This window comes from Cyrtonyx montezumae, unplaced genomic scaffold (genome assembly GCF_038088225.1).
Source record: "Cyrtonyx montezumae isolate F1298 unplaced genomic scaffold, pur_monq_1.0 scaffold_12, whole genome shotgun sequence".
Classification (NCBI taxonomy): domain Eukaryota; kingdom Metazoa; phylum Chordata; class Aves; order Galliformes; family Odontophoridae; genus Cyrtonyx; species Cyrtonyx montezumae.
Genome location: NW_027071848.1, coordinates 3564936 through 3636776, shown reverse-complemented (window position 1 = coordinate 3636776; position 71841 = coordinate 3564936). Strand labels below are relative to the sequence as shown.

Sequence of the window (71841 nt, the reverse complement as noted above, 5' to 3'; positions counted from 1 at the left end):
CTCTTCACTATTTCGATACAATGCAGAGTCTGCACAGTATCTTGAAATCAGTCATCCTTATGTAACACAGCACTGGTCCAAAGAGAAAAACTTTTGAACTACACATGAAAATTTCAGACTTTATTCAGTAGGATCCACTCAACGAGAGCCTATTCGTATCAGAAATGAATGCTGTCTGAGAGGAACTAAAGACCTGAGTTAACCTACCCTTTCAATGGCAGGGTTAATAGCAATTCAGTCTTGAATTGCAATGCATCTCTTTAGTACACTCTTAGCAAGACACAGAATGGTGCTGCCTACTCCACTGATGGCACATAGACACCGAGGTGATTAGCTGAGACAGTCACCTCTGTTACAGACACTGGACAACAAGGGAAATGAATCCTAGATGTATTTGAGCTCAGCTCTGCATCCCAGCTTAGATTGTGTAACTGAGAAATAAGAATATGAATTGCTCATCTATAGCATCAGTGTTAGGATCCCACCTTTACACCATCGTGTGCTGTTCTGCCCCACAGGAGCAGGGAGCAGAATGATTTCGCAGGAGAGAATCAGGGCAACCTTTCATCTGGCATCTGCTTAGATTTCCAGCCTGTACACATGCTGTTTTGCATAGGCTACACAGAAAACGCAATGGAGAAGTGTCAGTGAATCCTGCTGACAGTGTGTTTGGGATATGAGGGGAGCAGTAAAGAAGATGGTGCAGAGAAATTAGGCTATTTCTTAACATCACATTTCTTCACAAAGGATGCTAAGAAACTGCTGAGTATGGAGGAAAGAAATGAGGTCATTAGAAAAGACTAAGGAAGGAAGTTATGGTAGTGTAAAATAAACTGTAACATCTTAAAACCTGGAGAGGCTGCAGAAGTTTGAAAGAGTTCAAGATTCAATGAAATGCTGGTAAAACTACAGAGCATGCTTGTAAAAGATCATTCAGTGATTTAGTGCTGAGAGAAGAGAAGAATTCATGACTAGTTTGTGTTTGGGCTCTTCAGTGCTGGTCTCTAAAAAGGAACATCACCAATAGGTGCTTCATTAAACTATTTTCCTTAAGTGTAGATTAGAGGTCAAGCATCCTCCTGAATATTTCCTTACTGTGCAGCTTACAACGCAGAACATCCCATAGGAAATGCTGGTCCACACTTGAATATCCATACAGTAGAAATGTCCTTGATGGTATGCACTGTTCTGTCTCTGACAACAGCCATCTCCAGAAGATTCAGAAAAGGATGTATTGCAGAAAGCAGATGTAGGAAAATGCACTCAGTGTGAAAGTCATCGGAAGTTGTGTGAAAGACCCATAGCAAAGTTCCAATCTGAAGTGTGAGGTTTTATGATCTTTCCAGAAAACTATTTTGGCCTTACCAGTGCTAAGTACTGATTACCTCAGAATGTATCTACAAGTCAAATTCATCATGAAATCATCTTTAAGTACTGGCCAAGGAGATACATCGTGGCTATGAGTACTCTACCACGTAATGTGCAAAGCTGGAGAGCATTTCTTTTGCCTGATTGTGAATGTCCTCCCCAAGCTACATCCGCTCAGCTGTGACATGAGGGACCTTGTGCCTGACTAGTAAGGCAGCAAGGAGTCTCTAGATCATTCCTGTTTCAGAACAAAAAGAGAAGCTCATCAAAGAGCTAAAAGCCCCAGACCCTTTCTCTGAAATTTCTGAAGATTTTCTCCAACCCCCTCCCCCCACCACAAGGCTCCCAACTGAAGTGTTGCTGATAATAACCCAAAGGCTCTTGGGTCCTATAAGACTATTTTAAACTTCAGCCCATCCATCAGACAGAGCCTATAGACAGATATCCTCCAGAGCCAGCTGTTGGTGGAAGGTGTGACCACTTCTGCCTGAGCCTGCTATCCCATAAGTCACTATGCTTTCTACTTGTTCAGAATGCCAGCTCCATAGATTTCTTCTGAAGCAGTGGGAATGCTTCCTAACCCAATTGAATGAAAAATAGACAGCGTAGCTCAGAGAGTTTAAATTATTCACTTTCACAATCTAGGTCACTCTGCCTGAGAAGGGTTTAGAAATGTTTACATGAAGAACTCAGCTGACAGAAACAAGAGGCCAAGAATCCATGGAAGAGAGGCAGCAAAAACATTAGGGAGAGCTAACACTTTCCAGTGTCACAGCTGAATGCAGAGGGAGGTATCAGGTCACAGGCTGAAAGTGCCTACTGTTCAGGAAGAACGTGGGCAACTGATGTATGCAGCTACTAGCAAGGCCATGAGCTTTTTTTTGTTTCTTTTTGCCTAGGATACTGGTTGGGCTACAGCTAAAAATGGATAGCTAAACTAGAAATATGATCAAAATAAGGCACATTCTCACACATCTCAAAAAGGAAAGAGGAAAGTTGTGACTCACCCTTGTATTACAGCACTCTGAAGTCACCAATAAAATAGGAAGTGAAGAATCATGGAATCTTAGAATAGTTTAGGTTGGAAAGGACTTTAAAGTCCATCTAGTTACAATCCCTTGGGTGTGCAGGGACACCTACCAGCAGCTCAGACTGCCCAGGGCCCCATCCAACCTGGCCTTGAATGCCTCCAAGGATGGGCATCTGCAATTCCTCTGTGCAGCCTGTGCCAGGTAACAAAGGAGCTGGAATTGAATGAGCCTTTGAATGCTGTTTCAGGATCATTTCTGATGAGAATGATAAAATGAGAGAACAAATGCTCTTTCTACATGTCATGACTGCTCTGACAGAAGAGCATCATAAAACAGACAGCAATAAAGCATTTTCTACCCTAACTAAAATCTCGCTTGCATAATGAGAAAAACAACTTCTATTATTATCTGTACAAGTGCCACGTGGGTGCTACTTATATTCTTTGTTTGCATGGGTGACTATGGATTTATTTATAAATGTTCATAAACTGGGAAAGAGGTGAGAAGCAAGGAGGCAAAACTTGCAGGCTAATCAGTATTATTTAAGGAAGGAGACCTGGAGACACTGCAAAGATTTTGTGAAGGTTTTATTTTGGAATAATATACTCAGCTTGGCTACTGTCTTCAAAAAAAAGGAATGTAGCTGAAGGAAAAAAATTGAAAGATGGGCATTAAAGCTCATGTAAGAATGGAAAAGTGTGAATACTAAAGGAAAAAATGTGGAAACTGTTAATTTTAAGAAACAAAACAACAAAGGGAAACTATGATGAAGTGCATAAAATGAATGCTCAAAAGAGGCACACTGGGAATCTTCCATGCACGTGCTTTTCACAAGAAAACAATCACTGAAATGGAATAGCAGTCAGCATGAAAGGGATGGAAGGAAATATTATAAACAGTATACAACATCCACTGATGGATGGGGTGCCGGGTAAGAGATGAGCTGTGCTGAAAAATTTGCATGAAAAAATGCAAATGTAAAGGAATAAAGATCAAACTTGTATAGGAGAGAGATAAACCCCCAGATTCTATGGCATGAATGTAGCCAAACTGTAAGTTACACTGTTAGGAGAAAATCACTTACCATAGATATTCATGCACCTGGCTTTATAGGGTCAGCCCATTACCAGGACAGAATAGTTAACTAATTCAGACTAACACAATTCAGATTAATTCATCTGCAAGCAACAACACACTCGTGGGGATCCTGATTAAAGATAATGTCTCACTGCTAGGAAAATTTAGACATCTATATTGAATCACCTTGTTTGGCTTTTAGTGCCAGCATCACGAGGTAGCAAGATTTAATTAATCATGATGTGATGTCTGCAAATCCTTCATAAAAGGCCTCTTCAGATCCTCCCTCTCACTACAGTGGCACTTGAAGTGTATCATGCAAGTAGGCATTACATGGGGAAGTGGGAGTAATAAAACTTCTGTCCTAAGACATCTCTGAAACTGTACATTCCCAATTTAAAATGAAAAAAAAAAAAGGATTCCAAAGGGAAAATTTGCTGTTTTTTTTTTTTTAATTTCCTTCTTCTCGCCTTTTATTCTTTGCAATCTTAAATTCAAGCTTCAGTTCAGTATAGTGTCCAACACTTTGATACACCTATGATATGTAATTACAGCTGTGAAGGTGCTGAAATGCTTTGCTATATAACAGTAAGTGTATATGCATTTAAAGTTATGCCTATCTTTAATTGCTGTGTACTTGTAAAATATCACATTTAATACTGAAAATTCTTCTCTAAGGTCTCAGTCTAGAAACAAGGATAGCGTTCTACAATGGAGTATCAGCTTCAGTGGACATCCAGAGAGTTGTAAACGTCCAAGGGGAGGCCAGTCATGAGTGCCGTCTGCCAGGGGTTTGTCCTGGAAGCGGTGCTCTTCACAGTATTTATCAGTGACACAGACAGTGGGATCGAGTGCACCTTCAGAAGGTTTGTGGATGCTACTGATACAACAGATGCCATCCAAAAGGACCTGGACAAGCTTGAGAAGAGAGCCCGTGCAAATCTAATGAGTGCAAGGCGTTGCACTTGGGTTGAAGCAATCCCAAGTGTGTATGGAGTAGCTCTGCAGAGAAAGACTTGGGGGTCCTGATGGATGAAAAGCTGGACATGAGCCAGCAGCATGTGCCTGCAGCCTGGAAAGCCAACTATATTCTGGGCTGCGTCAACAGAGGGTGGCAGTAGAGAGAGGGAGAGGATTGTCCCCCTCTGCTCTGCCACTGTAAAGGCCCATCTGGAGTACTGCATCCAGGCTTGTGACCCCAGCACAAGAAGGATGCAGAGCTGTTGGAGTGAGGGACCATGAAGATGACTGAAGGATCACCTCTCCTTTGAAGAAAGGTTGAGGGAGGTGGGCTTGTTTAAGCTTGGCGAAGAGAAGGCTCTGGGGAGGCCTCACTGCAGCTTTCCAGTACTTAAGGGAGCATACAAGCAGGAGAGGATCTGACTTTTTACACGGTTTGATAGTGACAGGGTTAGAGGAAATGATTTTAAATGAAAAGAGAGAAAATTTAGATTAGATTTTATGGAGAAGTTTTTCACTGAGAGGGCAGTGAGGCACTGGCACAGGCTACCCAGGGAAGCTGTGGATGCCCCCATCCCTGGAGGGTTTCAGGGCCAGGTTAGATGGGGCCCTGGGCAGCCTGACCAGTGCTTGATTTAGTGACCAGCAACCCAGCAGAAGAGTTGGAGCTAGGTAATCTTTAAGCCTTTCTATGACTCCATGATGACTGCGCTTAGACTGTTGGTGGCAGCTGGCTATATTCCAGTATCTATCTAAAGAACAAAACTATGCCAATATGAACAATAATAAGTCACGGAATTATATAAAAAAAACAGAGATATGTGAATTAACTTCATTACTCAAAAGCTAAGGACTACTCCTTCTGTGGGACGTGCCACAAGATTTTTGTAAGGAATTTATTACTTTGCAATTTGCTATGAATCAGTACTGTAGTGCATGTGACATGAACAAGCAAAAGGGGAAGATACAGCCAGTGCCTGTTTAGCTGCTGTGGGAGTCTATATGTGAATGTATCATTAAGAAGTTATATAGAATCACAGAATCACCAAGGTTGGAAAAAAACTCTTTCATATGTTGCTATATCTTCTTTTACTGTGAAGCGCCATTCCCTGGATAAAGTAAAACAAAGGCTAGATCAGGTGATCTCCATTGTCTCAAATCTTAAACCAAAACAAATGAGTCTTTCTCTGCTCTTCCAGGACTTAATCATCTCATTGTTGATCCAAGAGTAAAACAGTGATGTTCTGCAGAAGCTCATACCTTACCCCAGTATGCAGCTGCTGGAGTCAGGGTTGCTAGCAGTTCAGGTCTTCACTGGGTATCCTCAGAGACCTGCAAAATACATCGATCTCCAGTTCTCCTCTCTGTTTTGTAGTCCAAGATGCAGGCAGCACTCCTCTGAAAAAGACAAGAAAAGAGCAGTCTTAATGCATGCTTAATGCTCTTTCATGTTATCTGTATTGAAACTTGACTTTGTAAGTAATCTGGTCAGATTAAATGTGGTTTTCACACTGTGGATGAGCTCTGAGAAGTGTGTTCAACTGTGCCTTCTTGCTATGAGCTCAAAGATGTTTAGGGCTGTGACTCATGTCAGATTAAAAATGGTTGCAGGGGATGACATCTATAATATGAACACAGATTTCAATGTACTCCATTGCAATGACACTGGAACTTGTCCTGTCCTTTGATTTGGTTTGTGGCATCAAAGTGAATGGAAACTACTTTAGGAAAAAAAAAAAAACAAAACAAAAACAAGACAAAGGGAGTGAAAAGTTTCTGCTGATTTAGTGCCACAGACTGGGTCATTGAGGGTCATATGAGTATGTGAGTTGGCACTGGGAAAAGGGTGGGATCATATAGCCATGGACTGATTGGGGCTGTGGCAATCTGACTTAAATGGCCACAGCATTCAAAGCCCTGTGGCTGCATATGGACATATTCTTTCCTGCACTAAGCTGTGCTAGCTGCTCCAGCCTTCTCCACCCTCCTAATGGTGATGTTGACAGAGTCACAGTTAACACTGCAGAGATCTTCCAGCAGAGCTGCCCCATTCAGTGACAGACACTTACTCTTAATGAGCTTAAGATGTCTGGGACTGAAATGGGCTGGGAGTCCAGCAGGCAAGCTCCAGAGGTAGGACAAGGCAGAGGTGTGATGGGTACACACAGCAAGATCTTCTTTGGCCACAATTACTTACAGTTTGCATGGTTGTTTGTACCCTTCAAGAAAGTGAATGTTTCATCTTTAGGAAGAACAAAGAGGAAAACAAGTAAAGAAAAAAAGAAAGAAAGGCTACTAAGTGGTTTGACAAAAGTTACTCTTATAGGGAAGAAATAACAAGTCTTTTTAAGTTCAGCTTAGCAGAGAGAGACATAACAAGAGATGGCTAAGAGCAGGAGCCAGGCAAAACTCACATGAGGAATAAGGCACAATTATTCAACTGTGACAGTGATTAACTGGTGGAACAGACTGCCACGGGTAGGTTTTCCATTCCTTCAAGTCTTCGCTCAGGACTGGATGGCTTTGTGGAAAATACTTCCAATAAACATGTGATTTTGGGCTCAGCACTTAGGAAATCAGAAAAATGTCATTGTGCATTGTAAGCAGGAGGTCAAGGTAAATGATGTAACGCTCCTAAAAATTGATAATGTATAAGTGAAACAGCTGCTGAGTTCCACTGTGGAAATGTTTAGGGTATGCTTTCATACTCTTTCTTCTTCAGTGTCGTTTGGCTGGAATACTGCAGCCCCAGATGATCTGATGTCCACTTCTGCTGAATTCTCCTTTGAGGTCCATCTGTCTCTGTCTGAAGCTTCTTACTACGATGGTCTCCAATCCAACATTCTTTGTGTCTAATTCAGAATGCATTGCATAAAAGAAGCACTACAAATCAGGGGGAAAGAAAGTACGCTTTAGTACTAAGTGAAGGATAAATAGAAAGAAGCATATTTAGTCAGATCCAACAGATGCTACATGTGAATGAAGGATGAGTAACATGCTTTTCATGTAGTTCTAGATATGCAATATTCTTAGCAAGTCATGTCAAAAGCTTTCCAAGCCTCTAAAAATCTGAGGGGTTTTTTTTCTTATTTGTTTTTAAGTTAAAATTATAGAGAGGCTCTTGAAAAAACTCTTTCTCAGTAGGGACCAAAGTTCATTATTAAGGAAGTGAGCACTATTATTTCCTTCAGCTTTAAACACAGAAGTGAAAAAATGAGTTGTCCAGAGCTAGGCAAGAACCTGTGACAGTGATCCTGCTGTCTACCTCAGATAAGTATCCCACAAGATCACACATATATGTGAACAGCAATGTGCAGCACAATGGCAAATAAATTATGTCAGGAGGGAGAAGATTAGAAGATAAGAAGTACTTCATGCTCAGCTTGAAATTCAGCTGTGCAGCTGCTTTGCATGCATAAAGCTAGGTACCTGTGTGAAATCTGGGTATAGGAATGAAACCATAATTTGGAACAGTTAGCAGGTATGTTATTTGTGCACTAACTACATAAGTTTTCTATATGTAAACTGAATCTTCTTTATTATAATTAAAGCCCATTGCCTCTTGTCCTATAAAAAAATTATTTCTTCTTTTCATTGGTCTTTCATTACTTTCATGCCCTGTTATCACATCTCAACTCAGTTTTCTGTTGTTTAGGGAAAAAATCCTGATTCCTTCAGCTTCCCCATTGCAAGTCACCGTTTCAACCTTCCACTGCTCCTATCAGTTCTTCTCTGGCTACTCTCAAATTGAGTCATACTGTTCTGGAACTGTAGTGCCCACGATTGGATAAATAGTTGAGACCTTAGCTGTAGTGGAAGACTTGATACCTGCTGTAGCCTCCTCAATCTCCTTCCAGACACCTGGTCCTTACTTGTGTACTACCCATGGAAAAATGGCACAAAGAAATGCTGGGCCGTGGTTTAACTCACTGTTTTTTAAAGCAGCACCAGTTTATGCAGTTTGTTCCATTTGATGCTTGCTCATACCCCTTTACAGCCTCTTTTGTCAGGCCAACATCACCAACCATTTGTGTGGTGAAGTGATAAACCAGGTTGGGAGAATGCTAAAACAACAAAAATAGGGTTACAGTCCAAAGCTGGGTATGTTGCTGTGTGACTGATAAAAAGAACACACCAGTGGTGTACTGGGGCTCTTGTATCAGTGCCCTTGCATCCTTTACTGTCTGTATTGCATTCCACCTGTGACTCTGCTTTCCGCCTCCAGCTCTGTATCTTCTCACCCAAGATATCATGGCAATGTTTCTCAGAGCTTCTGGGGCAGTATCTTTTCCTATATTTTCATACTGTTCTCATGCTGTGACTCCCATGACCTTGCACCTGCAGACTTTGATAGTTTTCTTGTCAGATTCTCATGGGAAGCCATCCCCACTTCTCCTACCCTTTGTTTGTAGCTTCTGGTTTCTATCTGGGGAGGGCACAAAGATTAACAACCAACCAGCATGCATCACCTGCAACATAAGCTCTTACAAACCACAGAGTTTGAGTAGGTCCTGATGAAAACTATACAGCTGCTATGAGAAAAGCACTACAGTGGGTGGGGAGGAGTGTAGAAAGGAGTCCAAGAGATGATAGTTACCTCCCCACAATTTTTTTTTCCAGCTACCCACTTGAAAGAGATCTACATTTCTCTCTCTCTTATTCACTCTCTCTCCAGTTTATTTGCACTGTTGAATTCAATCATATGTATGGCCTCAGCTACAGACATTGCTAATAAATTTTTGTCCTAATAAATCTGTGCATCCACATCCTATGTACAACAGGGAAATGGCATAGAAGGCAGGAAGCTCCCAAATGCCTCTTTGCTTTAGCAGCAACACTCTTTTTGACTAGTTTTGCACATCTTATAGGTCAGAGTGTGGGTCCAAGCAGCTTAAATGAAAACAAATCAGGTTTCCATCACATATAACAGACAGAGGGAACACAGAGTTGAGTCACAGACAGTGAAATGGTAACTTAGTTTTTTGGTGGCAGCCTGCAGCTACATTGAGTTTGGATAGGGTGAAATTAAGAGGGAAGAAAATCCACTAATACTCAAGACTCTCCTCTTTGTAAAGAGTTAACAGCTTACATGAACTGGTACAACCAGAGGAACTGTTCAGGAATAGAAAGTTTCCATGTAGACCTCTGGCTTGAGAGATGGGATTCCTGGGAGAAGAAAGAGCCAAAGAAAAGTAATGAGTTGATAGGATATAGGTGCTGCTCCTGCAGCTGCTGTTTCGGGTTCTTGTCTGCTTAATACTGGTGATAAATCTGTGCCTGCAGCCTGTTACATGGTTTTGTGGTTACTTTGGAATTTTTCCAGTGTAACTACTGAAAAATTAAATCAAAATATGAGCTGAGAGAATAAACAATTTATTTAAATATAGATTAACCTTAGGAGCCAGACCATTTTTCCAAGCAAACAATTCCTGCACCATGCAGCTAAAGAAAACCTGAAGTAGAAAGAATAATAAGTATGCCTGTAAGGCATTTCTAAATTGTCAGATTTTGTTGCAGCTGAGCATTGCACTTATATTTTAGTACTGGAGCTCCTGGAGTTGATGCCAACAGAGTCATCATGACTGAGTGTGTTTCAGTGGAAAACATTTTGGACGGTGTTGGGCGTGGCTATTTCAGTAGAGAAATATTTAAGGGAAAGTGTATTGTCATGGTAAAAATAAGGCGGGGCTTGGGAATAAAAAGGCAAAATTACATATTGATGGAAAAGGCAAAAGTCACATTTTGCAAAATTTGATTCCTTTATATTTTTCACATAAGGCACTCCTTGGTCAAGTGCTGCTTACACAGAACACAGTGTGGCTCAGATCCTGAGCCTGAACTGACTCCCCCAGAGGCTGTCTGGGATGCTTAGTTAAGAGAATTCCCTGGTGTTATGGGCTGAGCCAGGCCATAAGTATGCTACCCTAGAGGCACCAAGTGGTAATGGGAACATAGGGATGCCACAGAGGAGGGTCCAGACCTGTTGCATCAGTCCCAAACTGAGGGCAAATCTTGGTGGGGAGCACCATATATTTCCTTTCACAGTACAGACAGGGAAAGTGAAATATAGTTTATCTGAAAATTAGTTTCTTATTTTGGCCCTTCAGATTCTTTGATACTTTGGTGATAGATTTAGTGCTTCACCATACACACTTCTTAGAAGCAAGCTCTTGGATGGCCAAAAGGATGGACATTAGCCCTTAGCATTCAGGATGTTTTTAATAGTTGCTGATTAAAAAAAAAAAAGTAAGGTACCAAACCAGCAGCTGAATTCCTGTTGATGATGGAGGTTGTGTGGCTATTGGACCTTCACAGAGAGCCAGCGTGGGGCTGCAGATCTCTCAGATTTCTTCCATAAACTAGAGTCTCAAATCCCTTTGTAAACAGGCTTCATAAAGTTTAAAATGTGATTTCCTAGCTCAGTGAAAGCTCCTTCACACGCAGAACAAGTTATTCTGGAAGAAAATCACTATAAACTAGATGAAAGGCTCTGTTCACATAAGCTGTGGGTCCATGAAGATTTATCTGGTGATGATACTGGCTTAAGTAATCCTGGCTTTTTTCTTCCCATTTCCTCTCTTCCCACTGCTGGTTCGATGGAGTGCCACTCCCTGAACTGTGCCAGCAGAATTCTTTGCATAGCTACATGGTGAACAAACAAGCAAACTGATCTAATACAACTGGGCAAAATGGAGAAATACTGTTTTCTTCAACCAGAACATTTGGCCTGTGTGATTCATTATGCAACTACACAGATCTCTCAGTGGCACAGAACAGGAGGGCAGGTGGAAGTAGAAATTAGTTGGATGGGCAGAGAAGGGACTATCTGAGCCCCACTGCTGCTGACTGTGGAACCACAGACTTGAGCTTAGGCATTCTTGTTGCTAACTGCATGTTGTTGCTGCTCTGTCATCATGGAAGCAGAGTTGTTAAAGTAGCACAAATAGCCCTATATCTTGGGTCAACCTCTTTTTCCTTTGAAGATAAAGCCACAAACTAGAGCACATGGTTTCAGAGATTGGTGATCTGTAGCTCATCACCAACATCAGGAGGTGATCTTAGTGGTCATCAGAAAGTTTGCAGAAGTGTGATCCTTACTAGCTAAAGAGAAAATATCAAGTTGCTTCGTGCTTGATCAATTTTCTTTCAGGTTAGTGAGCTGAACTGTATCATTGATAGCCTTTGAAAAGCAGAGCCTGGGAAAGAGGAGTGGTGGAAAGCCAGAACTAGGAGAGAGATATCTTTTCTTTTACCAATGAGAGATCAATTCAGCCGTCTCCTCTTCTGATTCAGATACACCTTCCACTTTCATGAAGGTTTTTAGCTCTAGCAGAAGAATAAAATATATGATTTTTATCCATATAATCCTGAACTTCTGCTGTTCCCTGCTTTCAGAGAATGAGTCAGCAAAATGTCTGACCCATTAATCTTTCAAAAGAGAAAGTGGGGAAAAACACTGCAGCCTTTTCTGGCTGTTGCATTTCCTTTATGCAAAAGTGATGCTCTGGGTTTCTGAGTCAATGGTTTTTCATTGGTTTCTAAATAAGCTGTTTTCAGAAGTCAAAAAGTATGGTGTTAGCTGTCAGACTTAAAAACTCAACTGGTGTTTGAAAATCTAGCTGTGTTTTCAGATTCTTGACAAAAAATACCAATAAAATGCCCTCTGCAATTGGAGCTTTGCTGATGGGGCTCTTAATACATGAAGTAGAACAGAATCCACCTCAGTTGCCATGGCTATATTTTTCCATTGGGCTAATAAAATTAAAAAATTACTTTTGCCAGTTAATTCAGCAATTCTTTACCAACATGTCCATGGAAAATAGTTAATATTAATAAAAAAGAACTCTTTTTATACAGATGCTGTTATTGGATAATTTAGAAGCAGAGCTCTTTCTGTACATAAGTAAAATATCCATTAACTAAGACAGTGTAAAAACAGTGGCAGCACAAGGCCAGGGCCCAATGTAAATACCAGTGCAATTCACATCTCAGCGCAGCCCCTTCATCTTTGGGATAGCAAAATTCAGTATTAACTAGATAGCAGAGAAACTCTGAGATAACTCTGCTCAGAAGATTATTCTTTTTAAACCACCACGGCTTCTTAGATTTTCTCTTAAGTATCTTGTTCATCCTTCTCTTGGAGAAAAAAAAATATCGGGCAACCTGGACCAAATAATTGCCAAAATCACCACCAAAAGGATGCAAGAAGATGGAGATCCTCCTGTTTTACGTAGAGGATCTGAAGCATATGAAGGAAGAAAGATGTCAGGGGAGACTGTTGGATCTGTTACAAAAAAGAACTGGTAAAAGATGTGAAGGAACAGTCTTGGATGCAGCAAACACAAGACTGCAGAGCTGAAAATCTTGAGAGAAATGATCAAGGCAATTAGTAGAAACACAACTATGGACATCTGACTGCAGATTGCTTTATTTGGAAATCTTCTTGGCAGGATCTAATGTGGGACTAGTAAGAAGATAAGGGGCCCAGGGCAGCTGGTTGATCTTCAAAGACAACCTCCTCTAAGAAAAAGATCTGTCCACTCTGATGTGCAGAGAATCAAGCAAGTGTGGAAAAAGGCCAGCACTGAAGTATGAAAAAAATCTCAATTGAGCTCTGGCATGGCAAAAAATTACACAGAAAGTGGAAGCACAGATGGACAGCCCAGGAGGAATACACAGACATTGCCTGAGCATGCAGGACTCATGTTAGCAAAGCCAAAACTCAGCTTAGAGTTGGAACCAGACAGGAAGTGAAGGTTAACAAGAAAGGCTTCCGTAGGTACACTGTTACCAAAGGAAAATATGAACCAGTTTCTCAGTGGAGACAATGACAAAGGACATGGAGAACGCTGAAATACTCAATGCTTTCCTATCATGGTTTTCAGATGTATTTGCACTTAAGCATCCCAGATCCCAAAGCCAACTAGCAGAGTATGTGGGAGTGAAGCAGCATCCAGCAAAGGGAGCACTGAAGCCAAGTGAACATAAATAAGACCACAGCGGCTACTGGAGGAGATGTCCAATGTCATCACAAGGCCATTCTCTATCATGTTTGAATGGTTAGTGATCTTGGGAGGTTCATCACGAGTGAATATGGTTAAAGATCACACTTACCTTCATGTAGGGCAAGAAGAAAGATCTGCAAAGCAAGAGGACAATCTGCCTAACTTCAGTCCCTGGGAAGGTGATGGAGCAAATCCTCCTAGAAGCCATGTCCAAATGCATGAAGGACAAGAAGGTGATTTTGAACAGCTAGCATTTGACAGGGCAAAACGATTGCTTTCTACAATGAAACGATTGGCAGTGTGAACAAAAGGGGTGCTACAGACATGGTACAATTTTTACAAAGCTTTTGACATATTTCTTTAGTATCCCTGCAATCAGACTGTGAAATATGGCTGGATAAGAGAATTATAAGGTGGATGGAAAGTTGACTTGGCTTTTGGCTCAAGCAAGCAGCACAAAGTTCAACTGGCAGCAGGTTACTAGTGGCATCCCTCAGGCACAAATACTGGGGACAGTATCGTTCAGTGTATTTTATCAGTGGCCTGGATGATTGTTAGTTTCACCTCTGTGCTAGGGAAGATCATGCAGCAGATCCTCCTGGAAGCTGTGCTAAGGCACATGAGAGAGAGGGAGGTAATATGGGATAATCAGCATGACTTTACCAAGATCAGGTCCTGCTTGATCAAATTTGTGCCTTTTTACAACGGTATAACTGCATCACTGGACAACAGAAGAGCCCCTGCTGTCATCTCTCTGGACTTCACTACGGCATTTGTCATGGTCCCCATAACATCCTTCTCTCCAAATTGGAAAGATATGGACTTGATGGGTGGACTGTTCGATAGATGAGAAAATGGTTATGAGGTCATACCCAGAGAGTGGTGGTCAATGGCTCAGTGTCCAGATGGAGATCGGTGACAAGCGTTTCCCTGAGGGATCAGTGTTGGGTTCATCTTCATCAATGACATCAACAATGGAATTGAGTGTATCTTCAGCAGTTTGCAGATGACATTGAGCTGAGTAGTGAGGTCCACATTCCTGAGGGAAAGAATGCCATCCAGAGAGACCTAGACAGGCTTGAGCAGTGGGCTCAGGAGAACTTCATGAGGTTCAACAAATTCAAGTGCAAGGCCTGCACCTGGGTCATGACCAAACTCCACAATCAGTATAAGCTGGGAGACGTAAGCATAGAGCTGCTGAAAAGGCCTTGGAGGTACTGGTGGATGCCAAGCTGGACATGAGCCCAATGTACCCTCACAGCCCTGAAAGCCAAACATATGCTGGGCTGCATCGAAAGAAGTGTGGCCAGCAGGGCGAGGGAGTTGACCCTGCCCCTCTGCCTTGTGCTGTGAGACCTCACATGGAGTACTGTGTCCAGAAGTGGAGTCCTCAGTACAAGAGGGACACACACCTGTTGGAGTGCATCCATAAAAGATCCAAGGGATGGAACATCTCTGCTATGAGCTGAAGAAGGCTGCAGAGAGACTTGAGAGCAACCTCTCAGTACCTAAAGGAGGGCTGTAAGAAAGAATGAGACAGACTCTTTAGCAGAGTCTGCTGTTATAAGACAAGGGAAAGTGGTTTCAAATTAAAGGAGAGAAGATTTAGACTGAACATAAGAAAGAAGTGTTTTACAATATGAGTGGTGAGGCACTGAAACAGGTTGCCCAGAGTGGTGGTGGATGCCCCATCCCTGGAGACATTTAAGGTTAGGCTGGATGGGCCTCTGAGCAACCTTACCTAGCTGCAGATGTCCCTGTACATTGCAGGAGTTGGACTAGTTGATCTTTATGTGTTCCTTCCAACTCAAACGATTCTATGATTCTATGGGATGGACAGCAATCACAGCAAATTTGCACACCATACTAAAATGTAGCATATGAATCAGTAAAGTGCTCTTGAAGTAAAGATTAATCAAAAGTTGTCAGTGACAGAAATGTAGTCAGCAAATTGAGGGAAGTGTTTCTTCCCGTCTGTTTCGTCTTTGTGAGAAGACATCCCAGACGTGTCTGGTTTTGAACTCCTCAGTACAAGAAAGATACTGATGTACTAAACTGAACCCTCTGGAGAGTCAGCAAGCTGTTTAGGGACTCGTGATCATGATGTATGAGAAGAGCCTGAAAGAACTGGGCCTGTTCAGTCTATGAAGAAATGTACCTTGAAGAGGACGAATGAAAGGAGTGAGTCTCATTTACTTTCACCAACATATAAAAACATATTTCAGTGTCCCTGTATGGTTCAGAAATATTCTGCTACGTTGAAAAAAAAATCCCATCTGTTGAAGATTTGATTGCTATATATGTATATATATATATATATATATATATATATATTCTTTATGAGAACTCACATTTGGCTAAATACTCCCATATATATCAAATCTAGTCCTTCAAAGTACATTCTGTATGCTCAAAAAAAAACCTAGCAAATCATCACTATGTAGATTTCTTCTCATTAGTACTGTTCTTCCATTTTCCTCCATACACTATTCCAAGGGCCCTATTACTTCTGAGTTAATATATGTATATTCATATAACAGTAACATACTAATTAAACAAATCAAAAACCACGATATACATGTTTTCATAATCGTCTCTCCTGCCAGGATGTGGGAGACACTACTTACACAACATAGTTGAGAAACTGAGGTACAGAAAAGCTCAGAGGGTTTCCAAATAGAACTTTGTCAGAGCACAAACTGAAGCTAACTCCCTGTGCTTTCAAGCCAGTATTTAACCACAAACGAATTCTTTAAATAGAAGCCGGATGAAGTGTACTATTACTGTTGGAAACTCATCTTCCCTGGTTTATTGGCCCTTCATATCTTCTGAAATAGAAGGAAAGGCAAGTGGTTTGGACTAAGAACTACACAGAGAGAGCAGGAGGACCGTCATGTTGTGAAAGAAGTCCTCCAGAACTCAAACAAGGGAAGGCAAAGACCAGTTTGGCCCCAGCAAGTTGATGACAGAGACTGAACAGTTATACTGACTGATCCTGGTGTGGGTGGGAAATCTTCCTGTGTGCAGGCCAAGAAGCACAGGCCAGCTGGGGCTTTCACTTTCCTTGTGTTTGGGATGAGCTAGTGAAACGTGGCGGAGCTCAGTGAGTAGCAGGCCACCTGGAGGATGTCAGGTGACAGCTGTAAAATGAAGGGAAGCTGTTTTCTCTCCATTAGCTCAAGGTCATCCATGATGAGAAGTTAAAAACGCTCGCTGCTGGAAACTTCATGCCCGCCCTTCATTTCTAAATCACAGTCATGATTTAGTCTTAATTAAGATGCCAATCTAAAAATATCCTGTCATATTTTAAGCGCGAGACAGTTCATTCCTCTTGTAAGTCCTCACAAAGGTGTAAAATACTTTTATCACAACCTTGATCTCAGTGCACGAATCTGGGCAGCCTTGAGTTCCCAGAGCTTTTATTAATTGCCATCTACAGCCTTTTGGTCTACATTATACACTGCTCCAGCGGAGCCTGCAGTCCTGCAGCAGAGAATAGATACTATTGCTAAAAACACTGCACTACATGCAGCAGCTTAAGTACCTCTCCTCCCCCTTATCTCTGAAGTTCACACCAGATTAAATTTTAGATACAGGGCATGGTTCACCTCTGTCACTGCCCTCCAAGAAATCACTTCTCAAGACTGGAATGCCTCCTCCAGGGAGGAAAGACTTGGTTCTGCCTCTAAAAGCAGATAAGCCTGCGGGCAGATTACTTCCCCCATTTAGCAGATTTCTTTTTATTTTAATTTTTTTTTAACTGCTCATTATTATTATGACCCTGAGACGTGTGGTTTTAGAAATAAATAAATAATCGTCTGGCAGCTGCAGTATTTAATTTAGAAGTGGCAACCTGTAAGTGGTTAGAAACTCACTGGGAGGTACAGGAACGGGTGATTTTTCTTCTCTGGCAACAGCATTTTTCAGATGAAAGGACTATTTTCCCTCATTCCAGCCCTGTCAGGGTGACAGGGCAGACACCTGACGTGCTTTGCAGAACTCTTTGGGGGGCAGAGAACCAAGAAAGACTTCGTGGACAAGAAAGAGCAGTGTGAGGGGGGAGGGAAGGCGGGGCACAGAGGGTCCTAACAGCGCGCAGGCACTAAGGTGACCTGAGCTATTTTCTACCTCACTAAACGTGCTAGAGAGAGCTAGCACAATGATAGAGGCCATGGATAACGGTATCAAGTGCCATTACGCTTTATTATTTTCATCCCTGTTAATTCAATTACAAACGATAACGAAGAATTATTAATTTTAATGGCTAGGTTCCTACGAGGCTATAACCTCGCAGCGCGGGAAGGCGGCTTTTTCAGCAGTGTGGCAGCTGAGGCACGGCGGGGTGCGACGCTGCTTTACGGCAAAGCTTTGCGACGTCCCCGGCCGCGCTTTACGGCTGCGTGGCGGGGGCGGGGGGCGGGGAAGATGTCTGAGCGGGGAGAAGCCCCGGCGGCGGCGGCATCGGCGGGAGTGGGGGGTGAGATGCCGGCTAAGAAGCAAAAGCTGAGCAGCGATGAGAACAGCAACCCCGGGGACCTGTCTGGCGATGAGAACGTGAGGCTGAGCGGGGGTGAAGCGGGAAAGTGGGGGCGGCGGTGGCGAGGCGGGAGCGTGCGGCAGCTCCTTAAGCGAGGGGCCCGCTTTCCCCGCGTGCGTGAGGGAGAATTGGAGGCCCTGGGGTGCGAGCGGTCTCCTCTGTCACTTCTCAGATACTTTTTCTCGCAAAATAGTGGGGATAAAAAAAAAATCTGCTATTAGTGCAAATCCATGTCATTTTTCATCACTGCCACGTTGTAGAGGAGCGTTCAGTGTTAATTTGTGCACGCAGCGCTTTGGGGAGTGAAGGGCACTCAGCGTTGTAGGGTTTGGAAGGGACCTCTGGAGATCGTCCAGTCCGACCCCTCTGCTAAAGCAGGTTCCCTGCAGAGGGTTGCATGCTCGTAAGCTGCTGTCAGCAGGAATTGGCTGCAAGGGATGAGGGCTGTAACCTCTCAACTGTGTTAAAATAGAGCATTCAAATCAAAGGTCCCGTGGTTGATGCAAAATAGCTTAACACTTGAAAAATCTGAGCGAGCTGGTAGTCGGTTTATGCAGGGTATTGGGCATAGGAGTACTGCGTGATGTCTCTTGGTTAGAGCACTCAGCCTGAAAGTGAGGGAGCTAGATCACTTTGCCTGTAACCTCTGCAAGTGCTGCTCTTGAGGGAACAGCTCTGAGATGCTGTGTGCCACTGCTTCTGGGCTTTATTCACTGAACGTCAGTGCTGGGCAGCTGGACGTGCAGACCTCATGTTTGTCATTCAGCTTCTGCAGAATAAGACTATAAGTTCTTTAGAAGGGTTAGACAAGGAAGGAGGAGTGGTGTGGTAACTCTCTATGTTAGAGAGTGTTTAGGTGTTGGGAACAGGGAAGTGCTGGAGTCGCTGTCCCTCGAGGTTTTTGAGAAAAGGGTAGATATGACCCCGAGGGATGTGGTTAGTGGGCACGGTGGTGATGAGTAGATGCTTGGACTAGATTATGTTAGAGGTCACCTCTGTTTTCTAACATGAATGGTTGTATGATTTGTGAATCTGTGCATAATGTGGTGACAGAGGCTCTCAGGTTTGCTTTAGTGTCTGTTATAGACTGTCTCAAAGGTGAAAGGACCCTATTTCCAAGGTTTTCTTACTGAACTTTGCTGCTTCTGAAAGGCTGAGATTCTCCTTAGAAGTTGGTGTAACAGTACTGATTTGCAGAAAGTCTGCTTTTTCATGGGATCATAGAATGGCTTAGGTAGGAAGAAACCTCACAGATCATATAATTCCAACCCCCCAGGCATGATCAAGGTTGCCAACCACTAAATCAGGCACTTGGTCAGGCTGCCCTGGGCCCCATCCAACCTAGTCTTGATCACTTTCAGGGACGGGGCATCCACAGCTTCTTTGGGCAGCCTGTTCCAGCACCTCACCACAGGTATCCTGAAGGCAAGTTTGTTGGCTATATTGTAGTTGTAGGTACCTGGTGTAATTGTATTATACCAGGTACTTGGTATTTTTGTACTGACTGCATCTGACTAGTCCAGAGAAAACTTCTGTTCTGTGAAGTATTACAACTCTTGCAAGCAAGTACTCTTGGGAGATCAGAGTTTGGCAGGCTCTGAAATTGCTTACAAGAAAAGAAATAGCAAAATGTAAAAATTGCAAGACCTGGTTATGCTTATTAGGGGAAAGTTAGCTCTGCTGGGGATGCAGTGTGAAGGAAGTGACTGACCTTTTCTCATATTCCTAATGGAGTTCCTGATACAGCTTCCTGTTACACTTCATGTCTTGTAATTACATGCTATTTGTTGTCTGCTTCTGTCTCCACAAATTTGGATCTTGTCATGTGGCTGTGAAATGAGCTGTATTTCACTTGCTTTCAGGTGGAAAATGTACAGGCAAACTTGCTAGGGGAAAAATAGTTTAATTTAACAAGCTCTCACGTGGGTTTACTTGTTATGATGTATGTGAAGTGTGCTTCCCCATAGCCCTCCTAATAGCTTTATGTCCTTATGTTGTGATGCCCAAACGTTCTCAGAGTGCTGGAGATGAGTCTGCAGCAGCAGAGAGAAGAGCCCAGCTGGCATAGCTGGGCCTGTTGCACCCCAGGGTGCAGCTGGCATTTTGGCTACCAGAGCAAACACTAGTTTTTCTTAATTGTCCAGAGTTGATCTAAAACTACCCAGTGACTGTGGGGTGGTTTTTGCCCTCCCCTTATTTCTGTCCTCCTCTGGGTTACTTTGGCTCTGGCTTCTGGTAGTTGGAAGGCCAGTTAGATTGCTGGTTGATCAGGCAGGAAACTCATCTTTTTCTTGTGGATTATTTTTTTTCAGTTGAAGTGGGAATCTGTTGGAAAGAGTAGTGTGGAAGGGTGAAACTTCCTCTTCTAGTGGCACTGTTTATTGCAAAATTGCTGTGTCTGATGCTGTTGAGGGACTACGGAGGTCTTCCAGAAGGGTTAGATTCCTGACGTGGATAAACATGTTTTTAAACAAACACTGTCTTGATTCATTAGTTTAGAAGTATTCATTTCATCTACGTCAAAGACACTTTCTAGGAAGGCAATCACTTTATCTTCAGATATTTCTTAAGAACAGCTTCCTGTATTCCAAAGAAATTTCACTGTATCACAGTTCACATGTGGCCCTTTTGGATTAGTCCTCATGTGACTCATGTTCTGTTTCTAGAGAGAAATGCTATTAAGTTAGTAACACGTTTTAAGTATGTGACTCTAAATGAAAACTAAGTCCTGGGGGATCTTTCCTCCTTATGGAGGAGGAAAAGGAAAGTGAAAAAGCTAAGTGCTGCAGTTAGCTGATGAATTCATACGTGGGTTAATTATATCTTCGTTCCATTTTATGCAATTTGAATGTTTTCAGGATGATGCTGTTAGTATTGAAAGTGGTACTAATACAGAACGCCCTGATACCCCAACAAACACTCCTAATGCACCGGGAAGAAAAAGCTGGGGAAAAGGAAAATGGAAGTCAAAGAAGTGCAAATATTCCTTCAAATGTGTAAATAGCCTAAAGGTAGGTATATATAAACTTCAGCATGGGAATGTGGGGTACTGTTTGTTGTCAGTGATGTAAATGTAGGCTGTGAGACAGTCAAGATAATTATATACATGTCATAGAATATTTTAAAAATGTCTGTGTTTGGTGTTCGTTTGAAGAAAGTACTTCTCTTATTTGGAATTGTCTGTGTTTTGAAGAATGTTGAGAAATGGGAATCAGTGTAGGCAACGCTGCAGTTAGTCCAAATATTTTATAAAATTATGTTTGATATTTTATAGTTATCTATTTTATCAAAGCTGTAGTTATGATATGATGGGTTAACAGAATAAAACAGTGTGTGACAACTTGCTGCAAAGCACTGAATCCATACAGATTTTTCTTCCTGATGAAATGTATTAAAAAAAAAACAACAAAAACAATCACAACTTTGAGAATCATTTTGTCCTCCCACTTTTCATGTCAGCTTTTTTTTTCTGTCATCTAATCATTTCCATAAATCAATTGTCATGAATCACATCATGCAGTTTCATTAATTTGTCAGGAGGGCTGTGTTTGTACCTGATGTGGGTTGTGTTTATGCTTACACTGAGTACCTGCTGGTGTGAAGGAATGTGGGTTCTTGATTTTTTTTTTTATTCCCTGTTCATGTATTTAGAGTATTTTTTTCTTCTGCACTAGGCACAGGACTGTGAGGAACTGAATGAGTTGTTTTCACTTTGATTCTTGTGCAGTGTCTGGGTGTCCTTCTGTTTCCCAACCTTGTGTGGGATATTTATGTGTCAAAAGCTGTAAATATGCCAACAGATTTGATTTTTATAAGATTTCTAAAAAAAGGAATGCTTGGATCCTGAATGTGATGGTAGTTGTGCTGAACTTCCTATTTATCTAACAAGAGGTTGTGTGCAGCTCCATAGTGGGTGTTTTTCACAGCATTTCTTTAACAGGTCTGTGTCATTCTCCCACACCTAACTGCTGGGTTTTGCTGATGTTGCTGTTTCTGAATTTAGGCTTCAGGCTGCCTCGCTGAAATATTAGGATAGCTAAGTAGGAGGGGATGAGAGATTTGGATCCTGGAAACCTCCTAAATGAGCTTTGCCAGTGAAGAAGTTGTGATACAAAGTTACTCTGACTAAAGTGTCTGGGAAACAAGTTGATCTAAATGTGTTTTTTGAGGTATAAAAATGAGTTCTTTCAGAGCAGAGGAGTTCTTTCATTTTCACCTAGGTAGGCAGCAGTTCTGTGGTTCACATGGATCACCCCTGCAGGTGGTGCTTTCTGTTGCTTCAAGTCTTTCTTCAAACAGGGCTGTGGGCCTTTCAGCACCCAAACGTTTAGCAAGGACTGAGTTATGCTTAGCGTATTTGTTTTCTTTCCACAGATGTCCCAAAGTATGTAGTACTTTTCAGAGGTACTCTGGAAAAACAGAACATCCCTCGTACCTACTCTAGGGTGACCTGGAGATCACGCTTTGTGGTTAATCCTCAGCTTCAAGGATTTGGATCAGGGCCTGGGAAAAGATGGCTGGCTGTACAGGTGGAATCAAACAGAGAATAAATGTAGCATAACTAAGCGAGGTGAATTATTTCTAAGTCTTCCAGTTTCTCTTTGAATTGGTTTAAAGACCAAATAGCAGCCAGGTTACGTAATTCTTTTAATTCTTTTTGCTCTGTTTTTGAGGAAGCCTCTATTCTCTTTTTCCATTTTTTTCCATTAATATTACAGATACTGTGAAGATAAACTGTAACAATTGAATATTGTGTGTTGGTTCAGAAAGACATTAAACTCATTGGATATCACAGCATGTATCTCATACCGTCTTTGAGCTGTGCTGTAAGATGGATGTGCTGAAATTAATGAAAAGTCTACATGATTTAAAGATATAGACATTTATTTTAATATTCTTTAGAGATGTATAGATTTTTTTTTCCAATTTCCTATTCTTAGTTTTTCCTTTTTCATTTTTTAAACATTTTTCCTTCTGAAGACAAAGCAATATGGCCATTGCTGACTGCTTTGAATGTCAAATGGTTATGATTCAGCCTGAAAAACACACTGCTTGCTAAATATGCTTTTTAACCAGTAGTGTAGAAGTTATTTTGGCTGAAATTCAAGCATCAGACAAACAACTATATGCTTGGAAAATAACAGGAAATCAAAAAGTGCTTTATTTTATTGCTTTTTATAGCACTACGTTACTGGAAGGTATACCGAAAAAAATCTTCGCTGTCCGTGGGCTGAGTGGCAACATAGTTTATAAATGAGCACCTACAACTAACAGAAGTACATCCTTACTTCTGTGTTTGATTTTTTTCTTCTAGATCTTCCAGCAAAGAGGAATTCTGCTTTGATGTGCTCCCTTTAGAACAATGCCACTGTTTGCTCTACCCTTCCCTCTTGTTTAGGGTGTGGTTGTGTAATTGTTAGCTGATGAATGTCCCATCTCAGCTTTCACTTGCTGTCCCTGGACCTGAGAATTGGTAACCCATCACAGGCAGCATTCTAGTTTGTTGTCAGGAAAGGGAGAAGTAACTAAAACTGCTGCCAGTGGTGGTTTGCTTCCCCTTTAGGAAACCAGGAATGGGTGTGTAGTCAGTTTGTGCCTCTTTAGCAGCGTGGGTGACAACATTTTAAAATGTGCTCATGTACTTGCAGGTGATTATTTTGTGTGTGTCTGTTGCTTAGTGTTTATTTCACTGCCATTCTGTCTAAAAATGGGTCTAGCCTTATTTTGACTGTCTGAAGGTGAGTTGCTATTTAGTGAGTATGGGCAGAACCAACTGCTGAGTATCATTTACTTTTGTAGCAACTGTAGGATCTGTTTCTTGGCCTTCTTTCTGGTGCATGAAGGACCCAAGTACTTTGGGTCTGTGCCCTTTATTTATACTGGTGTCAAGATGGCTTTTCACTGTTCTACTTTTGAATCGATATCTGGGTCAAACTGTCTGTAAAACCAGGAGTCAGGTTGTTGTGACAGATCTGGATAACTGTTAAATGCAACACCTAGCAGTGTAATGTTTTAAAGCCTGGTTAGCAGCAGGATCAAAGGTTGAAACAGATAAGTGTTATCAAAATAGTGTGTACTTTTCCTGACCAGTGAAGGTGATGGTAGTTCAAATGAGGTAAGCATAACTTCAGGCAGATACCCTGGTATTTTCCTAATTCTATGTCTCTTAATTTTAATACTTTACTGGTGCTGAATACCTCCTTTTTAATTCTGTACTGTGGTCACTAATAACCTTGCTACTTTTCCCATATTCCTCATCAAACAGCTACCTTGTTCTTTAATGTTACAATGGCTAATGCTTAGAGTTTAACTTCAAACATGCTTTCTTAATCTGTGTTCAGCTTTGAAAATAGTTACGTCTCCTTACAAGATGCAGTAGTGCCTTTGCTCAAAGATTTTCTTCTGCCTAGCTCTTCTAGCTGTCCCTGTTGAGGTAATAACAGATACTGTCTTTCCCAGCAAATATGGCCTACTTTAAATTCTTCCAGACTTCCTTACTTCTTAGCAAGCTTTCTTTTTGAGTAGAATTGAATTCCTCACCCACACCCCCTCCTCAAATTTGTTCTGTGGTTCCTGTATAGGTCAGAGCTGCCAGGGCTAATATTTCTCATGTTGTCTCTGAAGCACTGCCATTTGAAGGCTGCTTAACAGCCATCATGAGACACTTCCTTCCTGCCTGTACTGTCCCAGACAGTCCCCTGTGGGGAGGCACATTAATGAACATTATCCTTACTGAAAACATCCTGTCAGGACAGGCCAAAATACTGTTATCAATTAATAACAAGCACCACCATATTCATTGCAATTTATAAACAGATCTGCTTTTTTTTTTTTTCTCTCAAACTGATGTAAAATGTTTAAAAATAATACTTGACATTCTTCTGATAACTGTTCGTGAAGGAGATCTGAGAACACTTTGTAGACGTGAACTTTGCAGCAGCTTTGTGACGTGCTGGAGTTAATTCATCATGTCTGTTATAGAGTTGAAAAACATAACTGTGCTGTGATAGGTAAATGTAACCCTTCTCCACCCTTACACCAATATAGTTCTCAATCCTAATAACTCTCCTTTGTGATGGTGTAAATCCTTGTGTGAAAGTAACTGTAGCAATATAAAGTGCTTATAGACCTGACCTCGGGAGCAGAGGTTTCCTTGTTGAAAGATGCAAAGCAATGTTAGCATTAATTCAGCTGACTTCTGTTGTCTCACAGTGGAGGCCAGTTCTTCCCTTTGACTTTACAACTTCGTTGAGATGAGAGAAATATTGCTTTATCCCCCCTGACAAGAGCAGAATTAAAATGTGACGTTACAGAACTGTTCTTTTTATCTGATAGCTATCTGAAACTATATTGGGTGTGAACCTAGTAGTTTAGGGAAGAAAACAATGATTTAACTGTTTCCCACTGCAGCTGAATTTCACAGAAAAAAAATGTGCTTGTGGGCTTTATTATTTATTTTTCTTTATAATCTTCTTTAACATCTGCAGGAGGACCATGGTCAGCCTTTGTTTGGAGTCCAGTTTAACTGGCACAGTAAAGAAGGTGATCCTCTTGTTTTTGCCACTGTAGGCAGCAACAGAGTGAGTAATTTGTTTTTAACCATAAACCCTCCTGTGTGATTTTTCTCTGCATTTGTTTTTTTTTTCAATGGAACCCTTTACCTGTGTGTAGTATTGGTACATGATAACTTCACGTAGGAAGCTATATTTCTGAGGTATGTAGTGCCTGTTATTTTGGAGATGTGCTGCCTCTGAATTACTGTATGATGGCATGCTTTAGCTGTTTGGAATTAGCCTCTGTAGTAATGAAAAAGTTACTCTAGTAATGTGAATGTATGGTGAAGAAGACTGGTGCATAAATGTATCTTCTTACTGAAATTACTCTTCTTAGATGTTTCCAGAAGGCTAAATTAATGGCCTGTGTGAGGTGATTTTATAAGCTTTTTCTGAACAAGACTTTGTTGTTTTAGTCCTGAAGTTCCTTCTATGGAAGTGTTGTAAATAAGAAGCCTCTCATTTCCAGGTTTGTCCTACCTGACAAAAGTGCTAAAATAAGATTAACTGTGCAACAAAGGTTCATGTACAGATCAGATTTGGTTAGAGGTGATTGAAGTAACTAGTTACAAATAGGGAATATTCAAAAAGTATCTTTTAATATCTGGGAAGGACTGCTAACGAGTCCTGGAATGCTGCTCCATTGAAACTGCTGTGGGTGTTGTTTTATCAAAACATTTCCCACTGTTAGAAACGAACAGGTGAGGGGAGAGCTAAATAATAGAAATGTACTGCCACTCCTCAAGGAGCTCAGTGTGCAGGTGTATTTGATTTCCTCTTGAACTATCACAAGTAAGTAGCAATCTCTCTCCTTTCTTTCCCCAGGTTACTTTATACGAATGCCACTCCCAAGGAGAAATCCGTCTGTTACAGTCCTATGTGGATGCTGATGTATCCTTTTAAGTAAAAAGACACTTGTTTGATTCTTCTTTATTGTAACTGTGGAGGTGCTGTAGGAAAAAGAACACAAAGGCTTTTCTGTGATTTAATACTCTGCTCACGTAGCACATTCCTTATGTTAGGTCTTAGCCTTTCTTCTTTCCCACATCCTCACATCTCTCATATTGAAATAACATTGGAAGTGCAGGCTCATGGAACATGCTGCATTAAAATATTTGAAAGCTGATTCTCTGGCACTTCAGACTTCCCAACACCAATATTTGTGCAGTGTTTCACAATCAGTGTTGTACAGTGGTCTTAGCTCTCTGAAATGGAGCTGGGTTTCAAGCTTAAGAATTATGCTTCATGCTCTGAACTGTTTAATCTAACTTTTGTTGATCAGCTGCAGTTCACAAGTTACTGATTTGTGACTAGGTCTTGATTCATCCTCATTTTTATTCTCAGTCTTTGGATATTTTGGAGGAAGATTGAAAAGTGATGCCAAGAGAGAGGTGTTCTTTGTGTTTTATGAAACAGAAATGAGGAAACCTGTTGAAAAAAAGTCAATGTTGATGATTATTTGCAGATGTGTGATCAAATATTCATCTTTTTATTGTTGGATCCAGCTGAGAGTCCTGGACACTTGTATAAAAAAGCAACAAGTGTGCTTGAAAAAGCACTTTAAAAATGTTTAAAGTTAATTTTGCTCAAAAAACAAAACAAATTCCTATTTCTTTTGTGTTCCTTAATGTGAGATGTAGGCAGATGAAAACTTCTATACCTGTGCATGGACATATGATAGCAATACAAGCCATCCACTTCTTGCTGTGGCAGGGTCCAGGGGTATTATTAGGATAATTAATCCTATTACAATGCAGTGCATAAAGGTGAGTGCTCAGAACTTTGAAGCAAAGCTTGTCTTTCAGTGAGGCATGAAGTATGTCTTTTAAGTACATGCAAACACGAGTGGGGGATAATAACTTGGTTTCTGAATTCTATCCCAGCACTACGTGGGCCATGGAAATGCAATCAATGAACTGAAATTCCATCCAAGAGATCCAAATCTGCTATTATCTGTAAGCAAAGGTGAGGAAAAAAACCTCTTATGTCTTTGTATAAATCAGGATACTTTGGATTGGATTTTTGATCTTGAAAATGGCCAAAATCTCTCAAGTCTTTGAAATTTTTATTAGTGGTACTGAGCAAGTTTACCTCAAAAGTCTAGAGCAAATCTTGCTCTTCATGTCTATATGTTAGATACATATTAAATCCATGGCCTACAATAAAAATAACTCTATCTGTGGTGCCAAGGGATTGTGAACACCACTGCATTTTTAAAAGAGAAATGTGAGCATTGGAGTTACTTTTTCCTTTCTTAGTTATGGAGCTTAAATTTCCTTCAATTGTTGAAGCGTGTTGCCATCTAGTGGGGGTATTTTAGTGTTGCAGATGGCATTAACCGCCGTCTTCGCAGCGAAAACTGATTCTGTATCTCTCAAAAGCAGCTCTGACTTTCATAGGACTTTGAGTAGAAATAGGTGTTAATGTAGGAAGTTTATGCTGTGGTGTCTCTTGGGCTTGTCCAGTCTAAGCAGTCACAACTTTCTTATCTTGACTGTTTTGTTAAGCAAGGGGATACTCGATCTGCCTCAGGAGCAAGACTTCAGGAGTACTAGAGCTGGTAACATGGGGACTTCTGTCTTAAATCTAATTGTTGTCTCTGATTGAATTATGTGAGAATCAGAGTTGGGAACATCTCTGATTCTTCTAAGTGTCAGGTTTATGCTGTGGATCTACTTCTGAATTTCAAGAGTTCTGTGTGTTTTGTATTTTTGATGCCAATTTGACATCAGCCAGTAGATTTATGAAGTTTAATCTGGATAGTATATATAACTGTGCATGAAGCAGGAGAGTACTGGAGTCTCAGAACTGCTTGATTGAGAGATGAGTTGAAAGAGTGGAAAATGTTTGGGACTGAGTGGGCTTCCAGTTGGTGTTATCATAATTCAGTGCAGTGTATTTGTAGAATGCAAATGGGAAATGCACTAAAGGTTCCCATTTCTAAATGAGAAATACAGAAGTCCTTAATTAGAAATGGTCAAAATTGTCTTTAAAAAGCAGGCTAGTGCAACTGGCTTCAGAATATGTATTGTTTATTGAAACAGTTCCTCCCATGCCTACAGTGTGTGGCTCATAAAGAATAGTAGCTAGAAGATTTAAATAATAATTAATCTTATTGAATGCTGATGCAAGAATGGCTGAAAGGAATTTGAACATCTCTTTATTTGAAATATGAAATTGCTTTTGAGATAAGGCTGAGTAAAGGCATACTTGTCAGACTCTTATTCGCTTTTCAGATGATCTAAAGTTCCAAGTGTATTTGTGTAGAAACTCAGTAGGGGAGGGGGATGGGCACTCTTTCTCAATTACAGAATTGTTTTGACAGTAGTTTAGTTGTAATGGTGATTTAGTGAATGCAGTTCCATTGTTTCTAAAAGTCGAAGAAGAATGAAGTGCCTTTTAAATGTTTACATGAACACCTGTTATTGAAAGTGGTGAAGCTGAAATATATTATTCATATGTACATATAAAAAGCAGCATGTAATTTTATTTGTTCTTTATAGATCATGCATTGAGACTGTGGAACATCCAGACAGACACGCTGGTTGCAATATTTGGAGGAGTAGAAGGGCACAGGGATGAGGTGTTAAGTGCAGTAAGTGGAAGACTGTGGGGTAGTGATTTAGATTTACAAAGGGTAGTAAGCCTATAACGTGCAACTTTTTATCCTCCTGTGCACTGCTTTGATATTTACCTGTTAAAAAAAAAAGTGCATAAATAAAGTTTAGATCTAGTGGTTTCGTTGATCTGGCCACCTCTCCATAGTCAGGACAGGTGTTCACTTTCTTATCTGTTTCAGTAGCTAGTTTTCTCACTGCAGCCTAGAACTAAACGAAATAGAGCTCAGTGGGGCTAGAAAGAGTCTGTTATTTTATTATAGTCCCACATGTGAAGTTCTCATGGTCTTATCAAACCAAAACAACAAATAAAAGAGAGGCAAAGTAGTGAAGGAAAGAAGCTCTTTCAGGTAAGTTTTGCTGCTTCCAGTGGCTACAAACAGATGCTGGTACTCATTTAATACTGATGAGAATAGTTGACTTTTAATACACTCTTCATAACAGTTGTTTCCTTTTCTGTTGTGGGATTTGAAAGGTGAGGTATATCTGTTCAAGACTTGGTGCTGTATTCTCCTGTAGTCATACCCATGCAGTAGCCCTGGAGTTGTGTCAGGATTCCTCTATAAAATGAAGCCTAGGGAACTGACTGAGAGGGAGCTGTAGCAGTAGATTTGTTGTTTGTCAGTGCTGCTGAATATGCCTCTTTTTCTTGTCAGTGAGTAACTGTAGTTATTAAGATACTGTGTTTCTTTGTAGTTAGCAAGATTAAGTTATTAGTATTTTTCTCTATGAAATATGGAGTTTTTTATTGCATTCTTTACACAGAAAAAGCTGTTTTGATGAAAATGATGTAATAAAATCTGAGTTGATATGATGCAGCTTAGGCTGGGGGTGTTCAAAATTATTTTGTATACATAGGATTATGATCTTCTTGGTGAAAAAATCATGTCTTGTGGAATGGATCACTCTCTCAAACTCTGGAGAATTAATTCCAAGAGAATGATAAATGCCATCAAAGAGTCTTATGAGTACAATCCAAATAAAACAAACAGGTATGTAGTCTTCATTTTCTTGGCTTTGTGGGGATTTTCTTGTTTTTGTTTTTTAAATAAACTCTTATCAGTATCCCAGATTAATTCATGTAAGCATTGGGAGTTCGTGGAGATAGTGACCTGGGGATTGTGCTGGACGTTTAATCTCTTTTGAAGATATCTCTTATTGTTGTTTGCTTCAGTAGAATTTCATAGAATTTATTACATTAAAATACCCAACTCTTTCATTTTTAAATGTCTTAATTACTTAATTATTTACTTGACTAGAGGATGTCTAGGATTATCATCTTTATCATTCTTAAAGCTTGTATTACATCATGTTTTAAGACATTGCAGTGGCTTTTCTTCTCACTTCCAAATTTCTAGGAGGGAATCAAATTGTTAACTGTAGTAAACAGAATAGTTCTATATTGTGTAGTTATCTCCAATTAATGTATTTTTCTGACTGTGGGGCTGGAAAAAAAACACTTTAGTAATAAGTAATTTTCATCATTCTCTTATCTGACTTCAGATATGAATGAATTGTCTATTAAGCACAGTGGTTAGATATATGATAAATAAATCCTCCTTTGTGAAGTTCATCAACTCTTTAATCTTAGACTCTTCAGTTCTCTCAATGGTTTAACTGGAAGTTAAAACACAATGAACTTGTTCAGCAATGAGGCTAGCTGTGAAAATGCTTTCCCTTTTTTTTTTTTTTTTTTGGTAATGTTACCAGATATTAAATGATTTAAGAACAAAATTTTTTTTCTTTAGTGTGCTTTTCTATGTTACAGTCTAGATGTTATAGAATAAGCATCAGGAAAATGGAGCTTTAATTAGTTCTTGAGGTACTCAGTGATGTATTCAGCGTTGGAAGGAGTGGTTCTGCTCAGCACTGTCTTCATGCAGTCTTTTATAGTTGAGCAGTTTGGAAAATTGGTTATTTCAGTAGGACTGAGGATGAAAATGGATCGTTCCCATGGATCGTTCCCATTTTATTGAAAAAAAGGACAAAATCTACTTTGCTACAGAACTGTTAAAAGAACAAAAAAGGCAGACTTGTCATTTTAACACTGAGATATGTTAAAACTGGCTGCTGAAAATTTGGCATATATTTCAGTGTTTTTCTGAACCTCACTTGACTGTTTTTTTCCACCCCCATAGACCCTTTATTTCCCAGAAAATCCACTTCCCTGACTTTTCTACAAGAGACATACATAGGAACTATGTTGACTGTGTGCGATGGTTGGGTGACCTAATTCTTTCCAAGGTAAAATGCAAGCTTTTTCAGCTACCATGCTCTTACTTGCTTTTTTTAGTCTCTTAAAAGTAGCAGGATATCACCTACCCATGTTCTGTATGGGAGTACAGAAAGAGAATAAATGCATAGTTACTCACGAGGAGTTCTGCAGCTAAAAGGAGAAATGAGGATTCACATAATGAAGTTCCTTGGATTTGTGTGATAACACTAGCAGTGCTTGCTTGCAGACATTAAACTATGTGGTGCCACTGCGTCTCTTTGCCAGAAATTGGTGCATGTGTGTTCTCCTAATGGTTAAAAGGATTGTTTGAAGAAAATCCTCACCCTCCTGCAGGGATACTGTCCTCTAGACCAGGTTGCTCACAGCTCCATCCAGCCTGGAAAAGTTGTTAGGGAAGCTAGGAGATGGAATGTTGGCTATAATTAAACTGATTGTTGTATGGTATACATTATAACGGTAGATGACTTTTTTTGTTGCTGTTCACTGTTTTTTTTTTTCCCCCTAGTCTTGTGAAAATGCCATTGTGTGCTGGAAACCTGGCAAAATGGAAGATGATATAGATAAAATTAAGCCAAGTGAGTCGAATGTGACCATACTTGGGAGATTTGATTACAGCCAGTGTGATATATGGTACATGAGGTTTTCAATGGATTTCTGGCAAAAGGTATGTGTGTTTGGACCTTGCTGTATCCGAAGGCGTGTAGCTTTTCATTCTGTATTCCTGCATATGGGAAGGGTTTTGGTACCTGTGATGTGGTGTTTGAGAAGCCCCCACCAGGGCTTACCCAGGGGGCTTTATATGAAACTGTTATATTTATTGGTATTTTCTTCCCATTATCTGCAGAGACAGATAATGATGTGGGAGAAAGAAAGCAAGTTATTCAGCATTTCCAACCACTTAAACAAAGCTGTTAAGCAATGAATGTTTAAATGTTTAAACATAACTGTGGAGTATTCATCAAATTATGACTGTCAAATGTTTGGGGTAATGCTGTAAGACTGCTGAATCCTCTGCTTTCTTTTAAAGATGCTTGCTCTCGGCAATCAGGTTGGCAAACTTTACGTTTGGGATTTAGAAATAGAGGATCCTCATAAAGCCAAGTGAGTACTTCAAGTTCCATTTTCTTTCTGTCGAGAGAGGAATTTGGGGACCTTTCCTGTTTACTTTTACTGACAACTCCTGAAATTCTTCAACAGTGGTAGCCACCCTAACTACTAGGTAAATAAATGTTCTGAGCCCCTGGAGGTTATGTATTTACCTAACTGTTTTATTATTTACATTACAGTAGTGCCAGGAGGTACCAATCAAATTGTTTTGAGCAGTGTATGAAGATAAGAATGTATCTTCCCCCAATGGCTTGCAAAATGATTAGGTTTAGGAAGATTTATGGAGCAATTAAGAGAAATAGGTGGAAGGACTAGAGTAATGAGGTTAGCTGTCAGCATAACCTGAAGAAAACAGTATGGCTTTTCAATTCCTTGCCTGTGTGGCCAGGTGATTTTATTACATGTTTGAATGCAAGTGCAATATATATGTGAACCTCCAGTAATGTGTATGTGTGCAGATGTAAAAATACATATTTATGCATATACAAAATTGCTGAAAAATGCATCAGTCTCAAATCGCCCAGCGGCTGTATTTTTTTCCTAACAACTGGAAAAGAACATGGATTACAAAGTCCTAAATAATGCAATTCAATTAGATTTTAATCAATCCTTCCATGAAAATTGGGTGGATGAGAAATGGCAGTGGGTGAACAAGAAATCAGTGTTTTCCCAAGTCCAAATTTGGAATACAAAGTACACTGTGGTATAATCCTGCTACCTTCTGAGTTCTTCCTAGGTCACATAAGTAAGAAGTTAGTGAATCAGCACTCCATAATGTAGCAGTAGCAAGTGCAGGTCTAACATTGCAGCTGAATAATTTTCTTTTATTTATAGGTGTACGACTCTTACTCATCCTAAATGTGTTGCTGCCATTCGACAAACCAGTTTTAGCAGGGATAGTAGTATCCTTATAGCTGTGTGTGATGATGCCAGTATCTGGCGCTGGGACAGACTACGATAAGTTACTTTTTCTTAATTCAAACTAGAAAATATATTTTCAAATTATAATATAGTCTGTTAACTTGCTAGTGCGGTAGATGCGTTCAGCGTAGACTTTCTTGGAGGTTCAGCAGGCTGAAGCTGAACTTAGTGATGTTTACATTCTGTGTATTGTTCTGCTTGAACTTTTGCTGCTTTTAATAAAAAGAAGTATTTTTGTAAAGCTTTCTGAATTGTCCATTTTAATTATTTACCACAATGAGCTTTCAGTTACGACCTATGAAATAGCTTTGTGTTCAGCTAGTACACAAAACATAGTAACTTGCTTCACACTTGGTGTGTGTGCTTGGAGCTGTATTCATCCTTTTCTATGCTGACTAGAAACGTAATGAAGCTGTTGAATATTATCCAGGGATAAAGTGTGTAATTGAAACGTTAAAGTTTGTATTCTGTGTCAGTGGTCTAAGACATTGCAGAATAGTTGAGTGTACCTGCATGAACAGCAGGAATGTTAATTACATTTACTAAACATTAACCATTTAAGGCTCTTTTTTTCCTACTGTCCTCTTATTCTCTCCCCTAACACGTTAATTGGAAAGAAAACATTAGGGTATTATGTACATACAAGCACACTGTCTTTAGCAACATATTACTGCTTTTTTTATTAGTAGATTGAGTTAAGGAAATAGTTCTTTCTCCTACTGACTTCTCAGGTGCATATCTGGCTTTTATCCTTGCAGAATCACAGATTTGTAGGGGTTGGAAGGGACCTCCAGAGATCACTGAATCCAACCCCCCTGCCAAAGCAGGCTCTTTCAAAGCAGCCCTTTCAGGCAATTGCATTTGCTCATTTGTTCCAGTTTGGAGAGTTCATAAATTCTCTGTATAGGTGGCCTATCTGCTCAGTTTGAAGTGGCATTGGCTAAGCCAAAACCAGTTCTATTACTGTGTACTTAGGAATATGCAAAAATATGTGCTCTGGAGCTGGCAAGTAGTTTACAAGTGTTGGTCTGCAAGATGTGATTACCTTCTACTTCACAGAAAAAAATACATACATTTATTCTTACTCCTAGAGAACAGCTGTAGTACCTTCGTAGCAAAACTAGCTGAGGAGGGGAAGGATGACAGTTAAAGCTGGAGGTTTTAACCTCTAGTTCAACTGAACTGCTTGCACAGCATGAACTAGCATTGAGGCAGCAGCAGTGGGTCCATGTACCTTATGTGTGTAGGGCTGATAAGGTGGAAAACTGCAGGGGTGGGGATTTGGGTTGGAGAGTACTCCAAAAAGGCAGTAGGAGTGCTCAGGCTTACTTTTGCTGAGCAGAAAAACCTGTATGTTCTGCCCTGTTCAGAACATACAGGTTGGAGGCTGATACCATTCAGGGTTTGCAGATGCTGAAAGCAAAATAGGACACCAAAGCAGTTGTGATTTTCAAATGTGGTTGTTTGTTATATTGTATGTTCTTACCATTGAGCTGCTCTGTTTCTGAGAGGAAGGAAGGGTGGTACTTGAATAAAGGCCTAAATACAATTAGGGGTGGCTTTGGCTTTTTATCAACTCATAATATTCTGACAACTGTTCTCTTAAAATGCGGGAAAATGTTCAAGAGATTTCCTTTGAAATGTGATTTACAGTTGGGTCACTCACAGTACCATATCCCATTTGGTGGAGGGCTCTCTGTTCTTTGAAGTGCAGGCTCAGTGCTGTTGCTGTATTTACCATTTCATTCCTGCAGTGGGATTGGACTCAGTTTCTTTCAGAGTCACAGAGCTCCTCAATCCTGGGACACAGCAAACAACTGCCAGAGCTGACAAAAACTTGGTAAACCTCACCTCTGAAGCACAGGTGGTTATGGTATACATTGTCTATCTCAGATTTATGCTTCTGATATGAACAGCAATATATGAGAATAGCTAATCTATAATATTATAGAATATATATAACATGTATCTATAATATAATATAAAATATAAATATATAATAATACAATTATATGTATATAATAATTATTATATGTTATGCAAGATAATATTTCTATGATATATATAACATAGAGAATATCTGTTTGTCACAAATACTGAAGACTTTCAATATCTGTTAGGACAAAGCTACATGGAACAGAAGTAGGAAAAAACCAACAGCACTTACTGAAGCACTTGAGGTTAATTGTGCAAAAAATGTTAAAGAACAGTTGGTCTAATCCAGGATAGATGAGTTAATATATGTAATGCAGGAGACTGCTCATCCAACTGGAGATATACACACTATAGGGACAGTATATATCAGAATAGGAGGGATACTTCTGAACGAGGGTGAAACTAATTCCTGGGGATGTCATACATATCAGCAGTACCAGCTTCTCTCTGGTATTTGTAGCTTGGGATGAAAGAGGCATAGATGCTTGCAGCATAAATGACTGCAGTTGGCTCCAAGCTTTAAAGAGCTTGTTTAGCTTAACAATCCCACCCACGTGATCTAGTCTGCCTTCCTAAAACCCAAGCAATAAAAGACTCAGGGTTGTGGAATAACATGAAGGCAGTACTGACCTGCTCAGAACAGAAGCAGCTGGTTGCTGTAGCCGTGGAAGAAAGGACAGTTTGCTGGTACAATCTGCCAAAATGAGGCTGTTGCAGTTTTATCTGCCTTTAGGTTATACAACTCAGTTTTCACCACATCCTGTAAGCAGGACTATAGAAAAGTACAAGAAGGAACTCATGGATTACAATGTACAGAAAGGCTCGAGACAATCAGTTAAGGAAGATCTAGATAATAACCTCCCCCTTGCTTTTTTTCCCCTATTTCATTTTTTTAATTAATATCCTTGCTCCTTTATTAATCGGCTGACTCAGTGAGGCCATGCTGAGATTCAGTTCTTAACCAGTGAGGCCTCCAGAGGCCTGTGAGGTGTTAATTATTTTACTTCCACAGCAGGCATGCACTTGCACAGTAGTGTGAAAACTTGAGATATCACTACCATGTGGCTTTCAGTGCTATGTCCCAACAACACTTGTACTCCAGTTTCCATTTTGCACCTTCATCTTCTTCCAGTAGCATCTGTGACGTTGTCAGCTGTATGTGGTATCTGCCACCTGTATAACAAAGTACCAAATCCTACAGGAGGATTAGATGGGTCATGCAGAGTGATTGCTATGACCCATTCCAGCAGTTCAGCCTGGGCCTCATTAACTGCTTTCATTGCTGCTGCTCCACAAACTGACATCTTAGAAATAAGAAAACCAAGTCTTTGGCTCAACAGGAGTCTGCGGATTTGGGGTCTCACCTAAGGAACCAACCGAGGGGCTGTGCCAGCTAAGCTGCCTGGGATCTGTTACGTGTAGATCCAAAAGATACAGTTTAATGCAATAGTGAACGTGCTAAGGATCAACATAATTTTACTAAGTGTTTTTACCATTACAGTTGTCATTATAAATACCAAGCTCCCTGGTTTGCTGTTGCTTTGATATAGTTGTCAGGAGCATGGGGCTCAGTTCTGGGTTCAGCTTCAAGTGTTGTTTACCATCCAGTTCCTCACAGGATCCTCCCCCAACTTCATACAGCCTCCTAAAGATCCATACCAGGAGGAGTTCGAGCAAGGCCAGGACAAGTTTTTTTTAGAGCTGATGTTCACTGCAGAGGATGTGCTGTAAAACTTAAGTGCTGTTTCTTACCTTGCTCCAGCAAAAGTGAAAGGAAGCAGCCCTGAGCTGTGTAATGCAGCCCTGGTTCCAGGCCCTGTTACTACCAAAGTTACAAAGTTCTTAAAAAGAAGCCAGCTGTGCTTCTGGGGAGCATGGACTGATCTGAATTATGTCTTACCTTCTCAAGCAACACCTTTTCAGCTAGAGCAAGACAGCTCCTTTGTGGTCAGTCATCTGTGGGCTCTGCTGGTGTTTGGGAAGAGGCCAAAGTGTTGAAGAAAGCTGAGACATGCTGACATCATCAAAGAGCAGTTCAGAGGGCACTGAGACCTCTCCTCCCTCTCACAAAGTATTGTTCGACCCTGAGTGTCACTCTCACAAGACAAAAAGAGCAGGCTCATTCAACAGGAAATGTCCTCAACTTCTGGAACTCTTCTCCCCATTCAGTTACTGAACAGAACTGGAAGACAACTCATGTACATTGAAGCATACCCAAAAGGTCTCAAGGAGGTTTTGCTACTCACATCCTCCTGCTTCTCCTTGTAAGGCATAGTCTTTCAGATTTCTCACGTGTCCAAAGGAAGCATCTTGCTCACACGAGTACAGAGGCACAGTGCTTCCCTCCACCGTTTCCTTCACGGATTCACCTATCAGGGACTTCTCTTGATTCTCTCCCTTGGCTGTTCCTTCAAGCTGACAGCCGACTTTCTCAGGACTGCTGAGGAAGAGCTGAAAGGATCCCTGCAGGTGTGAAACAGCATTGCCCTTAGAACAGCACCTTGGTGAGAATTCACATGAGAATGACACACAAACATTCTTAATTAAGTCATAAATACCTGAGACTGTTAATTCCCACCCCCGTCCTAGGCTGTTCTGAACACTGGCACTTTGTCCAATGCTTTTCCTGCAGATCACTATTACTCCTGGCAACATTTTTCCCATTGCTTCATCTTCTCCCTTTTGTGAAAGGTTGGTTGGGAGACCCCAGAGACCTCGCAGAGTCTCTCTTGGAGAAGCAGCATTACTTCACAGAGTCTAGTTGCTTTGTACTGGCCCTGCCTGCACATCCAATCCACAGACACTGTGGGAAGTTCATCATCAGTGAAGAGAAGTGAAGTTCCATTTTGGCACAGACAGTGGGCCTTTTCTACAATCTCCAGACAGTGTTTATCCTCAGAACAAAACAACTGGGTTCCATGAGGAACACCAATGCTACAGCCAATTTGGTAGGTCTTTTGCAGAAGGATTTAAGAAAGAACTTTCCATGTTTGGTCTTAAAATGCAGGCTGCAAACGAGAAAGCAACACCTGTACATGAATGAAAGGCACCACATTCCTCATGCCATAAACTGAGAAAGCTGGATGGAGACAAAATTCACCAAGTACCTCTACTGTCAATAACCCATCACCTCACAGCTCTAGCCTGTAAAATACCAATCTATAAAGCCAACTATGCCCATAACAGCTGTTTGAAAGGTATTTACTTGGCCTGCAGGGAAAAAGACCCAGAAACTTCTTTAAACTACACTTTCACTTAGGGAAAGTTCAAGACAAGACACCTGAGATCAAGCTCCATAGCATCTTCCAGACAAAGAAAGGGAGATGTACTATTGACAGAAGCTGAGCACAGGAATCTCAGCTGTCCACATAAAAGCATTTACAGCACAAGGACCAGCAAGGAAAACACCAGCATATTCTCAGTTAGTTCCCCCATCACCTTTCACAATGAGACTAAGAGGGAAAAGCTATATTTATTAAACACCATTCTTCATCTTGCAATCCCTTCCATTTTAAATACAGTTTCAGGAGAGTCCTTCTACATACGCATCACTGATTTCTGCTGTAGGAAAGTACTTCCATTAAAAAAAACAAACACACAAGCAAGCAGTTTTCACAGATTTTAATTTTAAATAATTGGAGTAATATAAAAGTTACAAGTTGGTCTATTCAGACTAATCGTTTTTTTTTCTTTTCTGCATCAGAGTTCTTCCATGAAGTTATTTGCTGTGTATTTTAGATTAGAGAGTGCTTGAAACAACATGATTCAAGCTTATGTTTTCCAGAAGAGAGGGTTCTGTGTCAGGCGTCTCTGGAAGTTCTCATACCTACAAAAAAAAAAATAAAAAAAAAAGTAAACGAATGAACTCAACAGAAATCTTTAGAAATTAACCCCCATTCTCCTTCTCCTCTCACCAAATAATTCTAACTTCTACATTTATTACACAGTGACATTTTATCAAAATCTAATAAAGAAAAGCAATTAACAGTGTAGAATGAAGCATGCAAACGTCATTCTAGTTTCACTTTCCTAACCAGCAAAGACATCCAAACAATGTTGGAATCGACTACAGATCTACAGCAGTAGAAAACACACACAACAAAAACAGAGGAAGTTCAATTTCCCTGGCTCTCTCAACTTGCAGACTGAGCTCCAAGAGCCCAGAAACCCCTTCAAATCATCACAAATACAAGCTGCAAGGTATCACGAGAGCTACTACCACTGAAACAAAGACAACAAAAGTGTACACATCTGGAAATTTCAAAGCCAATTCCAATTAGAGAAGAAATTTTGAAGGGCTTCAACCTACTCAAAAGAAAAGAAAAAATAAAGGCTTATTCATTAATGGCATTCGGAGCCAATCTAGTGAATTTCCATTGCAGCAAGCCCACTGCAGAGACCTAAGACACTCTGTTTTACAAGCTATAATTAAATACATTATAACGACTCACGAACAGATGAAATGAAACTTTTTTTTTTAAATCTCTTGTGGCTGTAATCAATTTAACAGATTTCCATGCACAAATGTGTTTGCTTTATTTGAGTAATGCATCACTTCACTTTGCCATTTAGAACAAAAGCAAATTCAGCATTACTCAGGGAGCAGCCAGCCACTATCCTGCTTTTTTAGCCTGTCTACCTTTTTTACCTGTTTTAGCCTTTCTAGTGAGAGAAACCCTTTGGTTTCTCTCACTAGAGACGTTCCCCACAAGTGGGATGCCTACAGTTATCTTCAATTTAGAAGAAATCTGCATCAAATTACATTTCCAAAGGAAACATACTGCTTATGTTAACATGCCGACCTACTGTATGGGACTGCTGAGTCACAGCCTGAACCACTGAATGAGCACCTGAAGGAAAGACCTGGAAAACAACTCCCAGGGAGACTGTTTCATGCTGGTGGCAGAACCAGGTAAAGGTGGAACATGATTTCTCAACCCTCCCATCTTCTTAAGCAACATAACCCTGATGGCACTATGTCTATGAAGGTTACAAGCACAGAAACAACTTGTAACAACAAACTGACAGGCATCAGTATTCCATCTCACCACAACTCCAAAAACTTGCAGCCAGCAACAATGCAAACCTACTGTGTGAAGGATGACATTTCCAGACGCAACAAAATGCACAGGCTGTGAAATTTACATGAAAACAGTGATAAGTTTAAAACCAGTAGACAGAGCACCTTAGATTTGCAACAGCATTTCTGCATCATCTCACTGGAATAGCATGACAGTAATACTTAGAAAACAGCTGTTTTGATGCCTAGCACTAAACAACAACACACTAGTTACTAAAGATCGTTTCCATTACCATTTCAGAACTACATTTGCAGGAATGAAAGCCTCAGAGGGGTTTGGTGTCATCTGTGCCTGAGTAACAGCAAATGAGGAAGCAAAATTATAGAAGTTGTCCAACATTTTCTGGGTGAACTGAAATAAAAGAAAGATACTAAGTAAGTACTTTGTTAAACATGGTTTGTTGTGCAAAATGTCAGCAGATATATAACTCCAGTATGAAGTAAAAACAGCACTGTCATCTAGAATCCAATGAGAAAGTAGAAATACTAGGGCAAGAGAAGTCAGTTTAAAAAGAGATCGAAACATCCTAACTTTTAGTTTTGCCCTCAGATCCACCTAGTGTTTAGTGTTCAGACCTTCACTTGTGTACTCCTTGACCAATTTCATCCAGCTAGGTTAAGAGCTCCACAAGTAACATTTTCCTTCTTGTGACCAAGAAGTGATTCAGTGTCAAGTCTGGCTCATAGCAAAACAGTAATTGTTCAACCAGCTGAAAAGCCTCCTGCAATCTGCTTCGTTAGCGATAGTAGGGAGAAGCCTCAAGTTGTGCCAGAGGAGGTTCAGGTTGAAGATTAGGAAAAATTTCTTCTCCAAAAGAGTGGTCAGGCACTGGAACGGGCTGCCCAGGGAGGTGCTTGAGTCACCATCTCTGGAGGCATTTGAGAAACATTTAGATATTGTACTAAGGAACATGGTTAGCTGCCCAGGGAGGTGCTTGAGTCACCATCTCTGGAGGCATTTGAGAAACATTTAGATATTGTACTAAGGAACACGGTTTAGTGGGGAAGTATTGGTAGGAGAACAAATAATTTTCAGAGACAGCAAAATGACAGAGGAAAACAGAATCTGGGGCAATACACAGAATCATAGAATAGTCTGGGTTGGAAGGAACCTCTGGAGATCACCTAGTTCAACGCCTGTGCCATGGGCATGGAGGTCTTGCTCAAAGTCCTGTCCAACCCAACTTTGAACATTTCCAATGACAGGTTGCTCAGAGAAGCTGTGGATGCCCTCTCTCACCACTCTCATCATGAAGTTCTTCCTAATTTCTGATCTAAACCTACCCTCTTCCAGTTTAAAACCACTGCAACTTGCCTTTTCAATTCAGGCAAAGACTCTCTTAAAAACTCCTTTCATATACTGAAAGGCCACAGTAAGGCCTATGCAAAACCTCTTCTCCAGGCTGAATAAACCCAGCTGCCTTCACAGGAGAGGTGCTTCAGCCCTCTATCGTTTTCACAGCCCTCCTTCAGACTTATGTTGACACCCCAGAACTGGATGCAACTGCTCCAAAGTTCCCCTCCACCTGCTCTGACACAAACAGATCAGAAGAGTTAATGTCTGAGAGTTAATGTCTCAGCCCACCCTCAGCCTCACCCCTCTCACACAGAAGTGTGCTACTGTCCCACTTTTTTCCATTTCTTTAAAACACATGGTAATATATAAAAATATTTATGATAATTCATATATAAACACAACATAAAGCTTCATAAACCTTCCTAAAAGTGAAATGGAAGAACAATGCCACAGTTTAGAGTACTGACAGATGATTTTTACCTTTATAGAAAATACTAGTACATGTGCATCAATACAGAGAGCTGATTTTAAGTGTTAAAAAAGCCAGAAACCATTCATATCACAGAACTGTAGGGGCTGGAAGGGACCTCTAGAGATCTAGTCCAACCCCCCGCCAAAGCAGGATGAGCACACTTATCTGGGCTCAATGTGCTCCACATACTGTGTTCGATCTCTTCTACTACCAAAGGTCTCCAACTTGACCTTTGCAAGTACCATATTTCAGTACAAGAAATTACTACTTCAACTCTTAGCTTAACAATTTCAGTTAACATTCCGCTCCTTTTTAAGAAGGAAAATCCACCTAACGGGAATTACATTTTTTTGCAAATGTTATGCAGTCATGAATTGTTTTTTTCTTCTTTAAATACTGTTGCCAGAAAAATCCACCAGCTGAAATTGCAAGATATCTCAAATGCACCTTATTAGCCTATGATTTAACTATTATAGGAACTAATGGAATCAGAAATATTACTTAGATGTTATTTGCCCCTAACCTCCCCAACCCCAAAAATCTCAGTTAACCCTTATATACCAAAATAGCTGTAGTCTACTAGTAACTTTCTCTAAAATGAGACATTTACCTACATGAAGATATTATTTGTATAAACTGTCAGATGACATCAGCTTCACGATCAGGATTACTGTTCAATTACCAGTCTACCTCAGCAAATGTCTGTAGGAAAAGTGAGCAAGAAGAAAAAGCCTCAAGAAAAGCCTCTTCAGCTCCTGAAATGTTAAAAGATAATGCCAGAGCCATCAGTTTTAGAGAAATTAAGATTCGCTATTTAGATCTAGATTGCCTTTAACTACTGTTAAGAGTGTGAACTAACTGCCTGGGCTGGCTGAGGATTTTGTTCAGACTAAAAGTCAGGTTAGGTGAAAAATGGCCAGTTCTGCAGGTCATCTTCCTGCTTCACACAAGAAGAAAAAAAAAAGTCCTGTTCCACAGGAAGAAAAAAACCCAAAACATTTCTGTGGGAGTAAACATGATTTTATAATTCTGTAGAGCTACATGAGAAGGATTTCTCAGAGTCGGCAGTACACCTAAATATCTATTTTAATCCAGCCCACGTATTCCCTCACTTCTGAATAATTTTTGACCATTCTGCAGAAGTCCGTGCACTTAAATTCCAGCAGCTAGAAATCAGCAAAGATTCACTGTCTCACACACATTTCACTGTAGCTGCTATGTGGAAGCCTCGCCTCCTTTTTTAACAGTGACACATATGACAGAATACATTGCAACAAGCATACAAAATCTCATCAGTTACAGGAGATAGTCTTCTAAAGTAAGAAAAAAAAAGTCATTTCAAAATTTCAAACTACCCATCCAAATGATCTGATGACAATTAGGTTGGTTACAACCCTAGAACTGCCCACAGCAGCTTGGCTTTGTATTCTGAATTAGTTCTTCAGAGCCTATACTTTCAAAACTTCAGCACTGCAGAGGGTTTCAGAGAACAGGATTTGTGCAGTACCTCTGTGAACGAATCTACTGATGACACAGCAGCACTTGCCACAGGAGTCTGCTGTGCCAGATTCTCCAGCAGTTCCACCGAGATGCCAATCTGAGCCACTGTTGGTGTCCGTGGGAGGTTCATGGCACCAAAGGGGTGTTGGCTTCCCTTCCCTGAAAGCACCACAAACAGCACACGTTAGACTCAATACAAGCTTGAAAGGTAGTGCTACTGAGATTCCAGTGTTTCTCCTGTACAAGGTTCCTGGTGGGAACCTCACACACCTCCCTGTCACAGAAACCAGAAAGCACAGTCCAAACACAGGTAACATGCACACACAAGCACGTATGTTACAGAAAAACAGGCTGTGATGTAAACACACAGCACTGCTGCACAACAGCTTGACTCACTCATTCAAACAAGGTGGTTGAGAACCTGTTTGTGCATGGAGAAACAATATTCCTTCAAGACTATTCTGACTTGAAGCTACCTCTGTGCAGGGCTGCACAGCTCCATGTCTCATCAGAACAGCTCAAAACCACCAAGGGCAGCAAAGGCCAAAGAAATAACCACGGAGCAGAAAGGCCCCTGGTGTTGCAAAAGCCACAAAAAGAGCAGTGCATTAAGCAGAAAAGCACCCTCAAGTTGCACATTGCTCTTGCAGGCATCATCCCAGCACCTGGAATCACTTCTGACTTTGCTCAGCTCAGTATTAACATGTAATTCTGGCCCCAGCTTCACCTAGAATCTCTGCACACAGTCACAAACTTAAAGAGACAAATGGCTTTAATCATACAACCCCCCCTAGGGGGCCACGGTGATACTATGTTGATTATTTTTTCTTTAATAAATATGAATAAGCACAATGGAAGAAGTACTGATACTTCAGTAGCCCTCTCTGGTGTCTTACTAGTGGTAGGGAGCAAAGCTAACCAAGAACTATCCTGCAGACCTGTAAATGCTATCTTGAGCTGAAAAAAAAAACCTGCTAACTGAAATCTGAAGTGCCTTCTGGCTCATTTACAAGCAAAACTGTAAACTACATTTGCAAGCAGCATTCTATGTTAAAAGTTAAGAGGAGGAACAACAGAGAAGTCTGCTTTTAGTCTGAAGTTTCTACCAAGACTACTAAGAAATACAGTCTGACCAGCTTCTCACAGCTATAGAGGAGCTCTGAAGGAGCTGGTACCATGGCATTCTTCTGAGACACCTTCAAGACCCAATCTGGAAGCCTCTTATTCAAAAAAGGTTACCTGAGTTCAAATAACACCTGTAATCAAGAAAAAGAGTCCCGATTAATGATTTAGTGTCCACTAATTAATTTTTCTTATTGAAGAGAATTTCTCAAAAGCGATTTCTTCTTTAGTTCAGTCCTGATAAACTACTGGTTCCAAACTTGGAAACACTTACCCCCACCAGCACTGGCCTTCCTAAGTGAGCAGGGGGCAGAAAGAAGGAGAAGCAAACTAAAAAAACCTGGGGCAACATCATTTTCCTTGACCCTCACAGTGCAGAGTGCCTAACACTCCTAGCAGCACAACCGCTCCTTAAATAGTGCAACACAGACAACTTACATTGCAAAATCAGCACAAGTACAGCACATTCCAGACACTAAGCACACTTGAGAGCTGTAAATTGTGCAATTAACCTTTCCCAGAGCTGGTGTATTCAAATCCTATGCCACTGCAGCTGACTACTTACATCCACAGAAGTAAAACATGCTGCCCTTAATCACACAGTAGGAAAGAAACTCTGCTACAACCACTGCTCCTCAGGGAGCTGACAAACAACAATAAGGGACAGGATCTTGTTCCACCCACACTCAACAACAGAATAAGCTCAAGACAACACAGCACTCCACAGAGCAGCTGTCAGTACAGCTATATAACAACCCCAGCAACAAGCTGATGTCACAAAACACATTTTAATGATATTACTAAAATTACACAAGAGTTTGCCAATTGTTTTGAATGCACGTTCCCAACATAACCTAATAAAAAGCTGACATATTCTGGATGCTCCTAGAGCTGCACAACTGCTCCAGCTCATAAACCAAGCAGGCAGCCTCTCTGTTCCATTACAGGTTGCAAAGGCCACATTAACTTCATTGTGCTATTTGTTGTCCAAACTAGCCCTTACCACCCTTGCTCCTGCATTCAGCAGGTCAGAAACATCTACCCAACCTGCACAGTTCTTACAAGCCTGGGTACAGGCTGGCTTGCTTCTCCTAACCCCAGCCATGTAACATTAGAAACACATGGAAAATAAAGCCACCTCTTTCTTCAATCTCTGTGCAGAATGCACTATTACCTACTAGTTTCAAAAGTACTCTGAACCAGGAGACATCCTGGCACCCCACTTTTCACTGAAGGGTGTGCCATTGGCATTTATCCTCTCCATTCATGTCACAGGTACATACATGTCAACAACAGGCTCCAGAACTTAGCCTCAGACACTCAAACAGATTTCAGAAGTCAGTGGTGCCTCTGACTCCTTTCTCTATTATAACTTTCTTTTTTTCCCCTTTTCAGCCTCAGTCTTCCTCATTGTACATGGTTTATTATCACAGCACCAGCTCACTCTGACTCCTACAGTCTGAGCTCATCCTCAAGCAGAGTCCCTTGCACATTGATGTGACCGAAATGTCGAGACAGAAGTAAAACGTGGACTAGAAAAAAATTAAGATCACAAGGAGCCACATTTACTGATATCCACAAGAAAGCAAGCTATTTCTTCCTTGAAAATTATGGTTACAGGTACTGTTCTGCAAAGGCATTACCTTTACCTACAAAGCTCTCTGAAAATACAACTAAGGAAGTTGTTTGCACACGATGATCAAGCTACAAAAGCTGACAGAAAAAAGACCAGATGATATATACTTCATTCTTTATTACTGAAAAGGTTTAAAGCTGCTTGATGGATGTATGTTCCTTTAGGGGCACAAAGGTGTGTCTTGAGCATGGCTCATCATTTTTACAACATGCATAAGTATGTGGGCGTTTTTTGTTAAGAGAAAATATATACACATACACACGCAATCTCCAGGTAGCATCATCCTTCTCTGACTCAGCTCAAAGCCATGACATTTGGAAGACTGATTTCCACTGACAATACCCTTTATTGGACAATTACGTGGCACAGACTACCAGAGGCAGTGGGCTTTCTGAAGTCATTGTGACACACCTTGCTCATTTCAAAACCTTTCTCTGTGCTACAAATACAACAGCTAGACAGCTGGAGCAAGAGGAAAATATTGCAGCACTGTCCAGCTGACTGCAGGAAAACTGCACTAAGGAAAACGTACTCATTCTAAATCAGATTCTGTGGAAGCAGTGGAAAACACACCAAACCTGTCAAGCTGAATTTCCAGATTGGCACTGCATACAAGGCAAGTGAGAAATTTCATAAGGAACATAAATGTATTTGCAGACTTTCACAAAATGGATTGAATACTTCTAGTAATGTATCTGCTAGGGGCTCCCAGCATACCAAGAACCACTTTTGTAAATAACCTCATCATAAAAATACACCTTCTGACATTTACTCCTTCATACACGCACTAACACATCCATTTTGCTGACTGCTACTTAGTTGTATACTTACCAGATTTCAAACCAGAAATTTTAAAGATTGCACTTGGCTTCTCATTAGTAACAAACCCCAGCAGCTGCCACACTGCCATCCCACTCTGGTCCGGGTAACAGAAGTAGACAGATCCTCCCATTCCTTCAGGAAATGGCATAGTTCCCAGCATGAAGACCACTACATGGTTGATGCTTTCATAGTCCGGTATGTCAAACACAAACTTGTCCTCGGCCACTTGTTGGGGAGCTGCTTGTACCTACAGAGAACAAAGGCTTCATTAACGACTCCCATTTCTGGCTAAAAGTTGATAACCCTTTACAGAAACATACCTAGGGTCAGACATAACAAAAAGTGAGGCACGTACTAACCTAAACAGCAAATAGCCAGATGAAAGTAAAAAAAATACCATCAGAAAGGCACAACAGTGTTCTACCTAGGCTGGAATTATATCCTACTCAGGACAACAAGAGCAGAATACCTTCACTCCCCACATGAGTAGGAGGAAAATAGGGTGCAGAAGTAGTTGCCAGGTCTATAAGCAGTGGCTGCTGACCACCTGGCTGGCACAACCCCAAGAGCACAGCAACCTGATCACGGACAAAATACAGTAGACCTTCAGACAGGCAACACAGGGTCGGCTGAACGCCAGAGCCTCACACCCTTCTCTTCACCCCAGCTGCCATACCCCAGCAGCCAAGGCAAGTTCTAGCCTTCAGATGGATCCTTTAAGCTCCCAGCTTGTCTCTGAGGAGCTCGAGCGCGCTCATTAGCAGAACGGATCCACAACAGAGCCGCCCATGAGGACGGGAGACAGGTGCCGGCCGAAGCACGGCCCCTCGGCAGCCCCACCCGCCCCGAGCGGGCTGAGGGCCCCGCTCACCAGCCTGCCCGCCACTAAGCAGCCGAACATGGCGGCGGCGGCCACACCGAACCGCCCTCAACCGCTCTGCTGCCGCCGATCCTCCGCCATGAGCGGCACCCGCCGGAAGTGGCTGTGCCCCCGTCACCCCGAGAGCCACGGTCACTTCCGGTGCGCTCGCGGACTCCAACTCCCAAGGTGCACCGCGCGGCCGCTGCCGCCGGAATCTACAGGGAATAGTGGTGATTTAGGACCGGAGAGTCTCCCGTGTGAGGGAAAGTTAGGAGAGCTGGGGCTGTTCAGCCTGGAGAAAGGAATCAGAGAATCACAGAATCAGGTTGGAAAAGTGCTTAAAGATCATCGAGTCCAACCACGACCTAACCATACTATCTGTCTCCCATGACATCCTTATCACAACGCTGAGGAAGTGTGTGATAGGCGAGTGGACAGTGAAGTGGGTAGAAAACTGGCTGACTGGCAGAGCACAGAGGGTTGTCGTTGGCAGTGCAGAGTCCGGTTGGAGGCCTGTAACCAGCGGTGTCCTCCAGGGGTCCGTGCTGGGTCCAGTCTTGTTCAACATCTTCATCAATGACCTTGATGAGGGGATTGTGGCCACCCTCAGCAAGTTTGCTGATAATACGAAGTTGGGAGGATTGGCTGACATGCCTGAAGGCTGTGCTGCCATTCAGCAAGACCTGGACAGGCTGGAGAGCTGAGCAGTCGGAAACTGGATGAAATTTAACAAAAGCAAGTGTAGAGTCTTGCACCTAGGGAGGAATATTGCATGCATCAGTACAGGTTGGGGGATGAGCTGCTGGAGAGGAGCTCTGTAGAGAGGGACCTGGGTGTCCTGGTGGACAACAGGCTGACCATGAGCCAGCAGTGTGCCCTCGTGGCCAGGAGGGCCAATGACACTCTGGGATGCATTAAAAAGAGCGTGGCCAGCAGGTCAAGGGAGGTGATCCTACCCCTCTACTGTGCCCTGGTGAGGCCTCGTCTGGAGTACTGTGTCCAGTTCTGGGCTCCCCAGTATAAAAAAGACAGGGATCTCTTGGAAAGAGCCCAGTGCAGGGCCACAAAGATGGTGAAGGGCCTGGAGGATCTCCCCTGTGAAGAAAGGCTAAGTGAACTGGGTCTGTTTAGCCTTGAGAAAAGAAGACTGAGAGGGGACCTGATCCAGGTTTATAAATATCTGAGGTGTGGGGGCAAAGTGGTGAGGCCAGACTATTTTCAGCAGTGTGTGGAGACAGGACAAGGGGAAACAGCCAGAAACTGCAGCACAGGAGGTTCTGCACGAATGTGTGCAAGAACTTCTTTATAGTGAGGGTGATGGAGCACTGGCACAGGCTGCCCAGGGGGGTTGTGGACTCTCCTTCTCTGGAGATATTCAAGACCTGCCTGGACGCCTGCCTGTGCGACCTGGTGTAGGGAACTGCTGTGGCTGGGGGGTTGGACTTGATGATCTCTTGAGGTCCCTTCCAACCCCTATGATTCTGTGATTCTGTGATACTACCCTAACTTTAACAACTCTGCTAAATAATGTCCCTGAGCACCACATCCAAATAGATTTTAAACACAGTTCTGGGATGGTGACTCAACCACCTCCCTGGGAGCCTGTTCCCATGCTTAACAGCCCTTTCCTTGTAAAGAAGTATTTCCTGATATCCAACCTAAACTTACCCTAACACAACTTAAGGCCATTTCCCCTCATCCTGTCATCAGTGACAAGAAAACAACTCCAGGCTGTAAGCACCTTTCAGATGTTGAAAGAGAGCAATCAGGTTTCCTTCCCCTCAGCGTCCTATTCCTCACAATAAACAGCTCCAGTTCCTTCAGTCTCTCCTCATAGGTATTCTCTTCAAGCCCTTCTCAAACTTTGTTGTCCTTGTTTGGACCTGCTCCAGCACCTCAATGTCCTTTCTGTACTGAGGTGCCCAAAACTGAACAAGATACTCAAAGAATACTGAGTGGGAATCTTACCAGAGCTTATAAATTGGGTGGAAGTTAGGTGGATGGAGTGGAAGTTGGGTGGAATTGATGGAGTGGATTGGGTGGAAGTTAGGTGGATGCTCTTCTCAGTGATGCCAGTGACAGAACAAGGGGCAATGGGAAAAAACAGGAACACAGCAAGTTCCATATGAACGCAGTAAAAAATTACTACAGGCTGCCCAGCAATGTGATGGAGTCCTCTTTCCTGGGGATACTCAAAGCTCAATTGAATGCTTTCCCATGTACCCCACTGCAGGGAATCTGCTTTGGCAGAGGGTTGAGCTCGATGATCTCCAGAGGTCCCTTCCAACCCCTGTGGTTCTGTGATTCTGTAAAATGATGTATTTCTTCACATGACACAGGTGCTACCTGTCACAGATACAGGAATTTTATGTATGCTCAAAAAATGTTGCAGGTATTTAAAGAAAAATACAACTTGACTTACAGTTTTAAACTAAAATAGGAGAGATTTAGATTAGATTCAGGAGGAAGTTCTTTACTCAGAGGATAGAGAGGCAGTGGCAGAGGCTGCCTGGGGAGGCTGTGGATGCCCCATCCCTTGAGTTGCTCAAGGCCAGGTTGAGTGGGGCCCTGGGCAGCCTGATCAGTTGGGTGGCAGCCATACCCATGACAGGGGATTTGGGACTGGATGAGCTTTAAGGTCCTTTCCAACTTAACCATTCTGTTTCTGTGATTATATGAACTGCAGTCCCTTTAACTTCAGAGGATGCATCTCCAAACCAAGCAGCTATTATCCTATGCTTCTACTCTTGTATATCATTTCTGCAGGCCAGAGATGTGTCACTAGGATTTCATCAAGGCAGCCATTCCTTGCTCTGAGTTAAAACATGGCTGATGAGCTCTGCCTTGTGAAGAGCAGAGGAAATGTCGTATCTTGTTTCTGTATCTAGAAATTGAAGTCGATGTTGCTATGAAAGTAAAAGATGAGATCCAAAGTGTTTGCTTTCAGATAAAACTGGTCAAAGCAATTAGAAGCAAATAAAATATGCATTTAGAAAACTAAGAAATAAAAAAGGAAAGCTTAATTAAAAAAATCTGATTAAACATACTGACAAGCTCAAAAAGTACACTGGGAGAATACTGACATGACAGTGTATGGTAATGCATCAACATGAAACTGAGCAGTGCAGAAGCTGCCAGCTTCCTCCAGTGAGATTTCCAAGCCTGCATCAAACCTTCCATAGAACAGTCTAATGCCCTGGTTATCATCATGCATCAGCTCGGTGGAAATGGTAGAAACAATTCCAGTTCTCTGTGGGCAAGCTCAAAGATGGTCTTTGCTATGCCATCACCCCTTGCTTGCTGCCAGTGTCTTTCAGTGTCTTCCAGCTTTTTGCAAAAATAGGAAAAGATGACAGCAATAGGATAAACTTCAATGCAGAAGGTCAGCAGAAGGGGATAGGGAACCTGTGCTTGCATTTCACAGACATTTATACATCTAAGCAACACAGCTGCAGCCTCGTGCCAGATTGAGGAAGAACCTTCTACTGGCTAAAAATGTCTGTTCGCTCTCCGTGGGCTATGGGTTGAAATCAGCATGTGGTAATTCCCCACTTTTCTCTTACATACATAAGAAACACCTAACACTTGACACCTTTCTTAGTTCCTCAGTGCTCTGGAGAAAATCATCTACTGAACAATGGCAAAATGGCATAGGTATGGCAAACAGTGTAAATTACTTATGAACAAGAGTAAAGAAAAGAATATCATGAGACACCAGATAGACCCTTCAGTCTTGCACATCACCTCATATGTTCTTCCTTGTAAGGAATTAGCTCAGTTGAATTTGTAACACTGTAATAATATGATCAGTAATATGCCTTATTACTATTTATCACTGTTGACTGATAATGAAATTTTTGTCTAGGCATATTTTCTTTAGGATTAACATGATAATTATGTTTAAATAAAACACATTTCAAGTCTTGGATTGATATTCACCTTCTCTTGGCAGAAAATGAAATATTGAATGAAGAGAGTGCAAGCTTTGGAGGGATGTTACATAGACTGAGTTTAAGTCTCTTTTTATAGGGGAATTCTCTGTCAAATTAATGCAGTAATTGTTAAGCTGCAACTGTGTTCTTTTGATCCAGGGAAGCTCTTAATCTTCATTGCTTGCCCTCTCCTGGGTGCCACAGCAGAGGCTATCTGAGTTCGTTGGAAACAAGTTGTTCCCCAATTTGACTACATTTTATGTAGAAACCATTCTTTTAAATCTTGTTCTACTGTTTGTTTTTTTTTTTAATGGTATATATGCAGATATTTTCATTCATGTTTCAATCTTAATCATACTTGTTTTAGTTGTTGCAGTCAGTCTTAATCATAGAACCATGGAGTGTGCTGAATTGGAAGGGATCATCAAGTCCAACCCCGGGCTCCTCACTGTACTATTCAACATACAAACCCCATATCTGAGAGCAGGATCCAAAAGCTCCTCGAACTCATGCAGTATAGGGCTGTGCCCACTGCCCTGGGGACCCTGTTCCTTGCCCACTACCCTCTGGTGGGGAGCCTTTCCCTAATCCCAACCCAACCTTGCACTGATATAACTCCATGCCATTCCAGATTCTAGGCAGATTCTGCTCTGACACTGACCCTCAGCTGTCCCACCAGGGCATCCTCAATGAAGCTCCTAGTGCTGCACACATCACTGCCAATTTTGCAGCAGTGGAGCTCTTAGTAAAGGGTGGTGTTGCCTTTCAAAATTCCTAAAACATAAAAAAATGCAAAATGTAAAAATCCCTGGTGCCTGCTACCAGGTGGAATGACCAACCTGTACAGTGCAGTGTGTTTTTGCATAGGAATTATGAAAGTGAGATTTATTAAACATCATGGTGTTGGCCCACTGTTTTTTTTTTGGGGGGGGGGAGGGAGAAGGGGGGAATGGGGACAGACAGATGTGGACATAGTGGAATAAATATTTGCTTGACTTGTCTCTTGGATTTAGCAAGAAACCAGGTGTGAGAAGTGCTAAGGCACTGGTGCAGAGCTGCCCCAGTCCCAGGTCTCATTTTGGATCTGAACTTTTGCAAGTGAATTCTTCCACTTGGCAGGTGCTCTTCCAGCTGGCCCTGCTGATCTGGAAAGAAAGAAGGAAAGTGTTTTAAAGCTTGAGATGTTGTAAATTAGTGGAAGTTGGCCAAGCTCTCTCTGGTGTGCAGTCATTGAGGCACAAGGAGAAATCTGCTAATTAGGCAAGAACTCATCTCACATTTCCTATTTACTATAGACCTCTGAGATTACACCATGTCTAAAAGGCAACCCTATCTTGCATCTTGTAGGCTTAAGCTCAGCAGGACTCTCATGTGCTCTTGCTGAAGCAGGAGTTTTCTTCTGATTTTTCCCCCCACCTGAATCATGGGGAGTTTATTTTGCTCCCCATCACAGACTTCCAGGCCAGGGGATAGAGTACCCTGAGGATAATTGATCTGACTTTTAAAGACAGGTTAATGAAGGCATTGAGAACCTCAGTCCTTTCCTTATCCTTAGTGGTGATGTTTCCGGTTACATCCAATAAAAGATGGAGATTCTCCTTAGCCCTCCTTTTACTGTTAATATATTTGTAAAACTTTTTTTTTTCTTCTCTTTTACTCCAGCAGCCAAGTTGAGTTCAAGCTGGACTTTTGCCTTTCTAATTTTCTCCATGCACATCTTTGTACTCTCCCTGAGTTTCCCATCCCTTCTGCTGCAGGATTCTCTTTTTGTCCCAGAGCTTCAGGAGAAGTTTTCTGCTTATCCACACTGGTCCTTTTTCCCACCAGCTCATCTTGTGGCACAGGGGACAGCCTTCTTCTGCACCATTAAGACTTCCTTTGTGAGGAGTAACCATCCCTCCTCGTCTCTTTTACTCTTCAGGACTGAATCCTTCTCCTCTTAGTATCCTTCCCTGACACTGAAGGGATGGAGCCACAGTTATGGTGGAAGTGGGATGAATACAGGCAATTCTCCATCTCTCACTGCTCATATTTAGTTGTGAGAGGAGGTATACAAGGGAAAAAGAAGCAACGATGGGACTGGAGTGAAGCCATAAGGACATCAGGTTGTAGCAAGGGGCAGAAAGGAGGGAGAATATAATTTACTTCCTAGTAATGCATTGGAAAATGTGCTGCATTTTTTCAGGTTTGAGGAGCAGTTTTATGATCCTCTGAGCAATTGAGAGAAGTGGTCGCTAGTCTGATGGCTGGCTTCTTCCCCTTTTTTCCTTTCTTCCTTTTTTTTTTTTTTTCCAATTTATTTTTCTCCAGTAGTAGAGAAAAAATCAGTATCTGCACTGAGAAATTCTTTTCACTTGTCAACAACTTTGAAGCTTTTGTTGAGACACTGATATCTGTCAGCAAATGACGATGTATCTGTAACAGATTTAACCATGTTAGAATGGCTTAATTGTAGGAGAATACAGGAGGTCTTGTAACTTCTGGTTGTTCCTTACATGAGTTTGTGGGATGTCAGTTCCATGGAGGTCTCACTAGTCTGTGCTGCCTTTAAGAGCTTTGAATCTTTATAGACAGATATGGAATACTTTGCCCATGAAGTCAGAAGTTTTAAAGCTGAAATTAAATTAAACTTTTAAGTGAATGACATTGTTTCTCCAGCAGATGGTGATAAAATACCAGGATTTGGCTTATTGGATACCAGCTGTTTGTGACAAAAGTTGAGACTGGCTCTTATTGTATCTCAGGGAAAAACTTCTGTTCGAATAGTTTGAACCACAATTGTGTTCATAATTGTATTAATGAGATGTAATTAGCTGGCAACCAGTCGACTATGTTCTCAAGGTCAAACTGATAACACAACAGATAAACTACAGTGCCAGACCCCTACAGAATGCTACTGATGATCCATCTGCCTTTCTGCAGCTAATCCCTAGAAGTTTGAGTCCCTTGAATAAAAAGAAATGGCATACAGCTATGTAAGGAAAAAAAAATGAATTCATTTGTAGGCATTCATTCTCTGGACTTGTTTGATGGATAACAGTGAGAACTATTGTCTAAACATAGTTTTTGAGGTCCAGCTGTGCTGAGCCTTAGTTGTTCATCACTCCTCCTCTTAAAGCTTTCTGCTTCTTCAGGTATCCTTCGTTGTGTTTCCTGAGCTGTTCTGGGCAAAATAAACTAGATTAGTTCAAACTGATTAAATACTATATGTCTGTTGAATGGGCACATTGTGAATGAAACATATCTGTCAATAAAAGGAACTCTGGACAATGTGGCACCTCAGCTTAATTTATTGCTCTCCTGTCAGTTGTTAATCCACAGCCTGTCCCAATGCTCCTCACCCTTAGCTTTGATTTGCCCTATCATCTACAGCTCTTTCCATGCCATTACTTAACTATGACTAGGCCATGATCCTCCAGTGATGGGAGTATTCCCAAAAGCATCCTGGATATCTGAGAATTGCAGATATATAAGAGATGAGCATAACATGGCTCTTTTTCAGTAGAGAAAACTACTTCTCTAGGAGCTGTGTTTTTCCAACTTATGTGCTGGTAGTGTTGATTTTCAGCAGGCAGAATTGCCCTGCTTTTCTTGATGGTCAGAAATGTCTGAATAGAAAATTATACACCAAGATGATTGCATATTGTGTTGAAGATAGGAGGAATGTACAACCTACTGAAGATGAGGTGTGAAAAAATGTTCTCAAAGGTTTGTTCACAATATTGCAAGAGGTTGAGCTAGTCTATCTTAACATGAAGACATCATAGCTAACCACTTCTGAACTCATTCTATACCAATTGAGATGGTAAACAACATGTTTTTCACTTGACAGTATCCAGTTGCATCAACTATGACAGTCATATCTCTGCTGACACATGCCAGCACTTTGGTTTGCTGTGTGTGGAATGGAATAACCCTTGTCAGTGTGCAGTTAATATTTAATAACCTCATAGGTTTTTAATTCCTGCTCTTAGAAATTGTAGCTTGCTGTTTACATATGTAGAAATACCTCCTTGAAGTGCAGACACTAAAAGCAATAAAAGTATTCTCAATATCATTCTAAAAAATTGTTGCACAGTATGTGTACTACTCCTTTTGCGAAGCAGAAATGCAGTATAAGGAGCTGAATCCACAGCCCTCATGTACAAGAACTTTGAGAAGCAGATGGTGCTCTTACGAACTGTCAGGGGGATTCTTCATGTAGCAGAATTAATGTCTGAGCTGGAGATTGTAGGCCATGGGCATCCAACCTTATGGCTTGCCTGGGCTACATTGAGTGAACAGGAATTGAGGCATGCACAAAGGTCTTTCTGAAAGCAATGCCTCCTATGTTTCCATGGAACTACAACTGATACAAAGAACACAAGTAACACTATTCGATAGAGCAAAATCTCAGCTAAAAAACAGTATTTTTTAACATAGTCACCACCGTAGCTGTGCATTTTCACCAGCAATGAACAAGAGCCTGGATGCTGCACTCATTAAAATCTGCACCAGCAGAGGTGACCCACTGTTGCTGTGATCACTGCTGAAACATCACTGCTGAAACACACCACCCACCACCTCACTGTGCTCACATCCACTCTTTGGTCTCCGTGTATATTCAGCAAGTGCCAATGAATGTCTGTGGATGCTATTTTTTTTTCATGTGGAGGAATTCAATTCCACAGCTTTGCATCATATACATTTCCTTGTCAGATTCTGTCAGATAAAGCAACAAAATTTAATGGAATATTGTTGGGAAGGTTCAACCTGTACTTCCATAACCACCAATGATGTTGTGGGCCAACATAATAAAATAGGAGACATTACTTTTGGAGCAGACCTCATAAAAATATATAGTGTAGTTCATGTATGTAAGTACTTATATTAAAATATATTAATATTTTATATTTTTTGACTAAAACAAAATAATAAAAAAAGAGAGCAACAAGAACAGAGGATATTTGATGCTGTCTCTGTAAAACTAATACATCAGTCTGGTTCGATGGCAGTGGTTTCAATTCTTAGTGAGATCTCAAGGTGTTTGTCAGAGTTTTGATGAAATTTTACTCCTCCTCTACTTCCTCCTTGAAAATAGTTGTTCACAAATGTTACGTACTGACAAAAAAAGTGATGACACGAATAAGGCATGGTCATAGAGGAGTGTTTTTTCTCTAGTAAGATGAGGCTTATAAAATTAAAGAGACTTGGCCAGATTTTTGAGTTGAATGTCTGATTGCAACTCTATAAACTCTGAAAATTCCCAGGTAATCTGTTTATTTCTACTGAAAAGGGCAGATGGCACAGGGCAGAGACTGGGGTTGTTCAGTCCAGAGAAGATGAGGCTTGGGGTTAGTTCATCAGTGTCTACAACTCCCTCAAAGGAGGATGTACTGAGATGGAGGACTGCCTTTTCTCCTAGTTAACTTGCAAGAGGTAATGGCCTTAATTTGTGCTGGGGTGGTTCAGTTTGGATATAAGGAAAAATTTCTTCTTAGACAGATTGGTGGGATATTGGAACAGGCTGCCCAGGGAAGGTGTTGGAGTCAAGTTGGAATCTTAAAGAGCAAGGTAGATTTTGCATTGAGTGACACGGTTTAGTGGTAATGCTGATGATGAGTTGATGGTTGAATTAAATGATTTTAGAAGTCTTTTCCAGCCTTAACGATTATATGATTCCGTAATTCTATGATTCTGTGATTCTATGAACTAGTTTCTGCATATCTGCCAAAGGAGAGTATGTATCAAGAATGCGGAGAGCCTTTGCTTCCTGGATTTAAATTGAGATACAAGGCCAGTCCTGAGATATGCTGAATTTCTTCAGTAAGATCAAAGGCTGTTGTGAAGATTCCTCTCAACTAGTCTAAAAAAATCAGTGGAAAAAGAAATCCTTTCTTTGGGGAATCTTATCTTCATTCAAGACCAGCCAAGGATATAAGTGGCTGCTAGAAAACAGCACCTCACCAAGTGGATGGTGTGTTAGCTACCTGAACAGACTAATAATTCCTACCCAATGCTGGAGAAACGACACAAGGCTGAAGGATGGGTAGGAAGTGTTAGAAGTCTCTAGACATTTAATTCAGTGAAGCATACCAGTTTCCATCAGAGGAGATTATTGTCATTCACAAATTTTCTTCAGAAAATGATAGAATCATAGAATGATAGAATCACAAGATTGGAAATGACCTACTGGATCATCGTGTCCAACCATCCACCCATTGCCATTATTACCACAAGCTACTAAACCATATCTTATAGCTCCTCATCCAGACACCTCTTGAACACTGGGCCTCAATGTCCTTCTTGTAGTGAGGGGCCCAAAACTGAACACAGTACTCGAGGTACAGCCTCACCAGTGATGAGTACAGGGGGATGATCACCTCCCTGCTCCTGCTGGCTACACTATTTGTAATACAGGCCAGGATGCCATTGGCCCTCTTGGCCACCTGGGCACACTGTCAGCTCATTTTCAGCCGAGCACCAGCCAACACCCCCAGGTCCTTTTCCTCTTCACAGTCATCCAGCCACTCATCCCCAAGCTTTAGTGCTGGGGATAGTGCTGCATGGGGTTACTGCAGCCAAAGTGCAGGACCCAGCACTTGGCCACTTGTGCTTCTAAGGAGCTTTATTATTTACAGTGTCTACTACTGGAGTGCTTATAAAATGATTATGGCTGGTATTAGTGTACCAGAAAAACAGCAGTCCAAGTTCAGAATTGCTTTCTTTTTTGCAGCCAAACTGTGTATCTCACCCATGAAGACACTTTCCACTTTTTTTTTCTTGTACTCCAGCCAATCCTGCTGAGCAGTCCCTCAGAGAGCTCACTATAACCTAGCCCTGTTTTAAACTCCTTTTAAACTCTGTGTCTTTACTTCAAATGCAACTAAAAATATTCAAGCGTTCTAATGCATGAAAGGGATGGATGGTCACAACCACCCAGCGTTTATAAGCTCCCTTAGGGAGAAGTGATGATTTTTCCTCCTCATCTGACAAATCCCTGTCATGTCAGAGATGTTGTAATTGATCTTTGTCATTGAATTCAATAATGTCCAAATTTACAGATCTACCTCATTTCAGGCTAATGTAGATAAATGAGGTTCACGGTAAAATATTGACTTTTACTTGGCAACTATGCACCTCAGCACTTTATGCGTTTGATTAACATACAAGCAAGGCAGTAAAATCAAATAAATGAATACAAGGAGTAATGTTTTATTCTCCTTAAATGATATATGAGACTCAGCTATTTATAGCAAGGAGCTGGGAGAGAAAAGTAAAGCTAAGCCGATTCTAAGAGTGCTGATACGGGAGATTCAGTGAAAAATTGATATTCGTATGAGAAAACTTCTGTAGGGAAAGTAGAATACCATGTAGTGGTATAAAGCTCATTCATTTGTGCCTTGATCATGGTCTCTACCTAATGCAGTCAAGCATTAAGAAAAATTTTGGGGAAATAAAGCACATGTGTTTAATGATAAGCTACTGGAATACCATGCTAGGGGCTCTATTAGGTCATTTGTATGTCTTTAAAGCAAGATTTTATTTATCTCTGCAGGCATTGCAGACTTAATGACTTAATAAAGAAAGTTCTTCAGGAGATAATCATTATGCAGGAGCCCGGGCTTGGTGATCATGCTGATCCCTGCGTGGATGTGTCACATTTGAATCAGTGAAGGTTTATGTTAATGCTGTGATGTGGCTGAGCTAATAAAAATAAACAGAAAAAAATAGAAGTAGGATCCACTCAAAGACATGATTCCCTTGAAAGAGTGTTTATCCATTGCAGGAAGAATTGCTCATATCTCATGTGTCCACAGCTAAGGTAGTTTTCAAAGAATCTCACAAGAGTGCAGGAACAATCTTGACTCATTTCAGACTTTTTTTTTCTCACTATTTTTACCCATGCAAAATGAAAAATGGCAGATGCTTAAGTGCTGAAAATTCCTATAGTTCCATTGACATAAAGGGGAAAAACATTTAAGAAATGCAGAGGATGCTATATCTCCAAGAAGACTGTACAAACTGTTTTTCTCTGCAAATGATGAAAGCAAGTACAAAAGTATGAAAAATGTGACCAGTGTGATCACAGACTGTTTGCCTGTTTCCTTTGCAGCAATCAGAGAATCCTTGTCAACTTTCATGTTAAGGGAGAAGAGGGAAGCACACAGACCCAATGGCAAATGGCTGAATGAGGAACCTCAGCAGGACAGTTCTGCAGAAATAATCCTGGAGTGGATACTGAAGGGGATAGTCCTCTTTCAAATTGAAATGATTTCATTTCACACACTTAGTTTGCTTCCAAAATGGAGTCAGTTTTCAGGAACAGAGATTCTTATTTTGGAGTAGCAAAAGATATTTACTATATACCACAAAATCCCTGTCTCTTTCCATTATCACAAGAAGAAAATGGAACAACTAGCTGATGTATATACATCTATCCAGTACACTTCTAGAGGGAAGTGAGTTAGGTTGAAACTTAAATGTCATCTAATATCTTTTAAAAATGGAACCTATACCTTTTTATTGTATAAATTAAGTAAAAGGGTATGAAGAAGGATCACATGTTCCCCTGAATGGGATCACATATTATTCCCATATTGTTTCAAGGTCGTCAGGAATTAATTTTGGTTATTCATGGACTCAGTTGTCCATGTCCAGTAAATTATGGCATGTAATTAAGTTATTCACTATAACATCACTACTTCACTCCAATGTCCTTGTAGATGTGCTACTTTGTTTTCTTTGCAATAAAATATCTGGATAGGTAGTTCTCCTGTGCTTTGGTAAGAGTGCTGGTGGTGGAATGCCAAGGCTTATCAGGGCTACAGTACTGAGACATGCATTCATTTCAACTGGTGTGTTACTGCTTCTGTCCCTCACTGCTGTAACACCCACAGACAGGATAGCAGTCTAGCTTCACAGGACCATGAGGCAGGGCAGAAATCTGCCTGAGGCTGGCTTTGTAGAGCATAAGCTTCTGCTGCTGGACCTGTTTGTTCCCTCTTTCTTCTGTTCCCATACACTTGTTTCACTCTGATCCACCTTTTCCTCTTGCTTTCCCCACCCTTTATGTTTTCTATAAACATCCCATAATAAGTTTTGAACCTTACAGAGTCCCTGTAAAGTGATCCATAATAGATTTCACACAGTCCTCAAATTATCTCTGTTCCAGTCCCAAGCCTCCCATAATTCTGGCCCCTCTTTAGGGGTGACATCCACTTTCAGTTTGCTCAGGTGATTCAGTGCTCTGAGCTTCTGAGACTCTTCCAATTCCCATTGTTCCTCTGATCCTCCCCAGATCTTTGTTTAATGCAATTATCCATTAGTCAAATAACCCAACAGATACTTTAGCTACATTAATTGCATTTTCCTGGAAGTTTGCAAGGTAATATTTCCGTGCTCATTTCTTTACAATGATAAATATTTTTTTTCCTATTGAATATATGTCTTCTTTTTCATGCTGTGCAGTTCAGATCTAGACCTACATGATTTGGGGTGTTTTGGTGGTAGGTTTACAGTTGGCTTTAACTCTAGAAAGATCTTAGATTCACAGTAACTCATTAACAAGTGTGTTGATGTAATACGCTCTGAAATAATGAATGCTAATGTTCTTTCAGGAAGCCTCTTAGATCCTTTGCGCAGGAAAGTGATGCCTAGAAGATGCAAGAACGTGCCATTGGTCTCTAACATTGCACAGCTGGATTCTTGTCCTTACTCCAGCATCCAAATTATCTATTAGATTGTAGGGGACTTTGGAGGCTATTTAGTCCAAACTTCTGCTCAGCTTGTCAGGTTGCTCAGAGCTTTATCCATTTTGAGGCTCGAATATCTCTAAGGATGAGGATTTGGCAATCTCTTTGGTCCTGTCTTCCAGTTGTTGAAATGCTGGATTTTTCAATGTTTTGCTTGGGTCCATTGCCTCATGTTTTACTACTGTGTACCTGTGAGAAAAGTCTGGCTCTCTGGCTCTAGCATATCTTCATCTTCCCATTAGGTAGCTCCAGACAGCAGTATCATCTCCATTTTGCCTTCTTTGCTTCATACTGAATGAATTCAGTTCTGTCAGCCCCATTTCTCATCCATTTCCTTTGTGACATGGATGAGATTATTTAGCCTGATTCTACATTTCTCTCTTTAGAAAAATCGGAAGTAATATTCTTTCTGTACCCCAGAAGGAGTTGTGAGGGTACAGTAGGTTGTTCAGTTATTGTGATCATGGAGCCATATGGAAATACCATTGCTAGGCAGTGAGTCAGGTTTGGTGGAAGGCTGTGAAGGGATGTTTAGAAGAGTCTAGAAGGGATGTTTGCATTTTGGGGTGAACAGGAATCTTCCCATGCTCCAAACTGTTGATCTGCTATTTCTCAGTGAATCTTCTAAGCAAAATGTTTTATAGTGACTTTCTTTATGTGTGTATATACGTATTTATTCTTCCAGACATATAGAACTTTTATTGGCTTCTGTTACCATACTAGAGATGTAATGTGTATTGGCATGGGAATGGGCATGGGAACAGTGGGAGAGTTCCTCCTTGTCCACTTTTGCAGCTTTTCAATAGACAGCAAAGTCAATGGATCTCACAGTCCACATTTCCTCTGCAAAAGGGTTTTACATGTTACCTAGACACACAATAAAGTCACTGCCCTGAGAACTGGCTTTTCTCCACTCTAAATCTCGTCTATATGAGTTATGCGCAGCATTGACCTCAATGCTGCTATTCCTGGCGCATAAATGTAAGCTTGTCACAGATCAAGTCCTTGGGACAGACCAATCTACACCAAGTGATTCATATATGGTTACACTGGGATTTCTTCATAATCTGTCCATTTTCACGATCTTCTGAAAATGAATTAATTTTTGTTACAAAGAAGGTGTTTCCTCACCTTAAGCCTGGAATGCATCTGAGATACGAAGGATGGTAGTATTCGATTAAGTGTCTTCCCATCTTCTTACTTGGGTGTACAAATGAAACTTTGTGTTCAGAGAAAAGCCAGAAAGTAAGTAGCTGATATTCTTGTGTCTGTTATTATCTGAAGCAAAAATCTTTGTAAGTTTTAGCACATTCTAGTTTTCCTTGTTTGTCCATTTTTTCCTTGTAGAGAAACTGTATCATAATTCTCATTGTCTCTGTGCAGTTTCTAGTTTGTCTCTAATCTAGCTGAGATGGGGTGAAGGTGCAGTACTGACAATGAAATTTTAGCATTTTTCAAATAAAGGAGAGCAAAAGGCATTACAGTTCCCTGGATGGGGCTTTGGCTATCCTGGTTTGATCAGAATTAGTTCACTTTAACTAAAATAAAAAATAGAGATGAAAAAAGGATGGAAAGATCCAAGTGAATAACATCATCTTCATCATGACCCCATTAAGGTTAATAAAATGTTAAAATGAGACAGTGCTCACCCACTGTTTTATCTTTACTTCATTGCTTTTTCATACTAGCAGTGCATCAATAACCTGCAGTATATTCTAATTGATTGAATAAAAAGTTATATTTAATTGGGAAATCAATGAGCAGGAATAGGGCACTGAGGTCGTATAGATTGTATCATCCTGACCAATCAAACTCACTTGCCCTTTGAGCTGGTCTTTCATCATTATATTTCACTTGCCAATTCCTCAACGGTCTTAATTATGGGCACAGCAATTTGCCTTCAAATATCACACTACAGTGAAATCTATGCATCAATAAATACAGCTCAAAAGCTGTTTTCCACACTGCTGGAGAGTTAATTGCTTCTATGGTTAAAGCAAATGCTATCATTCTTTACATTTCTGGTGCTTTTCAACATCTTCAAGTGACTGGAGGCCACTCAGAAAGGCTAAATTAAAGGCAAATATATCTTTGAATATGAAGATTGGTTCTGAGCAATTCTGACACTTTATCTGTAGAGAACATTCTGTCCTTGCCCTGCAGTCTGAACACAGTTAAGAAATAGCCAAAGATACATTAGAAAGCAGGATGAGTTTAGTTGGAAGGATCTGCTGGCTGTTCATTTTCTTCTTCCACCTTTTTAAACACCAGTTCTGTATAAAGGAAGTGATGAACACCACATTTTCAAATTTTGCCCAATCTAGGAAAAACAACTTTTTCTGTTTAGGAAAATGCTGTTCTTGTGTGATCTTTGAGTTTGCACTGTCTGAAGCAGGAATGTCCTCCAGTGTGTTAATGCCACTTGAGAAGCATAGAATGCAAGTGAGTCTTGAAAAATTAGACATTGACCAAGGCAAGTGATGTCCACAGTTGTGGAGGATGACAATATGTTGGGCAGTATGACATCCTGTAGGACTTTGGTGGAGTTACCACAGAAATAGTGCTTATATGCTACAGAATGTATAGGCAAAGTTGGTAATTCTTTCTCTGAATCTTTGAGGAATCCATTTCAGGAACAGACAATACATTATTGCTTTAATTTGTGGATTTCTCAACTCCCATTCTTCAATACCTTCAGCAGAAGCTGCTTGATTGTATGTGAATAACAAAACTGGCATTGACCAGTTAAACATATTTTACGTTTTAAGTGAGCCAAGGTCAAACTGCAAGCCTGAATTATGTTGCAAAGAAAGAAGCTGAGTCTTAAATTCTCACCACATTACCAAAGCTATCAGCCCACACGTGGACACTGACAAGACAAGTGTGCTTTAATAAAAAACATACAGTCTTTATTTACCCCTCAGACTTTACTAGCCCACAAAGCTTGTCAGAAAATGTTACAGCTTCAGGAGAGGTTTAGGCTTCTGCCTTGATTGTATTTTTGACCTTGGAAATTCTCTATGCTGAAGTTTTTAACATTGTGCTGGACATACTACACATTATCTTGAGCATATCTAGGAAAAAATATTAAAACAGACTTCTTGCTGCAGGGACTCTGCTGTATTCACAATGCTTTGTTAAGGATGCTGGCAAATATCTTTGAAATATTGCCTCCAAAAACAAAAACCAAAAAAGACACCCAAAACAAACACGAAGCCTAACACATAGTAAGTACATATGGTTTCGGTACTGGGCTGGCAGATAGGCCTGATGGAACTTGATGAGAAGTCATGAAAAGTGATGGAATCCACACAAAATTAGGCAGCTGCAGCACTAACATTTGCAGAATATTAAATATGGACTTTCATCTAGAATTTCAAGTGCCTGCCACAGGTTTTTTTTTCATTTTCTGCATATTTATGCCAACGGTTGCTAAATTGCTGCCCAAAAAGCAGGTCCATCCCCAACATATACAGTTTTGGCTGATACACAGAAAAAACAACAGGCATTCCTTTGGGAGTAAATCCCTGTGGTTGGCCCCTTGCCTCTGTAATTACTTACTGAAATGCTGCATCAGCAGATATACTTGAGTTTCTCTGCCAAGGGAAAATACATACCCCCTGTTTTTCTTCTTTCTTTAGCCACGAGATCTTGTTTTGTCTGTTTATGGAGCTCTGAGAACCACTCAGGTTTGTAGGCTTTGTGCAGAGCTATTACCTGTTTGGGTTTTGTTTTGCCAACGGGGATTTGGCCAGATCACCTGTCCTCAGCACAGAAACCCTAACTGTACAATTTCTATGCACATCACTGATGTGATGTTGATATATCATCCTACAAAAGCTGGAAAGATTGTCTTGTGACTTTGCCCAGAGCAAACTGACCTTCCTAAAAATGAAGCTTCACCTTTGTGAATGCTGCTTTAGTGTTTCCTTTGTAGATAATTCTTTTCATTGGCAACAACCTGTATAGCTATGTATTGTGACAATTTCTGCCTACAAAGAATTCAATCTTCTTAAGGAAATAGCAATGGTTAAATGTTCATTTCTTTTACACAACACAGGACTGATTATTCTCCAGTAAATTCACTGTTTTTCTTGAGGTCTTCTCTGCTAGTCTCAGGCACTGAAATAGAAAAAAGATTAAAAGAAAGAAATTACTGTAGACAGCAACTGGAGGAATGATTTTTGGCAGAGGTCACCTATTACTGAGACACTCTATTCAGATATAGTAAGGATTATTCAGACTTCTATGGAATACCCCATGCAATTAAACATACTGATAAAATATAATGGTGAGTACACATACAGACAAACAGAGGTAACTTTCTTTCAAAACACAGATTAAGTGCTGTTACTGCTTTGCTGGAATATTTTTTGAGACCATTATACAGGTACTGTGCAATTCACCTGTGTCCAGTTCACATATCTGTTCACACCAAAATAGATGGACTCATGAAGCAGGCCTAGCTGATGTCAACCACGTTGGCAAAACTTGCTGTCAGTACATAGCAAATTAAAACAAGAATAGCACAGAAAAAAAGCTATGGCAGGACAAAGAGAAAAAGGACTTAAAAAATTATTAAATAGAGAATGTATTGATCATGAGCTTCCTAACCTTGTATGTATAAAAACCCACTTTCTTTTTAAAGGAAGTGTGTCCTTTTCACACAGCTAAATGGGAGTTAAAAGTTGAGTAACTTTTCATGCAGCTGAATCCAAGGCTAGGCAGAACCATTATTCATCTTAAGAAAGTGAACTGATCAGAAAATGAAGCCCATTCACAAAGCTGATAAGAGAAGATTTCACACATGGTGGGGTTTGTACTGTGAGGAGGCTTATGTACTTCTTCCTGGAATGGTCAATGTGAAAATGAAAAGGAGTAGCATGACTTTAAATCATCAGAAGTGTTCATAGAAAATAATCAGCTAGGAAACTGAGTGAGGAGGTGGTTGTTGTGAAAGACAGTAACAAATTTTGAGAAGCTGTCATCAGTGAAAAGAGTAGTTGTATTAGAAGCAAAAGATGTCTGTTCTTGATTCTGCAGATTGTATTCAAATCCTTCTCCAGTCTCACACATTCAAAGTAGGAATAGCCCTTGATTTACAGTTAAAGAGAGTTAGTGTGTTAGTGGATGACTCACACAAAAGTATCTCAGTAATGCACTCTACCATTTGGAACAGATGTAGGTCTGACACAACTGTGTGTCTTGATTACACAAAATGTTTCCACGATTAGCCACATTCATGCCAACAAATCCACCCTTGTGCTGTTTGGAAAACTGGAACTGCAGCAATTGCCATTATTAAAAGGATCAATGAGGGAAAAGTTCATGTTCAGTATGTCTTGTCCTAAAGGTATTGAAAGATATTATTATATTTAATTTTTACTCCTTTCTCTTGTCTCATAGTCCAAATCACTAGACTCAGAGACATTAGTTAGAAAAATATTTGGGCAATAGTATATGGTATGTCATTCTAAACTTGAGCAATGACTTGTGGAGCTGCTCTGTTCCTTGATATCTCAGGTTATATATTTTTATTTCTCAGAAGTCCTATAGATGTTACAATTGAATTCAGGTCAGACCCTTTTTTGGGTCATTAAAGGAACTAGTTTTTTTAAGGAAGCAGCTGACGAGGATGTGGGATTCTTCATGGTGTACTCAAGCAGACACAGAACTAATGTTAAATATATTGCTTTCTAATGGCATGGCTTATAATGATTTGAGGCCAAAGGAGTGATTTGGAAAACAAAGTATGGTTTGTTGTCTGTGTCCTTTTGCTGCAGCTCTTCCTAAACTATCAGCTCTTGTGCATACATCATCAGGAGCTGGCAGATATAAGGATTAACATGCTGCCTCTCTTCTCCTTCTGTGCCAGATATGAGTGTGTGTGGGGGGATATTTCTGGATAAGTTTGTTGTTGATTCCTCTTCAGTGCTGGGATCTCTCACCTGATATGGACTATGCGCTCGGCACTGCAGAATGGGGAGGGTCAACAGAGGTCCCAGTGGTCATCACAGTCTGTTGAGATCATCCTCTGCTGCTGTACCTTCTCTCCCATGGTCAGACACCAGTGGTAATCATGATCAGTGGCCAGGTCCTCCCTCAAGTGGCTAGAAGAGAGGAAACAAAATGTTTCCATGTGGAAGAACTTTACTGTAGGGGTGATGGAGCTCTGGAACAGGTTGCCCAGAGTGGTTGTGGAGTCTCCTTCTCTGGAGATGTTCAAAACCTGTCTGGACCTGTGACACATATTGTAGGGTACCTGCTTTGGCAGGGGAGTTGGACTCGATGGTCTCTAGAGGTCCCTTCCAATTCCAGCAATTCTGTGATTCTCTGAAAAGGAAAAATAGGGACTAAAGGAAAATGGTATTCTGAAGCTGTTGGACTTTGTTGCTTCAAAGAACGGAAGAAACTCAGATACCATCGGGATACATTTTGAGCTTGGGAAAGTACTGGCTTGCATGTGTGCAAGAAATTAGGAAGGAAGGACAATACTGTATCAGGGAACTAATCTGCTCCTCAGCTCCACGTGAAGGCTTTGAGATGGTTTGTGTTAAATTTACAGGCCCTTTGTATCCCCACAAAGATGATCTCTCCCCTGTGAAGCAATTAGCTATTAAGAGTCAGATTCATCATTGTCCTCATGATTCATGTCACTCATTTGTGTTCAATACAGAAGGCGAGTTAAGTCCCTTATGGAGGGAAGCCTATATAATTTTATAGTCATCTGCTGAAAGAACATAACTCTGTATAATTTGTGTGGCACAGCTCACCTATTTGTATAGTACTGGGTACACTTATTGAGCTATGCATTAGGAAAGCTGTCACGATGGTTGTTCAGGAGGATGAGCTGAATGTCTGTTTTTGGGAAGTGATCTGTTGAAGCTTTGTTGTATTTAGTGAATGAAAATGCTTGGAGACGACTCCAGAGGCAGACAGTTATTCTGCAGTTGGATACACTTGCAACATATTTTCACAAAAAAATTGTGTGTAATATTAATATTTTTAACCACCAGGAGCAATGTAGAAGAGACAGAGAGTTTTTATCGGGCACAGAAGTATTTCCTGATGGTCAGTGGGAACCTTGTGTGTTCCAGTTTGTGCCCTTTGCCTCTTTTCCTGGCACCAGGCACCACAGACAAGAGTCTGAATCCTTCCTCTTTGCAGCCTCCCTTCAGGTATCTGCAGACATAAATAAGTTGCACCTGAGCCTCCTCTTGTCCAGGCTGAAGAGTCCCAGTTCTATCAGCCTCTCCTGATAAGGGGAATGCCTAAATACTTTGTTCATCTCTGAAAAAGGACAAAGCAGTAATAAGTCCCTACTTTCAGCAGCATGAGAGCTAAAGGGGGGACCCCATAAAATTTCCAGACAGAGCATTTAAAAACAATGCCTGGCAGTGCTTTTTCACACAGTACATAACTGAAATGTGGAGGTCATTGCCCAGAGTTATTTTAGATGCAGAAAAAGCAAAGAATTTAAAATACAGATAAAATGAATTTATGGAAAAGAGATCCTTAGATGGGTGTTAAATAGCACACTACAAATGGGAGCACTGATGTAAGAATTCTGTTTCACTGAAAGTATAAGGAAGTCAGATATGTAGGAGATATAGTAGTAAAGGATCACTGCCCTGTTTTTAGTTTTTTTCTAAGCATTTGCACTACTTTCAGGGAAAGATCATGAGTATGACCGTCTATTTCTCTTCTGAGATTCTAAATAGCACTATGCATTTGAAAGATCCTCCCTTTGGTGCAACAATCATTATTGACTTATTACAGTTATTGGATTTGATCCACTTTGTCAGCCTCATTCTTTCTAACTAACCCTCAATAAGAATAGGGAAGCACATGCTGTGGGTTATTCTTAATAATCAAATCCCATTCATTAAGTCATTTTCTCTTCAAGATGAAATCACTCTTAACTCTGAGAAGCCTTAATAAGTAAACTTTACTTTTTCATCTTCAATAGGTATCTGGCTGCAATGGTCAATTCCAAAAAGGGGAAACTTAGAGGGATACAAATTTGAACAATTTATTTCTGGAAGTTACATTTTTGCTCATTCTGCTGTATTTTACATTTTTTGAAGGACGATACGCAAGCTGTTCTTCTACCAGCAACACCAGTATTTCTGTTATCTCTTCACATCCTTTCTGACTTTTCTTGCATGTTTGTTCTTATTTGTTCCTGCTAATGTTAGCAATATGTCTCCCAGATAAGAAGCACTACTATTTAAGTCCCAGGAGACCAAACATTAATGCTCAAAACCACTAGATCTTTATTAATTTGGTTACTTAAGCTAACTGTTACATTAGCCAAGTGCAGAACATGTACTACTTGGCTGATGCTTCCTAAATAGGGAATGAACTGCATAGTCCTTCCTAGTGTTCTATTTCTTTTCTTTTAATCCTAGTAAGTCGTTTTCTTTTTTCTGTGTATTTGCTGTATTTAGACTGCTATTTAGGATACTGATAGCAGCTGCACTGAAGATGGGAAGTGTTTTGTTTGGTACCCCGTTTGTTTGGTACCCCTGTTGACAGACATAATTCTGTAAAATTTGTAATTACAAGAGCCTCATCCTGAACTACCGTCCTGAATGACTTGAGATGAGATTCTTCTCTTCTCAGCTGATATCTACTAAGGACCTACACTCAAGCTAATGACGCTGGATTCCCTGTGTAGCCTGCAAGTGCATTTGTACTGTGCACTTCTCAAGAACAAATATATTCCTTCTGCACAAGTTGAACTGAATTTACCTGTTTTTTATTAGAAAAGGAATCTGAAATGTGCTTGCACTTTAATGCCCGTGTTTGATTGGGTAAATACTACCTTAGGTTTTCTGTAACTTGTTTAGGATGAGTGAGAGGGACAGAAATCTGCAAATCCCAGAAAGTTGAATCCAGACTGGGAGAGGGTTAGAAATTGAGAGGTGGATCACCCTCATTTTTCTTCAGGCTAAATACCCTACATCTCTTTTTTGTCTTTTCGTGAGCTTAGGCTTTTTCCTATGCTTTGTACTTTCTTCAAAAGCTCACATATTTCCTGAAGTGCAAAGTGAAAGTCTGAAGATAACAAACTAGCCAAAGCCATCTCTGTGGCACAGGTCATCAAAGATGGTATTCCTGCTAATATCTCCTGCTACTGTTTGCCTTGCTCAACAAGCCCTTGCTAACATTTTCAGATCATGGTCCACTACATCTTGCCCAAGTGGTGAGCTTCATCTTTTCCCTTGCTAAACAGTGCACCTTATTTTTATCCCCTACTCATTTTTCCCATTTTTCAAGATGATTTTCAATAATAAATCTACCCTTGAATGGACTGACAGTTCTTTCCAGTGCAGCATCACATCTCATTAAATATCTGCCTTTCACCATCCAGATTTCCACGGTGGTGAATAATGCAAAACCTAAGATGAACCTTGGTTGCATAGCATGGTGTATGTCCTCCTGTATGTCTGTGAGCCTTTTCTTTCCCAAGATCTGTAGATGGTACCATGTCCAGTCAAAAGCTGGGAGTTGATTTTAAACAGAGATGTTCCTGTAATAAAATGTAAAAGGAGAGTCATGCAGATGTTAAAGATTTGAATGCTGGTTCCAGATCTGGATTGGGATATAAGAACAATCTTATTTTGAATAATTCTATTTACAGAATCATAGAATCATTAAGGTTGGAAAAGACCTTTAAGATCATCTAGTCCAACCACTGATCCATTACTACCAAGCCCACTAACCATGTCCCTAACCCACGTCCACTGCAGCCTGGTGTAAGACAGGTTACACTTGTTTCAAAATTATCCTATTTTGACTTAGATCCTTCATTTAAAAGAAAATATGTATTAAATAATATTTCAAGTAGAAAATAGTGCACCATTATTAAGACAGAAGAGGACTCAGAAAATGGGGTCTCCAAGGAACATGACAGTTCCTGGCTTTGGAATATGTTAACTTGACCAGATTTTTTTTTTTTTTATTTTTTACACAGCACTTTTAATACAGAGACTTAATTATAAAGAACTTATATTAATTTTGTGTGAATCAAA

General features: G+C 40.8%; 2 protein-coding genes across 4 annotated transcripts; one reads left to right on the top strand and one right to left on the bottom strand.

Annotated features, from left to right (window-relative positions):
* Positions 1-17866: 17866 nt before the first annotated feature.
* EED (embryonic ectoderm development) lies at positions 17867-33658 on the top strand. Of its 3 annotated transcripts, none has more exons than XM_065729936.1 (12): positions 17867-17995; positions 20837-20989; positions 25466-25558; positions 26357-26422; positions 27172-27297; positions 27415-27496; positions 29035-29126; positions 30007-30140; positions 31287-31392; positions 31890-32048; positions 32412-32485; positions 33326-33658. In XM_065729936.1, the coding sequence occupies exons 1-12, from the start codon at positions 17867-17869 to the stop codon at positions 33450-33452; spliced, it is 1341 nt and encodes a 446-aa protein (XP_065586008.1). In that variant the 3' UTR covers positions 33453-33658. The 3 variants fall into 3 exon arrangements, with proteins under 3 accessions (XP_065586008.1, XP_065586010.1, XP_065586009.1); XM_065729938.1 differs by having other exon boundaries at positions 29035-29168; XM_065729937.1 differs by lacking the exons at positions 27415-27496; positions 29035-29126 and having other exon boundaries at positions 17868-17995.
* A 5295-nt stretch (positions 33659-38953) lies between these two features.
* On the bottom strand, positions 38954-48282 carry HIKESHI (heat shock protein nuclear import factor hikeshi). Its single transcript, XM_065729965.1, has 5 exons — positions 48148-48282; positions 47286-47523; positions 43704-43855; positions 40661-40779; positions 38954-39173 (listed from the first exon to the last, which is right to left on the bottom strand). The coding sequence occupies exons 1-5, from the start codon at positions 48175-48177 to the stop codon at positions 39119-39121; spliced, it is 594 nt and encodes a 197-aa protein (XP_065586037.1). The 5' UTR covers positions 48178-48282; the 3' UTR covers positions 38954-39118.
* Between the last annotated feature and the right edge of the window lie 23559 nt (positions 48283-71841).

Excerpts from the sequence above, each read along its gene's own strand:
- EED (XM_065729938.1), top strand. The coding sequence starts at position 17,867 with ATGTCTGAGCGGGGAGAAGCCCCGGCGGCGGCGGCATCGGCGGGAGTG. Across the intron at positions 31,393-31,889 it reads GTGACCTAATTCTTTCCAAG|TCTTGTGAAAATGCCATTGT; the intron begins GTAAAATGCAAG and ends TTTTCCCCCTAG. Across the intron at positions 32,049-32,411 it reads CAATGGATTTCTGGCAAAAG|ATGCTTGCTCTCGGCAATCA; the intron begins GTATGTGTGTTT and ends TTTCTTTTAAAG.
- HIKESHI (XM_065729965.1), bottom strand. The coding sequence starts at position 48,177 with ATGTTCGGCTGCTTAGTGGCGGGCAGGCTG. Across the intron at positions 47,524-48,147 it reads GCTTAGTGGCGGGCAGGCTG|GTACAAGCAGCTCCCCAACA; the intron begins GTGAGCGGGGCC and ends TGTTCTCTGTAG. Across the intron at positions 43,856-47,285 it reads AATTTCTGGTTTGAAATCTG|GGAAGGGAAGCCAACACCCC; the intron begins GTAAGTATACAA and ends TGGTGCTTTCAG.